Here is a 72,089-nt window from a genome sequence, read left to right as displayed (position 1 = left end):
TGAATCTGCTAAACATGTTAGGGGGCTCTTAAATATGTGAGACAATCTTCAGCTAGATTACAAAAGTTTAAGGAGTGTGTTGTGGTAGAAAAGATAGAGTGTAAGAAGATGTTATGCCTTGATGTTTGTACTAGGTGGAACTCAACCTACTTAATGTTAGACACTGCTCAGAACTTTGAGAGAGCTTTTGAGAGATTTAAGGAGCAAGATACAAACTTTAGAGCTGAACTAGAGGGTTGGCCTAGTGTGGATGATTGGGCTAGTGTTGGAAACTTGAGAGATTTCTTGGAACACATCTATAAAGTAACTTTGTGTATATCTGGCACTTTATATGTCATGTCCAATAATTTTTTTGACAAACTGATGGTCACTAAACTAACTATAATTACGACAAAGGCAAGCGCACCTATCGAACAATAGTATATGTATGGTGACTAGGGAATATCGTATCCACGAGGACTAAAAGTATCAGTAATTACCTTTTTTCTATTATTTAGCTAACAAATTGGAGTACTGTTTTTAATCTAAAATTACTAAACTAATCTAACTAAGAATGAAACAGAGAATGAAATAGGAAAATAACCGAAGATAACCAATGAGATAGACAATACCCAGGAAAGAATCCACCTAGAATTCACCTATTATTATGAATCTAAATTAAAGGATTTATTCACTTGTGTCTTGATCCGTAGAAATCCCTAAATTATGTTAATATCTCTTTCGAGAGTAAGAACAACTAACTCTAGGTTGATTAATTGAAATCTCTTTCTAATTAAAACCCCTATTGTCCCATTAACTCGATCTATAAATTCCCCTATTAGATTTGAATCTAATTCGGTAGATTTATATCATCATATTTCCAATATTGCATGCAACTCCACTCAATTATGCTAGATCTACTCTTAAATAGGGACTTTTGCTCCACTGAAATAAGCACATTAAACTTGAATCAATATATCAGAAATATTAAAACAAGAAATAAACATACATAATTGAGAACAAGAATCAAGTATTTATCGCGTAAATCAGAAATCAAATAATAAGATTCATCACAAGTTGCATCTTCCCTAGGTATCTAGGAAATTTAGTTCATAATCATGAATGAAAACATCTCAAAGTCAGAATAACCACAAGGCATAAATAAACTCAATAAAACTTCAAAAGAAATTAACTAGAGATTTTCGATCTTGAGGGAGATATGCTTTAGAGTTAATTCCGATGGCGTTCTTTGATTGTTTTCTTTGATCTTCTTTAAGTGCCCCATTAGGTCTTCTTCTAATTGGTATTTATGGACTTCAGAATGCTCAAAAAGCCTAGGCCGTGTGGATCCTGGAAACAGTTCTATTTGTCCGATTTTGGCTAGTTTTTTGCTCCTTTCGCTCCCAAATGCTTTCCTAAATATAGAAACATGAATTTGAAGGATTAGGAGCATCAAATTCACTAATTTACATAATTAATCATCGAAAAATGCATTAAGAATGAGATTAAAATATGTTACTTTTACAACTTATTAAATATCCCCACACTTAAACATTTGCTTGTCATCAAGCAAAATCCTTAACTCACAATTAAAATTAATCTTTCTCAACTTATAATTCTCATCAATAATGTTTCGACATAATTCACAAATAATCATACATTGATAATTCAACTAAAAGAGTACTAAAGATTCAAACAATCCAAGTCGAACATTTTTAAAGCATGAAAACTTAGGTATTTCCCCTTATCTAAGTAATTACCTTTAATTCAAAATCGACAAGTATTGACATCCTCACTAAATATTCACTCAAATCACTCAAAGTATTTAAGGTTCAATAATAAACACTCAATAGTCAAACATGAAAAGTTATTACCATAGGCTTGTATGAAAATCAAATCTCCACCACTATAAAATGATATGATACACAAATAAAAAGGTCTTTAAGAGGTTGTAATGGGGCTTAGGTTAAGGGTGTAGAGAAAGGCTGAAAAAGTTGGTTAAAATCGAGATCGAATTGATAAATTACCAAACTAGAAAAATAAACAAATGCTGAATTAAAAAGAACAATTACATCAATCGAAAACTATTCAAGAATAAAACGAGCTTCTTCTCAAAATATGAATTTAACTGTTCAAACTCAATCAACATAGAACTAAATAATGATCAATATTTTTTTTACTATATTTTTTTCAATTTTTTTGAACAATAAGAAATAATTCAGCAAATCAAACAAAAGAGCATAATTAGGCAACTAACCAAATCAAATCTCGACAAAAAAGGGAGTCAATAAAACGGGAAAAAATTTCAACAAAAAAAATGAGTTATGGGTTAACATTAATGGGTAAATCAAGAAATGGTACGTTAGGCTCAACGGGGTTCATTAAGGGTTAATTATTTAGGTAAACTTTTTATGGGATAAGTGTGTGAAAACCTAAGTGCCTTTATCATCTTAGTATATCAAATCAAAATGTGTGGTCTCGACATGTATAATCGATGCAAGTTCTAGAATAACAAATCAAATTGACACACTCATTACCAATAATAAAATGATCAAGAAAAAAATATGCTCTAAAGGCTCAAATTCTCACAAAAAGTCATGATTTTTTATGTCAATCGTGCAAATCTCAAACTTCAAGGTAGTACTTCAATTTTGGGAAACATCCTAAAAATTTTAATTACTGAAAAATAACTTACCACGCTTGATTCTCTCATGTCTTAAAGTTTAAATCAACCAATACACAATTACCTATGAATTTAATCCAAAACACATCAACAAAAATCACAAATCGATAAAAATTCATTCTAATAGAAGTATGAAAAAATTACTTGAACACAAGACATAATTCAGAGATTTTTTAATAATTATATAAATGACCTCCCCACACTTAAGATGTACATTGTCCTCAATGTACAAACATATATAATTACAGTATAAATAGAATATCATAAGAGAGGGAGAAAATTAAAACTGCCCTAAATATTAGATGAAATTGCTAGAATGGTGAAAAACGGAATTGTAGACTGTTAGAATTAAGTGACCTGAATCCTTATTAAATAAAATACAGTGGTAAAATAAAATAAAAGAAGAATCCATATAGAATTACACTTCTTTTATTTTATTTTAGAATAAGGGTTTTTAAACCTTATTAAACTCCATCTATTTTATATTGATTAGAATAAGGTGTTTCAGTCTTACTAGAATATGGATTTACAAGCCTAAAAATAGACATATTCTATTCCTCTTGTAATAATTTGAATTCGACATAGTGAATTTTCTTCTCCTCTGCCATTGGTTTTTTTCCGAAAGGGTTTCCACGTAAAATCTATGTTTTTTATTTTATTTTATTTTATTTTATTTTATTTTATTTTATTTTATTTTTCACAAATTGGTATAAAAACTTTCGGGTTGTTCATCTCGATCACGGTAATGACGTCTTTAAAGTATGAAATTTTGCTGTTGGATCGCAACACCAGATTTGAGTTGTGGCAGATTAAGATGCAAGTAGTTCTTGCGCAGATGGATCTGGAGGATGCCCTGCTAGGGATAGATAAGATGCCTTCAACATTTACAAATGAAGAGAAGAAGCGTAAGGATCGAAAGGCGTTAACACAATTACATCTGCATTTGTCTAACGAAATTTTACAGGATGTGATGAAAGAGAAGACCGCTGCTGTATTATGGAAGAGGCTAGAATAAATATGTATGTCGAAAATTCTAACAAGCAAGTTGCATATGAAGCAGCGTCTTTATGCTCATCGTTTGGAGGAAGGTGCGTCTGTACACAAACACTTAACAGTGTTTAAAGAAATTCTCTCAAACTTGGAGGCCATAGAGGTTCAGTATGATAAGGAAGATCTAGGGTTGATTCTACTTTGTTCGTTGCCCCCGTCTTATTCAACCTTTAGAGACATGATTTTATATAGCCACGAGTCTCTCATAGTTGATGAGGTTTATGATTCTTTGTCCTCGTATAATAAGATAAAACATCTTGTAGTTAAACCTGACTCTCAGGGAAAGGGTTTCATTGTTCGTGGAGACAAGATCGGAATACTAATGATGATTGTGGAAGGACACATGAACGGAATCCTAGTGATAAATCTAAAGGTAGATCAAAGTCTTCAAACAGAGGTAAAACTTGCAACTTCTGTAAGAAGAAAGGGCACATTAAATCTAAGTGCTATAAGCTACAGAATAAGATTAAAAGGGAGGCTGCGAATCAAAAGGGAAAACAACCAGAAAATTTCGGTGAAGCTGATGTTGTAGAAGACTACAGCGATGTTGAACTTCTAGTCGCTTCTGCCAATGATTCTAAAGTAAGCAAAGAGTGGATACTTGATTCAAGTTGCACCTTCCACATGAGTCCCAATCGGAATTGGTTTACAACTTACGGAATAATGTTTGAAGATGTTGTTTTAATGGGAAATAATGCTTCGTGTAAAATTGCAGGTGTTGGAACAATTAAAGTTAAGATGTTTGATAGAGTTGTCAGAACATTTAGTAACGTACGACATGTTCCAGAATTGAAAAGAAATTTAATTTCATTGAGTATTCTTGATTCAAAAAGGTACAGATACACAGCTGAAAGTGGGGTTTTAAAGATTTCCAAAGGTTCCCTTGTTGTGATGAAAGGGCAGAGAAAGATTGCCAAGTTATATATTTTGCAGGGTTCTACTGTTACTGGTGATGCAGATGTCGCTTCCTCTTCCTTGTTAGATGATGATATTACTAAACTTTGGCATATGCGCCTAAGGCATATGAGTGAGAATGGCATGGCAGAATTGAGTAAAAGAAGACTTCTTGACGGGCAAGGAATTTGTAAACTGAATTTTTGTGAGCACTGTGTTTTTGGGAAGCAAGAGAGAGTTCGATTCACTAGAGGAATCTATCACGAAGGGAACATTGGAGTATATTCATTCTGATCTGTGGGGGCCATCCAGAATGCCTTCGAGAGGTGGAGCTAATTATATGCTAACATTTATTGATAATTTTTCTAGAAAAGTTTGGGCGTTCTTCTTGAAGCAGAAAAGCGATTTGTTTTCTGTATTTAAGTCTTGGAAAATTATGATTGAAAAACAGACGAGAAAACAAATAAAATACCTCCGCACAGGCAATGGCTTAGAGTTTTGTTCTGATAAGTTTAATAGATTGTGCAAGTCAGAAGGAATCGTGAGACACTTGACAGTTCGCCATACTCCACAGCAAAATGGCGTTGCAGAACGAATGAATAGAACAATCATGGAGAAGGTTCGATGTATGTTGTCAAATGCCAACTTACCAAAGTCGTTTTGGGCCGAATCATCCTCTACTGCATGTTTTTTGATCAATCGATCCCCATCCGTTGCCATTGAGAAAAAGACTCCACAAGAGGTATGGTCTGGTAATCATGCTAATTATTCTGATTTAAAGATTTTTGGGTGTCCTGCGTATGCTCATGTTGATAACGAAAAATTGGAACCGAGATCTATTAAATGTATTTGTTTTGGTTATAAAGCTGGTGTAAAAGGGTATAAGTTATGGTGTCCTAAAAATAGAAAAGTTGTGTTAACAGAGATGTTATTTTTGATGAAACTGCTATGCTACCTAACTTATCTCTTAAAGACTTTTCCAATAAAGAAAATCAAAAGTAGGTGGAGCATCAGATTAATAAAAAGTCGACTCCTCAAGCCAATACAAAAATTGAGAATAAAGTTGTTTCTTCACCGCAATACTCTATCGCCAAAAACAGAACTAGAAGAGAAATTAAACCTCCAAAGAGTATGCTGAGGCTGATTTAGTTGCTTATGCTTTAAATGTGGCTGAAGATATAGATGCGAATCAAGAGCCATCTAATTATTCTGAGGCAGTTAGTTGTGAAGACTCAGAAAAATGGATGTTTGCAATGTAAGAGGAGATGAAATCACTCCACAAAAACAAAACATGGGATCTTGTGAAACTTCCTTAAGGTAAGAAGACTGTTCGTTGTAAATGGGTGTTTAAAAAGAAAGAAGGGACTCAAAGAGTTGAAAAATCCAGATATAAGGCAAGGCTTGTTGCAAAAGGTTACAGTTAAATTCCAGTAGTGGACTTCACAGATGTGTTCTCCCCAGTTATTAAGCATAGTTTGATTCGAGCTTTACTTGGTATTGTGGCCATGTATGATTTGGAGCTTGAGCAGTTAGATGTAAAAAATTGCATTTTTGCATAGAGAACTTGAGGAGGACATTTACATGCAATAACCAGAGGGTTTTACAGTCTAAAAAAAAAGAGAACTATGTTTGCTTGCTAAAAAAGTCCCTTTATGGATTGAAACAGTCACCAAGACAATGGTACAAGAGGTTTGATTCCTTTATGAATTCTCATGATTTCAAAAGTAGTTTTGACAGTTGTGTTTGCTTTAAGAAAAAAAGTGATGGTTCTTTTGTGTATTTACTTCTTTATGTTGATGACATGTTGATAGCAGCAAAAGATAAAGGGGAGATAAGAAAGGTCAAAGCCCAACTAAGTGAAGAATTTGAGATGAAAGGTTTGGGAACAGCAAAGAAGATACTTGGTATAGAGATTCTCAAAGATAGAAAAGCAAGTAAATTGTACCTAAGTCAGAAGGGGTACATTGAGAAAGTTCTTTGCAGGTTCAATATGCAGAGTGCTAAGCTTGTTAGTATTCCTTTAGTAGCCCATTTCAGACTTTCATCGGCTTTGTCTCCACAATCAGATGATGAGATTGAGTACATGTCACATGTTCCATACTCTAGTACAATGGGATCTCTCATGTATGCTATGGTTTGTTCACGTCCAGATTTATCATATGCAGTTAGTGCTGTTAGCAGATATATGACGAACCTCGGTAAAGAACATTGGAAAGCAGTTCAGTGGATTTTAAGATACTTACGAGGTACTACTGATATTGGCTTACAGTTTCGAAGAACTAGAGATGGAGTTATTGGGTAAGTTGATGCTGATTTTGCTGGAGACCTTGATAGAAGAAGATCTCTAACAGGTTATGTCTTTACAATCGGAAGTTGTGCAATCAGTTGGAAAGCCACTTTGCAAACTACAGTCGCTTTGTCTACCACTGAAGCTGAGTACATGGCGACTACCGAGGCTTGTAAAGAAGCTATTTGGTTGAAGGGACTCTTTAGTGAACTCAATGAAGACCTTCAAATCAACACAGTATTTTGTGACAGTCAGCGTGCCATCTTTCTTACAAAAGATCAAATGTTTCATGAGAGAACAAAACACATTGATGTTCGGTATCATTTTGTTTCGTGATATTATTGCTCGTGGTGATATAGTTGTGAGCAAAATTAGTACTCATGAAAGTCCTGCAGATATGATGACTAAGTCACTTCCTATAACCAAGTTTGAGCATTGCTTAGACTTGGTTGATGTTCATTGTTGAAGTTAGACCCTTAAGGGGTTTTATGGAAGAGGTGGGGAACTTGTTTGTTGAGAGTTCGCGAAGAAGAACTTATTCATTGAGAATTCGTGTCAAGGTGGAGATTGTTAGAATTAAGTGACCCGAATCCTTATTTAAATAAAATACAGTGGTAAAATAAAATAAAAGAAGAATCCATATAGAATTACACTTCTTTTCTTTTATTTTAGAATAAGGTTTTTAAAACCTTATTAAACTCCATCTATTTTATATTGATTAGAATAAGGTGTTTCAGTCTTACTAGAATATGACTTTACAAGCTTATAAATAGACATAGTCTATTCCTTTTGTAATAATTCGAGTCAACATAGTGAATTTTCTTCTCCTCTGCCCGTGGTTTTTTCCCGAAAGGGTTTCCACATAAAATCTGTATGTTTTTTTTTTTTTTTTTTGTTTTATTTTTCACATAGACAAATCTAGATGTAGTGCATGATTCTTAGCAAACTAATAAGAAAATAAACACAAATAGTGAAGATTAACGGTTATAACTCGATTAGAAACAATGATAAAAATATATTTCAAAAATAATAATTAAAATAATTTAAAAAATAAATAAAAAATAAAGAAACTAAAACAAAATAAAAGAAAGATAAATAAAAATAAAATAAAAAATAAAACGAAAAAAAAAAAAAAATAATAAACTCAATGATACCAATAAACTTAAAGGTAATTGTAATAATAATAGTTAAAAATACTAAAACTAATAAAAATAGCAGAAAATTAAAATAAAATTAAAATAAAAGTATAAAAATAATAAAGAAAATAAAATAAAAATTAGGAAAATAAAAATAAATAATATAACAAATAATAAAAAAAATGGGTCACTTGGTTAGGGAAGAAAAAAAAACAAATTGAGAAAAGAATTCTAGGGTTTGAGCCATATGGTCGTGTGGAGTATTTTCAGCTAGTGTGCAATTAAAAATTAACCTAGTTGTCACACGGCCATGGACACGCCCGTGTGTCCAGGCCGTATGTTCCACACGCCCGTGTGGGTAAAAAACACACCTTTTTTTTAAGATTTTAAATTAGCATGCAATGGAATTAAAAGCATTAGCAAAAGTTAAAAATTCGGGTTGCCTCCCGAGAAACGCTTACTTAAAGTCTAAGCTCGACTTACCTCATATTCGCACGGTCACGGTGGTTCGCGGAGTTGAAACTCCTCTTTCTTGTAATCAATTCTATTATCAAAATAATGTTTAAGTCGAGTACTATTTACATTAAATGTGCCAAATTCAGAATGAGTTACCTCGACTGTATCATATGGGAAGACATTTAGTACCGTAAAGGGATTTGATCCGTTTGCATCAAGCTTCGAAGTGGCAATTCGAGGATCTGTTTTATCGATAAGTACCTTGTTTCCAACCTTAAATTGGTTTCCATCCACATGCTCATCATGGCGTTACTTTGGCTTTTCATTGTGCTTTTTCGGTTTTTCCTGGACATGTGTTCACCATTCATCTAGTTCATCGATTCGTAACATTTGTTCTTCATGAGTCGTTCTGTCGTATTGACTGGAACATGGCTCCATTGCTTTTTTCCAAGGGGTTTCCTGCAAAGAAGGCTAAGCCACATGGTTACTCATATTAATAGAACTTGTAAAATCATCTCAATAATTATATGTCTTAACAGAATCACGAGCTTGGAGAGTAATCATTTTGTCACCTACACGAAGTATTAATTCGCATGTACCAACATCAGTAATAGTTCTAACAGTTGCTAAAAGGGGTTTTCCTAAAATTAAAGGTACTTCATTACCCTCATCCATGTCTAAAACAACAAAATCAACTGGGAATTTGAATTTATCAATTTTACAAGAACATCTTCAATAATACCCCTAGGAAATCTAATGGTTCTATCTGCTAATTAAATACTCATCCTAGTTTGTTTGAGTTTTCCAAGGCCTAATTATTTAAACATTTTATAGGGCATGCTAAATCAACCAAATTATTATTAATATTCAAACTACTAATTAAACAAGGAATAGTAAAACTTCCTAAATCTTTCAATTTGTTGGGTAGTTTATTTTGCACAATGGCTAAGCAAACTGCATTTAGCTCCACATGCGATGAACATCTGACTTCATCTTGTTCGCAAAAAGTTCTTTTAAAAATTTAACGAAGTTGGGCATCTGCGAAAGAGCTTCAGTAAACGATAAGTTAATATGTAATTCTTTTAGAAGTTTAAGAAATTTACCAAATTGTTCATTCGTGTGATATTTCTTTGTCGCGTTAGGATATGACACTCGAGGTTTATATTCTTTACCAACTGATTTTTGCTTATTCTGGTTTACCTCAACCTTACCGTTACTTACCACACTTTCTTGCCTTGGTTCTGATTCAGATTCAACTAACCCTTCTTCATCTCAAACAGTATTTGCATGAAGCTGCTCTCTTGGGTTAGTTTCAGTGTTACTAGGCAAGCTACTTTGTGGTCTTTCTGACATTAGCTTACCAAGCTGACCCATTTGGTTCTCGAGCCCTTGAATTGACCCTTGCTGATTTTTAAGTGCTGCTTCAGTGTTTTGAAAGCAGGTTTCTGACATTAAGATAAAATTCGTCAACATCTCCTTAAGGTTTGACTTTTTCTCTTTTTGGTAAGGTTATTGTTGGAAGCTTGGAGGGGGTTGTGCTCTTTGATTTCCTTGACCACCCTAAGAGAAATTGGGATGGTTTCTCCAACCTTCATTATAGGTGTTACTGTAAGGATTATTTTGAGGCCTAGAATTATTACCCATATAGTTGATTTGTTCGTTTTCTGTGCTAGGACCGTAGGGTAAATATTCTGGATTATTTATTCCTTTTCCATTCGTATTGCACTGCATCACCGGATGTACCTGTGTAGAAACACATAAACCATCAAATTTCTTATTTAAAAGTTCTACTTGATTCGATAACATGGTGACCGCATCTAAGTTAAAAATACCTACTGTTTTCATTGACTTTTTCCTCATGACTTGCCACTGATAATTATTCGGTGTCGTTTTCTCTATAAACTCATACGCCACTTCAGGTATTTTATTGTTCAGAGTACCACTGGCTGCTGCATCGATTAACAGTCTAGTTGAGGGATTCAAATTGTTGTAGAAGGTTTGAACCTGTTGCCATAAAGGTAACACATGGTGAGGGCACCTTATCAATAAATCCTTATACCTCTCCCATGCATCATATAAGGTTTCTAAGTCGATTTGAACGAAGGAAAAGATATCATTCCTCAACTTGGCTGTCTTAGCCGGTGGGAAGTACTTCAGTAGGAATTTATCAGTCATTTGATCCCATGTAATGATAGAACCTCGTGGTAAAGAATTCAACCACTGTTTAAAGAATTCAACCACTGTTTAGCTTTGTTCCTTAACGAGAAAGGGAATAACCGTAGACGAATGATGTCGTCAGAAATGCCATTTACCTTAAAAGTATCAAAGACTTCCAGAAAATTAGCCAAAAGAGTATTTGGATCTTCGTCTTGCAAACTATTGAACTGAACAAATTATTTTACTATTTGAATAGTGCTCGACTTCAGTTCAAAATTATTTGCAGCAATAGTGGGTCTCACAATACTCTATTCAGCCTAGTTCGAATGAGCTTGGCATAATCGTACATAGTACAATGAGCAGGATTTGGATTTGCAAGATTCGCAGCAACCGTAGGAGGTAACTGATTACTATGATTATCACCCATCATCACAGTAATAATAACATCCTTTTGCTCGTCTACTATACTCTATCGACTCAGGCTTGCTTCTCTATGATTCCTACGAGCTGTACTTTCAATTTCATCGTCAAATAGTAATGGCCCCGACAGGTTTCTTCTAGTAATAAACTAAAGGAACCTACCAGAAGCAAATAAAAGAAAAATTAGAAAACAAAAATTAAACTAAAAATAAAAATAAAAATAAAAATACAATAAAAATAAATGGCTAAATTAATAAAAATTAAGTATTCCTAATATTTTAGTCCCCAACAACGGCACCAAAAACTTGATGGTCACTAAACTAACTATAATTACGACAAAGGCAAGCGCACCTATCGAACAATAGTATAGCTATGGTGAGTAGGGAATATCGTATCCACGAGGACTAAAAGTACGAGTAATTACTGTTTTTCTATTATTTAGCCGACAAATTGGAGTGACTGTTTTTAATCTAAAATTACAGAACTAATCTAACTAAGAACGCAATAGAGAATAAAATAGGAAAATAATAGAAGAAAACCAATGAGATAGACAATACCAAGGAAAGAATCCACCTAGACTTCACCTATTATTATGAATCTGAATTAAATTATTTATTCACTTGTGTCTTGATCCGTAGAAATCCCTAAATTATGTTAATATACTTTCGAGAGTAAAAATAACTGACTCTAGGTTGATTAATTGAAATCTCTTTCTAATGAAAACCTCTATTGTCCCATTAACTCAATCTATGAATTCCCCTATTAGATTTGACTTTTGACTCTAATTCGGTAGATTTATGTTGTCGTATTTCTAGGATTGCATGTAATTCCACTCAATTAAGCTAGATCTACTCTTAAACATGGACTTTTGCTTCACTGAAATAAGCACATTAAACTTGAATTAATATCTTAGATATATTAAAACAAGAAATAAACATACATAATTGAGAACAAGAATCAAGTATTTATCACGTAAAGTATAAATCAAATAATAAGATTCATCATAGGTTTCATCTTCTTTATATATCTAGGGAATTTAGTTCATAATCATGAATGAAAACATTTCAAACTTAGAATAACCACAAGATATAAAGAAACTTAATAAAACTTTGAAAGAAATTAAATAGAGATTTTCAATCTTGAGGGAGATTCGCTTCCGAGTTGATTCCGATGGCATTCTTCGAGTGCTTTCTTCGATCTTCTGTGAGTGTCCCCTTAGATCTTCTTCTAATCGGTATTTATGGACTTTAGAATGCTTAAAAAGCCTAAAAATTAAGTTTTTCCGAGGATTTAGGGAGCAGGGTGCGGTATCGACACGGGCTGGCTCACACGGGCGTGTGGCCAGGCCGTATGGATCTTGGAAACAACTCTATTTTTTCGATTTTGGCTCGTTTTTCGCTCATTTCGCTCCCAAATGCTCTCCTAAGTATAGAAACATGAATTTAAAGGATTAGGAGCACCAAATTCAGTAATTTACATAATTAATCATTCAAAAATGTATTAAGAATGGGATTAAAATATGTTACTTTTACAAATTATCACGAGCTTTCTGAAATTGATATTCTTTTACAATATGCTCAGTCAAATATTGATGTTGATTTCAATGTTATGGCTATGAAGATTAAAGACAAGTACGATAAGTATTAGGGTGATATTGATAAGATGAATTTGCTTATTTGTTACTTGTGTTTTAGATCCTAGATAAAAATTAAAATATCTTGAATTTACACTTAGTGAAATGTAACACCCCTAACCCGTATCCATCACCAGAATAGGGTTATGAGGCATTACCGATCAATACATATCATTCTTATTCATTTAATTAATCATAATCAAAGTCTATATAAATCATTCACAATTTCTCTTACATGGGTCTACGAGACCTCAAAACATGCTTAGAAGAGGTTTGGGATTAAACCAATAACATTTGCAAACTTTGAGAAACTTAGAAAAATTTTCTTTAATATCAGGGTCACACGCCAGTGTGAACAAGCCATGTGCCTCACATGGCCACCAGACACGCTCGTGTCACAAGCCGTTTGAAAACAGGGCATACAAACTGACTTGTACCATACGGCCGAGGACATGCCCGTGTACCATGACCTTGAGAAAACTAGGAAGGTTACTGACTTGGGTTACACGGCTGACCACACACCCATGTGCCAGCCCGTGTGCCACATACTGTTAATAGACACGCCCATGTGTTTAGGCCGTGTCAAAACTGTAGGGTATACTACCTTAATTTGAAAGGGTACCCTAGGGGACACACAACCGTGTAACATAGCCGTGTGTCGTACACGGCTGAGACACACGCCCATGTCTCTGTCCGTGTGGACAAAAATAGGCTATTTGAAAAGCCAATTTGCCACCCTTCACTCATGCACACTGAGTAACCGATTTGGAACCATTTTCATACAATTATAAGTAGCCCAAAACATACCAATTGGTGCACATATCATGCCATCTATACATAATGTGACAGTCCAATTTAGACCCTAATCGGAATAGTAGTTTCGGAACCACGAATCCGAGTAAGAAAATATTTAAAAATTACTTTTAGTGTTTATTATGTGTGAATTAATATTTGTGAAATTTTCGTGATTTAATTTTGTCGTTTGAGTGTCCGATTTAATAAAATAACTTAATCACGTAAAATGAAAATTTGATGGTTAATTTTAAAAGGGCCAAATTGTTGTTGTTCTTTTAATATGGAGGTTTTATGTTACAAATAGACCATAATATTGGTGTTGGACGGTTGTAGACAACCATTATAAAGAATTCATATTTATTTATTAAAGGTTAAATAAGTAATTAAATAATATGATAATATAAGTTATAATATAACATAATTAAAAAGCCATGGTTCATACTTTTCTCTTTGACCGAATATGAAAATAGAAAGAAAAAGAAAAAGAAGCTAGGTTTCGATTGTATTCAAGCTTGATTAAAGTATGAGTTTAGCTCGATTTTTGATAATTTTTACGTTTTTGAGATCGTTGCTTCGAATACTATCCGGCCCATGCTAGAATTTCTAATTTTGATGCATATTTTGAGTTATGTCATTAATGAATATTTGTGTTTTGTGATGTTTGATGATAAATTATGAAAGATATGTTTTGGATTAATATGTTTTGTATTGGAATTTTTGATGAATTTGAGTAATTAGGGCTAAATTGCAAAAATAATAAATTGAATGACTAAAATGAAAAATAAATGAAAATTGAGGACTTGTTTGGGTATGAGGAGTATTCGGCGTAAGTATAGTATGAGCAAATTATGCTTGTTTTGTATTTTATTCAATTAGGACTAATTTGTAAAAATATGAAATATTAGGGGTAAAATGGTAATTTTCCCATTTATGTATTGTTGGATTAAATTGAATGAACTTGTGTTTGAATGAGATTAATTTGAAATTGTATAGATCAAGAACAAAAGAAATCGGACTTGGATCGGGGAAAAACAAAAATAGTCGAATAGTCGATTTACATCGTTCATCGATATCCGAGGTAAGTCTTTAAGCAATTAAACATCGTTACTTTTAAATAAATATGAGTTCTATATGCTGAATTGAATTATTTGAATATATATTCATGTAAGCCAAATGTAAATAAGCTTGGGAGCTTTGTTAACAAATTTGTTACAACTGAGTTATAACATTTGAAAGTCAGTATGAACTATATGGAATATCTGGAATTTTTGATATAAGAATTGTTTATGAGACAACTTTATAATAGTGACATTCGGGCTTTGAGCCTAGCAAGCCTTGTGCTGGTGAATTAAATCAGGCTTTATGCCTAGCAGGCTTATTGCCGGTGTATAAAATCAGACTTTGAGCCTAGCGTGCCTTGTCTTGGGTGTGATATCTGAGCTTAGGCCTAGCAGGCTTTATGCCAGTGAATTATTATAAGTTTATGCCTAGAAGACTTTATGCTGATGTGGTAATTGAATACGTTAAACAAGCTAAAACGATCAGGTACGTGATAGTTGGTTATCTATTCGTAAATAAGGTGAATTGATTTCTTGATATGTGATGAAAAAGGATACATGAGGTTGAGGTAGTATATGTGGTAATATGAAAAACATATTTTGTCTTATAGTTGTATATGGATGTAATGTTAAACTTTGAGTGATTGTCGCGACGTAAAAAAAATTTTGGTTTGGGGTCGCTAATTGTGGCAATTTATTGAGAACTTTAAAACTGAAGTTTGATTTTTTTTTTACATAAACTGAAAAAAAAAAAAAGAAAAGAAATAAAGATGGGAGTCGCCACCGATCTTTTTTATAGGTATGATCGGACACCTAATAAATTTATTTTCTTTAAAAAGAAGGACGAGTTTAGGTCTCACGTTAAATCGGAGAAAAAGTAGGGTTCGGGAGTCGATTCTGCATGAGGAAGGTATGAGCACCCTCGTGACGCCCAAAATTGGTATCTTTTAAACATGTGTTGTCTTAATTTTCAAAATGCTAGTTCAATTTAAATTCCAATTGTGATCCAATTTAAAAGACGAGAACTTTCAATTTTGATTTTGAGAAGGATATACCGTTTTAACACGAGCCATTTAATTCCATCCAACATAGCGATGAAATTTACGACTTAACGTTAAACCGTGTATTGCCTCAACTAGTAATTAAAACATAAAATTATTCATGAAATAAGAATTTGAAATAAATCAAATATGCAAACAATGACATTTTCAAATGAAAAATATTAACATAATACTAGAGCAAGAGCAAAACAATAATAATATTTAGAAGATAAATAAAACCAAACATAAACAAATATAAAGTACATTTAGTAATAATAATATAAGGTAATATATACATAAGATAATATGCAAAAATATAATATATGATATATATACATGATGTATGAAAATATAATGCCTAATAGACATATATATGCAATATTACTAAATATATACGTACTAGATACAAATACACATAGTATAATTCAACATATACAATAATATTAGAATACTATGGACAAGGAAAATACATTTATACTAATAATAGTAAAAGATATATATACACCAAATAATAATATAATAAGTAGCAATAGGAAAATAATAAATACAAAATCAATAATGCAACATACACAAATAATACAAATAAGAAAGGTATATGCATACGGACTATAAAATAAATGTATTAAAATTAATAATAAATACAATATGGGTAAAATAAATATATACATGATATATACATAATGTGGTACTAAGAAAATATATATATATATATATATATAAATAATAGTATTAGAAATCATATAGTATATATAATGATAATATTAAAATATATACATAATATTATATATGAATTATTCATATAATATATATTAAAAATTGACTATTAATACGTACTAAAAATATATACGGGGTAAGCGGCATACACTAATAAATATAATAATAATAACCATGTAATACAATACCAAAAGGTAAATATAATAAAATGATATTAAAATAAAGGTATTAAAAACAGAATATACATATGTATACATCTAACAAGGATATATAATAATAATAATAATAATAATAATAATAATAATAATAATAATAATAATAATAATAATAATATTGAAACACAAAACCATTATAATAAAAATATTAAAATAAAGTAATAGAAACATTACTACATATATATATACATACATGAAGATATACACTAATGTATTTCAATAATAACAATAATAATAATAATAATAATAATAATAATAATAATAATAATAATAATAATATTGAAATGCAAAAATGTAATATTTAATAAAGAAACAAAACAAATAAAAAGGACTAAAATTGAACTAATAACAAAGTTCGGGGCAAATGTGAAAGGAAATAAAGAGAAAAGGGCTTATTTGAACGCGCATAAAACAAAGGGGACCAAACAAGAAGTATTCCCTCCCATTAAAATGCAGCACATTAGCGGGGACTAAATCGAAAAGCGCGAAAAATTATGGGGCCAAATTGAAAATAAAAAAAATGACTTAAACCTTGAAAAAGCGGAAGGACCGCGCGCATAAATAACCCATTCAAACAAAACACGCGGATCCTCCTAGCGGGTCGGGTCGGATGGGTCGGACATGGCGAAAACGACGTCGTTTTCGAGGGCTATATAAGGCCTAAAATAACCAAAAAAATCATTTGGGGAGAGGGAAAGAAAAAAAAAGAAGAGAGAGGGAAGAGAGAGGGAGAGAGAAGGGAGGGGAATCCGGCCAGGGTATTTTGGTTTAATGGGTTAAATGGTTTAATGGGCCTGGGTATTTTGTAAACGGGCCAAAATTGGCCTACAACAGTGATGAATATATTTCTTTAAATATATATGCATATTCGAATATATAAGATAATGTGGCTTTAAAATTTGAAAATATATTGATGTTATATACATGTATATTCGACCATAGAAAATTTGTTGAAACACCCCTTACCCGTGTTCGACGCCGGAACCGGGTACGAGGCATTACCGGACTTAATCACTAATCATCGTATAAAAACCGATTCATAATTTTACTCTAATTTAAAACTTTTTCAAACACATTCAAGCTGTCCCTTAAAAAGATCTTACAAGGCCCATATCATGCTTTAATTCAACCACACACATAGACAAGCATGCACATTCATAAATTGCATCATTTAATTAATAACATAGTCAAGACTATCTACATTAAATGACTTTATACAATAGAGACCTTCAAATAGCATAGGTCAGTATTTTAAGCCAATTCCTAGCAACTTAATAACAATTAAACGAGTCTCCATACATGCCAAATACTTAAAATACTTTAAAACCTTTATATATCGATCAATAGTTTGATAGTGTGATTTAACCTCCGCGACCTCCAACTCGAGCTAACATCTGCGACACTATAGGAAAAAGGAAAGGAAGGGAGTAAGCATTATAGATTAGTAAGTAAGTATGTAAATATTAATAAACAATACATTATCATACTTTAAACAAAGTCACAATATGTTCCCGGAATATTACCATCACAAACACACATACTTTCACTATTACAATCATAAACAGGTTCAAAATAAGCTGTCTAGCAAAGTACTAGAAACTAAATTATATATTTCTGAAGCTACAAAACTCCAAATTACAAACTGTTAGTTTTACTTGAAACTAGATTCACATATATTCTTACCATAAAATTTTCAGAATTTTTGGTCTAGCAAATTAGTACAGTTTATTCATTGAAGTTACCCCTATTTCACTGCTCAACTGTTCTGACCACTCTTCACTACGAATCAATTTTCTCCTTGTAAAGAATTCAAAGGATGTTCTCGTTTATTTCATTTGAAACTAGACTAAAAATTATATCCAATAATTATTTTTTTACAATTTTTAATGATTTTCCAAGTCAGAACAGGGAATCACATAGTCATTCTGAACCAGTCTCTCAAAAATTTAAATATCTCATAATATAGAATTCCTTTGCTTCCTCTGTTTTTGTTATATGAAAATAGACTCATTAAGCTCTAATTTTATATCTCATTCAATCTCTGATTCAATTTCTACTATTTTTGGTAAATTTTTAGATTCACATCACTGCAACTATTTTTGGTCAATTTTGATCTTTCACACTTCAATTGTATTCATCACTTTCCCATAACAATCTTTCCAATTTCCAATCACATATCGAGCATATTACTCATAAGTTACACACGTATATACTTACACCTATCATCACAAAGTCATACACAATTTCATTTAATCCATTTCCCAGTTGAACGCTTCGAAATAATAACAGATACGCGATAGTATCGCACACAACCCACCTTTAAAATCGAAGCTCTCTTGTACACATAGTGGCCTTCACTTAGCACCACTCATGTGACCTAGCTCGATTGCAAACATAATTTTGGCTCTTTTGTACACATGGTGAACACTTAGTACCACCCATGTGACCTAGCCAGTTTATCTCGTAGCTCTCTTGTCTACATGGTGTCCTTCACTTGGAACCACGCATGCGACCTAGCTACATATATCCCGTAGCTCTCTTGTCTACATGGTGTACACATAGTATCACCCATGCGACCTAGCTACATCATAATGTCTCGTAGCTCTCTTGTACACATGATGTGCACTCAGCACCACACATGTGACCTAGCTACATACCATTTGTATCATCCAATCTTTCCGAAGGTTCAACCGGTATTTCTCTCTCTTTCTAATACTTGATTCCATACTTCCAATAGTCAATTATGATTCAAAAATCAGCTACAATACATAAAATATGCTGAAATACAAAAACATAATAAAGATAATGTATTATTTACATACAAACTTACATACTTTCTCATTTCCATTTCGAATTAATATTGAACATTTAAATCATCATAATTATACTTACTTTCAACACCTCGACAATCATAGTAGATATATCAATTTTACATTGAAACTTGCATAAATTAATGCTTATTATACATATGAACTTACCTCGATACTAAAACGGCCATTTTACCAACTTTCCCGATTTTCGATTTTTCTCCCATTCTAGATTCAAATCTCGTTTTTCGGGATCTAAAACATCATATTTTATTTATTTAATTAATTAATTTAATATTCAAAACAGTCCTTAACTCAAACTTTGGAAAAATTAAAATTTTGCCCCTAAACTTTTGCATATTTACACTTTTGCCCCTAGGCTCGGGAATTAAACTTCATCCCTTATTCTTATGTATTATGACATGCTTATCATTTTCCCTTCTATGACAACATCAATTCTCACTCGAACACATAGTTATGAACAATAACAACTTTTACCGATTAACCCGTTTTACTCATTTTTGCTTAAAACCGCTTAGAAAAAGTTGTTTAACATAATTTCAGCCTTCATATTCTACCATAAAATATCAAAATAAACACATTTCACCTATGGGTATTTTTCCAAATATGAACCTTAGCTTAAATTATTGCTAGAATAAGCTTAATCAAGTTACCGGGATTCCAAAATCGTAAAAAACTTGAAAAACGGGGTTAGAACGGACTTACTATTGAGCTTGGAAAGCTTGAAAACCCTAGCCATGGCTTCCCCCATGCTAATTTCGGCCTCCATGAAAATGATGAGTCAATTTTGGCTTTATTTTCCCTTTTTATTTCTTTTAATTACAAAATGACTAAAATGCCCTTAAGGCTTTCTTTAAAATTTTGTCCTATTCATGCCTATTTTTGTCCAAACGAAATATAATGGTCTAATTTCCATTTAAGGACCTCCTCTTTAAACCCCCATTTCAATCAAGTACTTATGAATTAGAACACATATTTTGCAACTTTTGCAATTTAGTCCTAAAAGTCCAATTAAGCACTTTATCAGTAAAATTACTTAACGATATTTTTACACAATATTTTAATCAATAAATAAAACTTAAAACTTAATCGGAATAAATTTTTCGACTTCTAATTCGTGGTTCTAAAACCATCGTTCCGTTTAGGCCCTAAATCGGGCTGTTACAACAACTTCTGCAAATAAGCCCTAATAGGCAAATTAAACATGCAATCTATAAAATTTCTTATCAATACTCTAACACATGCATCTAATCACCCGGTAAATCATAAAAATTAATCGAAATAAACTTTTCTATCTCAAATTTGTGGTTTCGCAACCACTATTCCATTTAGGCCCTATTTCGAGATATCACATTTGCCTTATGAAAGTATATGCTATACATATATATATGGAATAAAAATTTTGGAAATAAATGTGATTACAAATGCATAAGTTAATTTATTTATTGAAATGATTAGTAATTGAGATGTTATTATGCATTAATTGTTTAATTTACTTAAGGCTTACTAAGCTAAGTTAGCTTACTCTGGATGTATTTGTTTACTCTATTTTATAGATTTTGAAGCAAGTTACGAGCTCGGGGATCATCAGCAAAGTTCACCAAACTATCTACAGCTTTGGTATTTAAATTATCGAACTTAAATTATGGCATGTATAGGCTGAATTGTGTTTTGATGTGATGAACTTTGGTTTTGTATAAAAGCCATGCGAAAATGGCTTATTTAAATGTTCGAATTCGATTTTGGTTTGATCATGGCATAAGTCCACTTTAGTTATTATGATATGTGACATGAATGAATGATGTTTGTGATGTTTATTTTGTATATATAAGTTGGTTGGTGATTTCAGTTATATGTATATAATTGATTTTGTTATGTCTTAAATTTGTTTTGAAATGTTTGTTACATGGCATGAGAGAATTATGTTTTAAATATGTCTATAGGTGGTTAATGTCTTGTAATGATAGATATAATCTCATTTAATTGATAAATATTTTTGGTTATATGTTAGAATGAGATAAAGAATATGGTTATTCTATGGTTCGGCATTTATACACATGTTCATGAGATTTATGGTTGGGTAAAATATTTATGGTTGTGCATATGTGTGATTTTGGTTTTAGCATATGTCAAGAACGTAACCCAAATATATGATGTATGTATAGTTGCTATGTGTTTTGGCCTTATGATATATGATAGTTGTTAATTATGCTTAAGTAGATCATGTGTTAGTTAGATGAAAATCATGACATATGCATGGTGAGTATTCGGTGTTCACTGATAAACCAAATTAATGATATGAATGACATTTGATTTGGTTATCATGGTAATTTAATTAAATTGGGTATTGGATTCATATGAGAGAATTGAACTGATGAAAAAAAACATGTGTACCTAACATTCTGTTATGATATGTTAGTTGAGCTCTTATAAGTTGTTATATATATTATGGTTGATAAGTTTGCACATGGTCAATACAAAATAAGTCTAATAATCCAATAATGAAATTATTATTGTATACATATTATGTATTGTATAAATTATTTTGATATATTTTGGATTATGTTAAATTAAGTTGTGTTGTGATTGATATGATTATTTAAGATTTGGTATTTGATTATGTTATAAGCATTGACGTGATAAAAACTTTGAGTTGTAATTTATAACGCGTATTTATTTGAATCGTAAAATAGTCGGTAATGCCTCATAACCCTAATTCGGTGACGGATATGGGTTAGGGGTGTTACATATAACCATATCAATTACTCAATTCCATAACCAAAACATGCCATTTCAATATGCTAAAATCATCAAGTTTGCATAACTTCTAAATGCATTTCTTCATTATCTTAACACCTATTTCATGCCACAAAACCTACCATTTCAACATCCCATATCAAATCATCACATAAGAATTATATACATCATATAACTTACCAAACACATAATTCAAGCCAACTTAAATGGCTATACATACCACATTTACAAGCCAAATCTCATGGCTAATATCATGACTCAAAACATACCAAAATAACACTAGCCTATACATGCCATATACCATATATACAAGGCTACCAAAAGTACCAACGAGATGATCAATAGTGTGATGATGTATTCCCAACGATCTCTGAGTCTGAGCTAGCTTCGATAATCTATAAAACACAAAAAAATAACACACAGTAAGCTTCATAGCTTAGTAAGTTCGTACCAAAAATACTCAACAGTTCATAATATACAAATCATAAATTAATAAACACTTAGTAGTTCTCATATCAACATTCAATTCTAATCCATGACCATTTATCATGTATATACAAAATCATCAAGCTTCATACACATAGTATCAATTACCACATAGGTATCGTTCATACCTGTACTTTTTCGTATTCATGTATCTCATTCTCTCCTCTTTGTTCAATACGTTTAATCATCTGAAAATCTTTCAATGCTTTAAGAACTCGAACACTTAGTGCATAATTGTTTAGCCGAAGCTATAATGATATCACACACTTAGTGCCATCACATTAAATCGAAGCTATCTCGGTATTGCAGACTTAGTGCCACATAAAATCGAAGCTATTCCAATTCGCACACTAAGTGCTAAACGTAGTCGATTTGTCGTCGTACGCAATTGTAGTAGTATTTATACAATTTATAAAATTTTAAAGCATTAAAAACATAATTGTAACAATGTCTATCACGTACGAACTTACCTCGTACTAGGAATTGACGAATCGGATCGATTACTCAATAACCTTCGATTTTCCTCGATCTAAATCCGAGTTCTTTCTTTCTTGATCTCAATTACTTGAATTAGTCTAACCAAATGAAAAGCCCTAGAATGGCTTTCTTCTTCTCTAGTCTCAGTTCAAAAAGAAAGAAAGATGGACAAAATTTATGTTTTGGTGTATTTTAATTAACTTTTTTAACAATTACCAAATTAACCTTAACATTAAACCATTAATTAACATCCATTAAATGCCTATTTATGTCAAGTTCCACTATCAATGGTATAATTACCACATAAGGACTTTTCATTTGATAAGCCATGACAATTAAGCACTTTTAACAAGTGGAATGCAACTTTTTCATTTTACACGATTTAGTCCTTTTTATCAAATTGAGATATTAAAAGATAAAATTAGCTCACAAAATTTTCACAAATATTTATTCACATACTTATTCACATAAAAAATAATATTAAAATAATTTTACGACCTCAGATTTGTGGTCCTAAAACTATTGTTCCGGTTTAGTTAAAAATCGGGCTGTTACATGAAATGTCTAATTTTGAAAAAACTTGTGAAATGATGCAAAAATTGAATGAAAATTTGTATGAATTGTTTGATGAGTATAAACCTCCACTTCGTAGTGCTTGTAGCCAATTGAGTGTGCTTGGTGAACCACAACAAAAAATGAAAAGGTGTATGCTAGCTTTATATAAAAAGAGTGAATTGGAAAATGGTGGTGAAGATAAAACATCTGAATTGGATAAATATCTAGCTAAGGCTAATGAGAATTTTGTTAAAGATTTTGATATTTTATTGTGGTGGAAAGTGAATAGCCCTAGATTTCCCACTCTTTCGAAGATGGCCAAAGATGTGTTAGCTATATTGGTTTCAGACGCCTGCATTTAGCACCAGAGGCATGTGCTTGATCAATTTAGGAGTTATTTAACTCCTAAAAGTGTACAAGCTCTTGTGTGTACTCAAGATTGGATTCGAAAATCATCATCACAAAAAGACATAAAAAAGATTGAAGAACAAATCCAAGAGCTTGACAAGATTGAAAATGGTTTATTTATTTTTAATTAATAGTTTCAATTTTTTTTTACCACATCACTCCTACATTAACTTATTTAATCAATTCAATGTTTAGACTTTTCTTGGAATGCATCCGAACTTACCCTAGATTCATGTGCTTTCGTGAGTTGAAGGGTATGCTTAGTATCTTATTCTTGTTAACTTACAACCTATTTATTTGTTTATATTATTTGATTTTTTTTAAATGCATATATTTCTACCATGCTCATTTTTTGCACATATTTTTTTGTAGGTATAATGCAAATAAAGATCTTTTGGAGAGAAGAAATGGATGCAAATGGAGAATATTAAAGACTTACATTTTAATTATGTGTTAATTTCAAGACTTATGTAGTGTTTTTAATTATGTAGCGATTCAATACTTTAATTTCGATTAATTCGGTTAATTCAGTTAATTTTTTTATATGTTTTATACTTGTTTTAACCAAAAAATATATAAATATATAAATTTCGGTTAATTCAGTTAACTGACCGAATTAACCGAAAAATTTGGTTCAATTAATTCTTTATTGAAAAATTTCGGTTTGGTTAATGGTTAAGGGTTTAAAATATTTGATTAATTAGGTTAATGCTAGTTCGAGTCGGTTAACCGATTGAACACCCCTAATTATTACTATGATAAATTGTTAATAATATAACCAATGATAATGTTTATATATATTTATATATTTATAAAGTTGATATACATTTAAATAATGCATAGTTATAGTATACACAATATAGTAATACAAATTTTCAAAATTTATTTTTATTTGACAAGAATAAGATAATCTCTTTCTATCTTATTGATAGATACATAATATTTATACTGCAGTATTTTGTAGGATTAAGAAAAATATATAATATATTTAGATATTTCTAAAAGATTCAACCTAAAAATGATCGGGTTTAAAATTTTAGGCCTAGAAAATATATAATCTCTTTTAGCTATTAAACTTACATGACAATATTTTTCTTCAAAATTATCAAGGCATAACCTTCATGGTTTCTTACTGCTTTCATTTTGCGTTCTTTAATCTATGTTAGTGTCATTAGACCTGGTAAGAACCTCACTAAATAAGGCTTATATGCAAAGCTTTCACCTTTCAAATAGCCAGGAAAGAGAGCTTAATCTTTGTCTTGGTCTTGGTGGGTGGAAATTCTAATTTACTCAAAGATAATTTGGATTCAATCTTGAGTAAGGAAAGATTCAAATTAAGATAGTTGTTTTGGACTTTACAAACAATCTTGGTGAAGGTGAAAGAGATAAAATATGTTATTGACAGATTGGAAGTTAGGGTTTTGACGAATAATGTTGGGATTTCATATCCTCGTTGAAGCTACTATGAAAGGTTCTACTGTGAACAGCGATTCTTAAATTGTTCGGGTTTTTTAAAATAATTTATTATTATTTTATATATTTTTTATAATTTTTTAGTGAAAAATATGAAATTTGGGAATTTAAATTTTTCTAAAAAAATTTGTGATAAGTAAAATGAAAAAAATCGGCTCCAAGTAAATGGCAAGGTGCTAATAAAGTGAGGCATGCTGTAGAGTATTAATAATATAATGCCAAGTAAGAATATATTTTCGGATAAACTCACAAATTAAAACTCAAACTATATTAGTTCGCTACCCTAGCATGCAATTGTCTGCCCTCTCTAACATGTTTTTAGGTTTTTGTTTTTTAGTCTACTGTTCGTATTGGCGGCGGCCACTTAGCAAGTTTTCTTTATTCCTTTTGAAAAGTGATTCCAACGGTTCTTAATTTCTGTTTTGCAACCATGGAAACTGAATTTGCTGGATTAACACTTAATGAAGAAGAAGAAGCAGTTTTACAAGCACAAATTGAGTTGAATATGAAAAAGAAAGCAAGAGCTTTTCGACTAGTAGGATGTTTTCTAAAAGCTAGCGTTATTCACTTCCCAGTAATAAGAAACACTATGGCGAATCTATGGCATCCTATTAGGGGCATTCAGATCCGGGATTTGAGGGGGAAAAAGGTTTTTGTTTCAATTTTTTCATATCATGGAATGGATATGGAAAGGGTTTTGAAGGGCTCACCATGGACTTTTAACAATCACTTATTGGTGTTACACATGTTGTAATGGGGGAAGATCCTTTAAAATTCCCTTTAATTTTTGCATCTTTCTGGGTATAGATTCAGATGTTCCTACCGACTTTTTCTTTGAGAATTTGGTAAAGCAATTAGGTGATTTCATAGGTAAATTTCTGGAGTATGATGGCTCGGATCTAGGGAAAGGAAATCATTATTTCATGTGAATCAGAGTTCAACTGAATGTACGTCATCCTTTAAAGAGGAAGAAGTAGGATATGTTCTTTGAAAATTGCTCATATGTCAGTTTAAATATGAAAGACTGACACTTTTCTATTTCTATTGTGGTCGGTTGGGTGACAGTGACTCATTTTGTGAGGCAAAAATGTCGTTAGGTGTGGAAATTATTGTATTGGGTTAGGATTTGTCGTTGTGAGCGCAATCTAGAAGAGCTTTAGCACTGAACAGTGTTTGGTTACATGAGGATGAGGAGAGAGACATAGGTGGAAATTGTGATGGTAGTCGGATCTCAGGAAGCAGGTTATGAAAAGTGGGAAATAAATCGGGATACAGGAATGTCATCAATCCTATATTAGAGATCAATTTGGAAGGGAGATCGTCTTTTTCCTCACAAAGAGGGGAATTTATCGGTCAGACAGGTCCAATCTGCAATGGATCATGATTTGGAAGAAGGTGTGTTAATCGGAGAGAAGGGGAAAAAGAGACCTAGGGGGAGATTGAAGAATCGATAGCTAGGGAAGAGATCAATATTTTAGAGGTTAGGAATAAGAGAATGTTGGAAAGTAATCTTTTACCATTAGTGGCTGCCAAAAGGCAAGCCAACCGAACTCAATGAAAATCTTAAGTTGGAATGTCCGTGGTTTTGGGAATCTATTGACAGTTCGAAGACTTCGACATTCATTGAAGATATATAATCCCTAGATGGTCTTCTTTATAAAGACAAAGATAAGCAAGATTCAGATGGAAAGAGTTCGATGAAGTTGTAATTTTGCTAATGGCATTGATGTTGACTATAATGGGTTTAGAAGAGGATTGTGTTTCAAAATTTTTCCAAAAGGTACATCGATGTGATAATTGAAGATTCTGATGATGGGAATAAATAGAGATACACAAGTTTATATGGAACCCCTTATGCATAGAATAATGATGAATTATGGGCTCTTTTGAAAAGTCTTTGCAGCAATGAGGAGAACCCTTGGTTAGTTTGTGGAGATTTTAATGAAATTATGTATGGTTTTTAGAAAAATGGAGGGTTACCTCATGATGAAAGAAGAATGGAAATTTTTTGAAACGTGTTGGAGGTTGTCATCTGATGGATGTGGGTTATTCTGGTAATTGGTTCACATGGGAGAGAGGTAATTTGTTAAAAACGAACATTCAAGAGCGATTGGATAAAGGAGTAGCTAATGAGGAATAGATGTCCATGTTTCAATCAATTAAACATCTTTGCACTCTTTTTCTGATCATTGTCCTCTTTTAATTACTACGAGAAGGGACAACAACTGGTTGTTTGGAAAGGCATTTAAGTTTGAAGCTTGATGGGTTTTGGAGGAATCATTCACTGATGAAGTTAAACTTATTTGGGAAACGTCAACAGGAGATTTGCTGTAAAAGTTGGAGAGCTTAAAAAAGGGTTTGGAGAGATGGGCTATACGAATACGACAAAATAGAAATGGAGAAATGAGCTTTTAACCTCAAGACTATCAGAGCTGATGGGAGCCGAAAGGGATGATAATAATTTGGCCGAAATGATTGATGCGAAGGTTCAACTAAACTTTGAGATTGAAAAAGATGAACGCCACTGAGAACAAAAGGCTCGAGTTAATTGGCTGAAACTTGGGGATATGAATACAACCTTTTTTCATAGTCAAGCGACACAGAAAAAAAGGAAAAAATTTATTTGAATAATTTAGAATGAGGATGGAAAGGAAATGGAGGTTGTACTGGAAATGGAAGTAATTGCTAGATCTTATTTTTCGAATTTATTCTTGGCTAGGGAAAGGGGAAATTATGAATATCTTTTGTTGGGTATTGATTGTTGTGTTTTCGAGGAGGATAATCAAAGACTCACGACGCAATATACAAAGGAGGAGATTTAGGCGGTGCTTTCTGAGATAGGGCCTACAAAAGCACTTGATGAAAATGGATTCTCGGCTTTATTTTATCAGAAGTGTTGGCATATCATTGGGGAAGATGTCACAACCTTTTGTCTACAACTTCTGAATGGAGGTATGGATATTAGTACGATCAATACAACTCATATTGTGCTAATTCCTAAAATAGCTAATCCTTCCAATATTACTCATTTTCGTCCCATTAGTTTATGCAATGTACTTTATAAACTGATGGCAAAGGTTACAGTGAATCGATTTAGGGAAGTGTTAGAGAAATGCATTGATGCTGCACAAAGTGCTTTTGTGACAGGGAGGTTAATTTCAAACAATGTTTTGCTGGCTTACGAAATATTACATACTTTAAAACAGAAGAAGATGGAGAAAAAGGGATTTATGGTGGTAAAACTTGACATGAGTAAAGCGTATGATAAGGTTGAGTGGAGCTTTGTAAGTGAAATAATTGTGCGAATAGGTTTTCATACTAGATGGATTGAATCTATTATGAAATGTGTATCCACTGTTTCTTATTCAGTGGTCTTTAATAGTCATGTTAGAGAAAACTTTTGTCTAGCTAAAGGACTAAGATAGCATGACCCTTTGAACCCGTTTTTATTTTTAATATGTGGAGAGGGCTTATCTTGCCTCATGCGACTTGCAATGAGGGAATGATTATTAGGAGGGGTTAAGGCTAGTAGGAGTGGTCCATAAGTATCGCATTTGTTATTTGCAGATGATTGAATTTTGTTTGGGGAGGCAACAAATAAAATTAGCTCTTCTATTAAAAGGAATTCTGCGCGAGTATGGAATTTGTTCGGGTCAGTGTGTCAATTGTGACAAATCAATCGTTTTCTTTAGCGCTAATACGCAGGAGGAAGAAAGACGATTGGTTGCTAGCATACTTCGTGTACGCAGTTCAAGTGACCGAGAACGTTATCTTGGTCTGCCCAACATTTGAAGGACAGATTTAAGCAGCGAATTGACAATTGGAGTACTAGGCATCTCTCTCAAGGCGGGAAAGAAGAATTCATAAAGGCTATCCTTCAGTCTATACCGACCTATACAATGGCCTGCTTTTTACTACCTAAATCCTCGTGTGCTGATCTAGAGAGTATTATTGTGAATTTTTGGTGACAGAAGGGTCGTGGCAAAAAGGGGTATTCACTGGTGTGTTGGAGGGATTTTTCTATCTTAAAAGAGAATGGTTGTTTGGATTTCCGAAATCTTGGGCAATTTAATATTGCGTTATCATCCAAGCAAGGTTGGCGTCTCTTTAATTTTCCAAATTCTTTATTAGCTAGGGTTTTGAACGCCAAATATTATCCAAATTCAGATTTTATAAGCGCACAGTTAGTGAATTTACCTTCGCTTACTTGGAAGAGTGTTTGGGTAACAAAGGGTTTTTTGAAAAGCGGTTTGTGCTGGAGGGTCGATAGGGGGATCAAAATTTTGTTCGGGATGATCGGTGGATACCGGGAGTCGATACAGATAGATTAAACAATAGATCCAACAATGAAGAACTCAAGTTAGTTTTGGATCTAATTGATGCTTCAAATAAAAATTGGAAGGTAGATTTAATCGTTAATACCTTTCATGCAGACATTGCGCAGAAAATTTTATAGATTCCTTTGGCGAAAGCAGTCCACGATTATTTTCGAGTTTGGAGAGGAGAACCTTCTAGTGAATTCTCAGTCAGAAGCGCCTACAAACTATTACAAAAGGCTAACTTAGATTCTAGTACTAATTTAATAAAGGTCGAGATTAAATATTTCTACAAGAAATTATGGAATTTACATCTTCCTTTAAAAATTACAATCACAATATTGTGAATCTCCTGGAACTATGTCCCTACTCTAATTAATCTCAGACACAAAAGAGTGGCAGTGAATTTTTTTGTCTTTAGTGTCATAATTCAGAAGAAGACAACAATCATGTTTTCCAGGACTGCCCTACAACAATAGAGGTATGGCAGACTTTAAATCTCTCTTGGATTATCAATAATACTATTCCAAGTTTATGGGAGTGGCTTACCTGAGTTTTCAACATGAGTATTAGTAAACAATATCGACTTTTTTGCTGTGCTTTATGGTCAATCTGGAGTTCAAGAAATCAGCTAATACACGAGGGAAAAGTCATGACGGGAAAGGATTTGTCGAAGCGAATCCAAAGCTATATGGTAGAGCTAGATGGTCTAGAGGAAAGGACGTTTACCTCATGTGTTGATAGAAGGTAGAGATAACATGAAGGGAACACGAGGGTGGTAATTTATTTCGATGCAGTTTTTGACAGAAGATCTTTCAAATCGGCTTTGAGTTTGGTGGTTCGGGCTTGATGGGCGAGACTTTAGTCTCAAAGACAGTCATACATAAGGCAATCCCATCTCCATTTACGGTAGAGGCACATGCAGGTTTACAAGCCATTAAATTAGAAATCTCAATGGGTTTTAACTCAGTAGTAATTATGGGGGATTCAAGAATGGTCATTACGAAATGTAAAATAACAGCACCAGATAAATCAATTATTGGGGCGATTATTAGAGATATTCAAAGCAAAAAGGACCATTTTCAAGAAATTGATTTCCATTTTTGTTCATAGATCAGAAAATGATTGTGCCCACAAACTCGCACAAGAAGCATTAAAAAGAGGAAAAGAAAAGTACCTGGTAGGAGCAATAATGATTTACAACCGTTGCGCACGAGACGAAATATGGCTGAGACATCCAAATTAAAGGTTTTCATGGAAGAACTACAACGAGAATAGATAGTAGGAAATGAAAGATTTTTTGAAATGGTTATCGATGAACTGCTGGGATAGAGATGTGAAAAGGTAACAAATTTGTGGAGACCAGCTGTTGATGTTGACTAGATTAGGTATTAGGTTTCCTTTTTCTTATTTTTGTCTTTTTGTTTTGTTGTTTTTTGGGGGCCGTTTTTCATTGTTTGGGCCTGCACTTTACATTTAGCTAGGTTTCTTTCCTTTTAAGACTAAGCCCAGTAATTTCAGAGAACTAATTTCATGTTGTTATTTGATCCTGATTTAATAAATATCCAGTCGATTTATTCAAAAAAAAAAAGAAAACTTAAACTATATTATTTTTTCCATCTTAATATAATTTTTTTGTCACAAATGTTAAACTTTTTTTTTCTCAAATTAATACTTCTATTAATCAAACCATTAAGTCTATTTTTCCATTTTGGTACCTAAACATTTTTTTGGCCACAAGTGATACTTAAATTATTTTTTCCTAAGTTGGTACCTCTGTTAGTTTAATCGTTAGTTAAATCGTTAAGTTTATTTTAAAAAAATAACCAATTAAAAATTAACATGTGGCTAAAAAGACAAAGAATTGTTATTTTCTCTTATATATATTTTCTTTTTTTCTTTAAAACCAGATGGTTGAACTTGTTAGGCTACAAGTTCCTGGTTTAATCAGTTTGTTTGGTTCAATCAAATAAATTATTAAAAGATTCATAAGAATAAAAATAATTTAAAAAAAAAAGAGAGAGAGAAAATCAAATCAACCCATATCTTTGGACTAATGTCATGGGGCTAGAACTTTTATCTCGCGATTCATGCAGCCTTAGGTGATCCATTCGTTCCAAACTCGCCTAAGTCAGCCTAAACACCATAAGTGTGGATTCCTTTAGAATTCCTCCAAGGCACCAATTTGTGTAGCGGAAGCAATTATGCCAAAATAAACCACAAAAGAACAACAGAAAGCCATAAAAAAGAATGCATGAGAGGTGTTTGAGTAAATGCTCTAAATATTCTATTACTTTCAAAGAATAATGAAACAATGGATGAATGAAGTGATTTACATGTGAAGAGGAGGCTCTCTATTTATAGTTGACCTACGGTCTAGATCAAGTTACATCGACGAACGAGATTAATCTTATCCCTTAAATCATGAGATTTACAAGATATACAATATCAAATCTAATATAATTTTTACAAGGTATGATTCCTATCAATCTTCTAAGATTAGTTCCCATATTTATCAAGATAGCCTATGTTGCAATGTCTTCATCATTGGGCCATTCAAGTTTTAATCTGATAGACTTTCCCAATAGCTCATTCAATCGGGCTAGTTCTTGTGGGCCCAATGATCCTCATCTAAATAATAGACCTCAATTGGATGCATTTGGTGTGATGGTCACGGGCTTTGAGCTACGACCCATGACACTAGTACCTAGACCAGTTCTTGGTCCAACCGATTCAATTGGTCATTCTGGTTCTAACAACATTGGTTTTAATTGATGAAATAACTTTTTCAATCTCATCAAGCTGAGCAAGCAACGGGTGGAGGGCAAAAATAGAATTAGTCGTCACGTATTGACCTTTGGAGGGCAAATTTCAAGTATTGTTGATATTGTCCGACATTATAAATGAAAAAAAAAAAATAAAAAGGAAAAATAAGAGCAAAAAATAATGTAAAAGAAGAAATGAAAAATAAAAGAATCAAAATTTTTTAAGCTTATATGACGTGATGGTTTATTGTTGGTTGAAGTTTTTTAATGAATATAACATTTTGGTGCAAAATAGGTAATAGAAGACTAGTTTAGGTACCACTTGTAACAAAAAAAAAAGTTTAGGTACCAATTTAGAAAAAATGGTATAATTTAAGTACTAATTTGTGGATTAAGCCCTTCTTAAAATAAATTAAATTGTTTGACTAACGATTAGACTAATGGAAGTATCAACTTATGAAAAAAAGTACTTTATGTACCTTTTGTGATAAAAAAAAATTAGATATCAAGATAAGAAAAAATTGTGTAATTTAAGTATTAATTTGTGGAATAAGCCTATATTTCCATGTCATTTAAAATATGGCCAACTTACTATTAGCTTCCTTTCCGATTCACTCACTCATTCTTGGTCACTTTTCATCTATGTTCCTTACTCCTACAATTACTTGTTCTATTTATGATGCATTTTTTTTCAATTTTTAAAAAGGTAAACTACATTGTATGTTACCCTAAAATAGTGTCGTTCTTGTTTTGTCACTCTAAATTTTTTTTTATCAATTTAATCATTCTAATTAAGATAATTATTCGAATTTGTCGCTATCGTTAAAAATTCTGTTACTCCACTAACGGATTGCTAATGTGACATTTTTTTTTTACCTTTTACTAAAGCTAGATGTCTCTCTATAATTAGTCCAAAACACTTTTTTTTTGTTTATTTGCAACATGAAGCTTTAATAGTGGCATCGTCAACATTTGAATCCTCTTTAAGAAGAGAGAATCCAATAACAACGACAACGAACCATGGCTATGACCTCACATTTTCTGATGAGTCCACTTGCTAGTATAACACCATCGGCCATCCTACTGCCACCGACTATCATGACCAAGCTAAAAAAAACAACTATTTGGCTCTTAAACATTTAAGCTTTCCTCGTTGACTTTCTTTATTTGGTATTTGAGAAAATACAAGAAAATTCCTTAACCTCCACACCCTTCGAAAACACTCGCCAAACAGAGAAAATAATTTGGTATTTGCACTTTAGTGTAATTTATGTAACAAATTTACAATTGATGGAGTTATTAGCACCTTATTTCCTCCATTTTTTGTCCTTCCATTTTTTGTCATATCTATTAGTGATAATTCGCTTGCAGGACCTAAAAGCACGCTAATAAGGAGAATTCAACAAATTGTAGCCTTTGAAAGGAAATGGTCCTTATGTTACGTTCCTAGAGAAAATAATCAGATAGCAGATACTTTAGCAAAAATGGCTCTATCAAGTGATGAAGTATTGCATATGTTCGAGGAACCCCCGATGGAAATTAAAGAGATTTTGAAAGAAGCTTTTTCTTCGGATAACTTAATTATGAATATTTCTATGAAATCATTTGTTTTATTTATATAAAAAAACAATTTAGTCAGCACCATATTTGATTTTGATTATTTAAATATTTAATTTATTTCGCAACTAATTTATAAAGTGTTCTGTTTACTCTTTAGTAAAAAAAAAAGGAGTCATGGTTTGTTATTGTCATTATTGTATTTTTCTTCTTAAAGAGGATTCAAATTTTAACGATGCTACCATCAAAATCTTCATGTAGCAAATAAACAAAAAAAAAAAAAAAAATTGGGCTAATTATAGAGAGGTCTTTAACTTTAGTTAGAAGTAAAAAAAAAAATCATGTCAACAATCCGTTAGTGGATTAATAGAATTTTTAACGGCGGTGACCAATTCAAATAATTATCTTAATTAAGTAATTAAATTGACAAAAAAGTAGAGTGACCAAAATAGAAACGGTACTATTTTAAGGTAGTTTGCTGTGTAATTTACCCTTTTTAAAATCTACAGATAAAAATAAACAATATCATTCAAGAATTGAAAAAGAAACATAGATAAATGACTTTCTCGATGTTTGAGAAAAGGAAAATGTTACGAACAGAAACAGAAAACAAGGAATAGGAAGGGAAGAGAGGAGAGAAATCAGAGAAAAGAAGAAGAGAAGCAAACAAAACATATTCATTTTTCATAACCTCCCCTCTGTTACAGACTGGAGAAAATGAATCGCATCGTTTCATTTAAAGATGGAACACACCGTTTCCACTCAATCCGGCCCACTAAAATATATAAGTAAAAATGTTATTTTTTTTCTAATTTTAATTTTGTCCCATAATAGAGAATACCCAAGTCGATGCTACCATACAAATGCAAAATAGCTTATTTATCAATAGAAAGCATTTAGATAGTTCCATTTAGGAAAGAAAGCAAATGCACAATCAAGATCTTGATCGATGCTAAAATTCAACCTATTTGTAAAATTCAGGAATCAAAAGAAAGATGAAATAACCCAACATCAATAAAAACAGATTGGTAAAATTAGTAACTAAATCCCCAAAATCAATCAAGTCTTGTGATCCAATTAAAGAGTAGAAAGTTAGCTTTAATCCCAATGGGCCCATTGTTGGAATTAAATTTTCAGGCAATAACTTTTTTCTTTTTTCTAGGTTTCAAAAACTGAAAACAAGCATTATAAAAGAAGTGGGTGGATTAGAAGAAAAAACTTACATCAACGAGTGTCGGGTGAAATTGATTTAGGGTTAGTTAGTATTGTGTCTTAAATGTATTTTTATTTTCAGACCAAAAAAGTATTTTTGAGTAAAAGTTATTTCTGTTTTTGGTTAAAAAATACTTTTGCAAAGTTTTTTTTTAATCCTAAAAGCAGTTTTGAAAAGTTGAAAAACATATTATTTAGCAATACTTTTATTTTAAAAATGTTTCTAAAAACAATAATAAACTGATCATTAGATTTTTTATTATCTAACCCTATGTTTGGATTGAATAAAACAAAGGAAAGAAAAGAAAAGAAAGGAAAAATAGATAATATTTTTTTTATTTAAGAAGAGAGATTGAATGAAGTTGAATATCTTTACTTTCCTTGAGTTATTCAATTCTTAATTACCGTAATTTGGGAGAAAAGCCGAGGAAAAGGAAGTAGTGTTTCCTTTAATATGTAAATTATGATTTTATCTTATTAACTTTTGTATAAAATTATTTTATAAAATGATATGATTGGAAAAATATTATAAATATTTATTTCCTTTTAACTTTCTACCGTTTAACCAAATAAGTGAAAAATCTTTCACTCTCCTTTCCTTTATTAATTTTAACCATCCAAGCAAAATAAACATATATCATTTCTTTTTTTTTTTGCTTTACAATTATTTATCCAAACATAGTGTAAGTACTTATCCTAGGATTGAATAAAAATATGAAAAAAGAAAGTACATTTTCCATTGTTTGATAAAATTTTTGAAGTAAAGGGAATTTAATATCTTTTACTTTTCCTTGAGTTACTTAGTTTTTAATTATCGCAATTTGAGAGAAAAATCAAGGAAAGGAAACTAATGTTTTCTTTAATATGCAAAATATTATTTTTATCATATTAATTAGGGGTTAGTATTCGATCGAGTCAAGTCGAATCAAGTCAAAATTTTTCGAATTAGTCGAGTTGACAAATCTTATTTTAGTAACCGAATTCAATTTGAATTTTTTTCGAATCGAATTGAATTGAGTCAAAAAATTTCGAGTCAAATCGAGTCGAGTTAACGAATCCTATTATTTATACTTAATATTGCTTTTAGATAGACCGATTATTTAACTAGTAGGCGAAGTACAAGATTATTTAACTACATGAACAATATAATGATTTAATCTTTTAACTTAATGGGTAAACATTTATCAAAGCGATGTAGTTTTGCCTTTTAACTTAATTATTTTGAATTTTAACTTTTAAAAAAGTAAATATTTATTAAAATAACATAGTTTTGTCTTTTCTTATTCGAATTTTTGGATAACTCGAATTGTGTAATTCATATTCGAGTTAAACCGAAAAACTTAATTTTTTATTTTAGTTTATCCAAATAACTTGATTACTCAAATAACTCAAACAACTTAATTCAAAATTTAAATTTTTTATCGAATTTTTTGAATCAATTCGGATTTTGCTCACCCCATTATTAACCTTTTACTTAAGTTACTTTATAAATAGGATATTATTGAAGAAATATTATAAATAATTATTATTTTTAACTTTTCACCATTTAACCGAACAAACAAAGGTAGTGAAAAATCCTTCACTTCACTTTTCTTTATTAATTTTAACTATCCAAATAAAATAAACATATATACAGTGGCGGAGTCAGGATGTTAACTTGGGAGAAACTAAAATCATATGTGCTATATAACAATCGATTTAAATATATAAACAATCAATTTTTAGGAGGGTTATGGTATATATACAAAAGAGAAAATTGTAAAAATTTTAAACCTTAGAGGGACATACTTATATTTTTAGAAGAGTCATAATATATCTAAAAAAGAATAAATTGTAAAAAAAATTAAACCTTGGGGGCCATGCCCTTGGCCTCTACTAGGATCCCCCGTTGCATTTATAATTTTCTTTCCTTAACCCTCCTCTTTTATTTTCCTTTATTTTTTCCCTTTATAATTATTTACTTAAATATAGTGTAAAAGATTCGCACTTTATACAAATGTATGAGAGATACATACCTTCTCTTCAAATCAATGCATGTTTAGCTCGAGAAACGTTGGACTACTTGTTGAGTGTGAGTGCGAAATAAAGAGATGTTAGAAAAATACTTTTGAGACAAAAAAAAAAAAAAAAAAGGAGTGCTAGGCTGAAGAGAATGAATTGCAGGCAAAAAGTGAGGAAGAATGAGGGAAAGATGAGTTAAAATGGAGGTTGGAAAATATTTTAATGACATGGAAACACGGTATTATGTTATTCGTTGGAGACTATGGCTGATGTGGTACAAAAGATTTACCTAATAATTTTTTTATAATTAGGGTAAGAACAACAAATGAAACTTCATGGGCTAAAATCAATATTCTGAAAATATATATGTATCATATTAAAATATTTGCTAAAGTAAAAGGTTCATTCATACTATTATCCTTTAGATTTCAATCAATTACTACAAAGAATCAAAATAGTTGTTGGTGGGTCGTTGCTAGATCTAGATGTGGGCCAACCAGCCGAGTATTAGTATAAAATATAGATGATGAACTGGGTCTAATTATCTTCCATTAATGTTTTTTACAATGAGTTCTGTGGTCAACAACAGTGAAAATGGCGAACCCCTATAACCCCTCTTGACCAAAACGCCAACAAAAGAAAATGATGGCAGCAGCTGCTTGGAGGTCTTTATTGCCTGTAATAATGATCTCTATTTTCATGGTATACGAAGAGTGGGTCTCCTTCCCTTCTTGCAAACTCCTCCCAAGCACCACCTACAGTCCCGACAAACATGTCGAGAACGTAGATGATTCGCTGGAGGATCTTAAGGTTATGATGGTTGCCAACTTGCTCTTGCTTGGCTCCGAAGCTGGTTTTGTCAACCTCTATTTCAGAGACTATTACATGTCCAAGTTTTTCGAGGTCAATTTTTCTTTCTGTAATCCCTGTTTGCTTATATCTCATGCATTAAGTGAAAGTGATGTTAATTATTGAAATTATGATCTGGGTTCATTGAATTCTTTAGGGAAATGGGATATTTTGTTGTGAGACATGACTTGACCTTGCTGGATTGGAGGTGTGAAGTTGCCATTGATGATAAATAACATGCATTCTAGAGTAGAGATATATAGGGATTCCGAAATGCCAGTGTATTTAAGTTCTTTTTAATTTATTTCTCCTATTCTGGAAGTTGCTAAAATGCAAAAAAGAGAAGCTAGTAAAATGCTAAACCATGTTGATTAAAGATAAGGAAATAGTTCAACTCATAAGGTAATTCAAATATAGTTGTCCTATATATATGATCATACATTTCTCTAGTCACGGAATAAGCTTAGAATTCTTTTTCATTAAAACATGCTTGGTTTTTGTATTTTTATTTAAAAAATTTGAAGTTAAAGATATTGATAATCTTCGCTAATATACAATGCAGAAATCTTTTCAGAGTTTGAACCCTGATATGCTACTAGTCTTAGGTGATGTTTCTGCGAAAGGGTCAGAGTTGTCAAGAACTAAATGGTTATCGGTGCTACATCAGTTTGATAACATGTTGGGTCCATTTCTTGATCTCCCTTTACATGTTATTCTTGGTGATAGGGATGTTGGAGAGTGTAGTGGTCTTTGTTCAAACTCTGTTAATTGGATAGCTAGGAATTTTCCGGGGTTGGATTCATCGGGATGTGGTGCTTTCGAAATTAGCAATATCAGCTTTGTTTCACTTAACGCTGTTGCGTTGATTTGTGGTAACAATAAACTCCGTTTTGACGTTGAGAAGGTTATAGAAAGGGAAAGTGTGGATCTACAAATGGAAATAGAAGGCATGGATGAAGCAAACAATGGGTTTGGCATGTTTAGCGAAATGTCCAATGACTTTAGGTGGAGAGTAAATGCTATGAAATCGGGTTCTGGTTCTGGTTCTGGTCCTGTCCTATTACTTCATTTTCCCTTGTATCGGTCGGGGAAGACCCATATAGCAGAAGGTAGTACTTTCAAGTCTATCATTGATCCATCGGGCAAAGTTCCAGCTTCAGCACAGGGCGAGTAAGTTTGTCTTATCACTGCATTCTATATGGCTTATCATGGAATAATTCCTTAATGTTAAAAGTTGCATGTCTGCACTTCAGTTTCGGTAATTGGATGTTAAGGGTATAGTATTGAACCTGCTGTATAGTATTGAACCTGCTATCTTAATATTCAGTTCCCAATGGCCAAGTAATTATAGATTGAACTGTCATCTTTCTACTACCTGGTCAATCATGGGTCAAGGCCATTTTTATTCGTGGGATCATGGGAGATCAAGGGGATGAATAATGTTGTTAAATAAAATAATTTAAGCAAAATTTTGTGCACTTCTGATATCTGGGTTAGCATGGCATTCCTTAATCATGTCAATGGAATATATGCATGTAAACTGAATTTTTACCATGTAATATTTTGTTTTTGTTTTTATTTTCCACTTCTGCTGCAAAGCATTTTAATCAATAGTTCCAATTTTCTTTTCCTCCAGAGGCTTTTCTGGGACCGGCCCTTATGATCTATCGCAGACTGTCCCACCAAATGCTACTGAATACATTTTTCATGCTCTTAAACCCAGGTAAGCATCCACTAGAGAATCTGCAAGGAATTTTCTGTTTGCTTGTCTTTGCACTTTCTATTGTTACCTAATTGTATGTATGTCTCCTGCTATTATTTAACCTTCTTCAACTACCGATAATAATTCATTTTCCCCTTTTCTGGCATAATTGTATGCTTTGAACAAAATTGATATCTTTTAGATTGCATCTTTGGAGGATTAGATGTTGACTAACTACATTTTCAACAAATTAAGCATCACATAATAGAACTTATTATTACCTACTGGCATCTTTGATGTTAGTTAGATATGGCTGCTGGCACATAAGTAACATTGATGAAGTAGCTACATTATTAACTTTGGGAAGTGAAGCAAATTTGTCTTTTTGTCGAATGTCTGTTATTTCCCTTCTTGTTATAGAATTTTCTATTGCTTAAAGAGAATATTTTCCAGAACTGACATGGAAGTGGATTTTATGTTGTGACATCAATGTCCGTTTCATTTTCTGTATGTAGGATTATTTTTAGTGCTCACACACAAGAATTTAGTGACCACACTCACTCAGATGGGACTCGAGAGGTAACAATTCCAGCCATGACATGGAAAGTGAGGGATGATCCAGGTTTTATTGTTGCAACCTTCCAAAGGAACAAAAGTGCAGTAAGTGTCACCTATTGCTCTGTTGCTAGGGAATCTCATATATTAATAGCCTATACTGTTGCTCTGGTTCTATTTCTATTCTTTATTATTGTATCAAATACACTAGAACCAAAAGGTTTAAGTTGATTGTTCTGGAATACTTGCCAAACATTCTATGTTGTGCATTATTCACATTAGTGTCATCTTTTAACATAGCTGGTGATTTAACATCATAATCTTATTGATGATCACTAAACTAACTATAAATACGACTAAGGCAAGCGCATCTATCGAACAATAATATAGTTATGGTGAGTAGGGAATATCATATCTACGAGGACTAAAAGTACTAGTAATTACTGTTTTTCTATTATTTAGCCGACAAATTGGAGTGATTATTTTTAATCTAAATTTACCAATCTAATTTATCTAGTAACGTAACAGAGAATAAAATAGAAAAATAATCAAAGATAACCAATGAGATAGACAATACCCAGTAAAGAATCCACCTAGACTTCATCTATTATTATGAATCTAAATTAAACATGAATTAATATCCCAAAAATATTAAAACACGAAATAAGCATACATAATTGAGAACAAGAATCAAGTATTTATCACATAAAAACAGAAATTAAATAATAACATTCATCATAGAATTCATCATAGGTTTCATCCTCCCTAGGTATCTAGATTAGTTCATAATCCTAAATAGAAATATCTCAAAGTTAGGATAACCACAAGACATAACAGAAACTAATAAAACTTCGAAAGAAATTAAATAGAGATCTTTGATCTTGAGGGGGTTCCACTTCCGAGTTGATTTTGATGGCATTCTTTGAGTGTTTTCTTCGATCTCCTCTGATTGCCCCCTTAGGTCCTCTTTTAATTGCTATTTATAAACTTTGGAATGCTCAAAAAGCCTAAAAATTGAGTTTTTCTGCGTATTTTGGAAGCAGGGTGCAAAATCGACACGGGTTGGCACATGGGCGTGTGGCCAGCCCATGTGGCTCATACGGGCGTGTGGCTTACCCGTGTGGAAATGCCTAGGCCGTGTGGATCCTGAAAACAACTCTATTTGTCCTTTTTGGCTTGTTTTTCGCTCCTTTCGGTCTCAAATGCTCTACTAAGAATAAAAACATGAATGTAAAGGATTATGAGCATCAAATTCACTAATTTGCATAATTAATCATCTAAAAACGCATTAAGAATAGGACTAAAATATGTTACATATTTCAGGGGTCGCTTTAAACAAAGAAATCTGCTTAGGTGCAGAATGAAAATTTGATACTAGTTCGAGTGCCATTAGTTTTCCTAATTTTGTTATCTGTATAGCTGATTGTTGTTTATGAAATTGTATTGCATTGATTTGCAAGTTATACTTGAAATTGAATGATAAAGCGCTCACGGCAATATATGTTTGGCTAGTGGTTGCGATATCCTATCTAGTGATGCCTTGGCTTCTTAAATTAACTAGAGACTATTTGGCTATCAACCTGGTGAATTTGTAAGTCCCTGTAACACCTCATACCCGACTGAGAAGATTTGACCCGAATCCAGCGTGTCACATTAACCACTGATGTGACTCTCCGTTAACTCCTAACCTAACCTCCAACACACCACTTAGAGATAGCATGCGAATAAGGTGTTTAAACTTTAACAAAGCAATGGAAGTGATGCATTCATATAACACAAGGGTTTGCATGCAAAATAGATCAAAGTACATAATCATGCAAAACGATGATTGTTATATACTTAGAAACATTTACAGTTTCACATCACTTAAACCTTTCACATAACATTCAAACATAGCTCGCATACCTTAAAATCATAAGAGATCGTAGGCCAACACACAAACATGAGTTCACAGTTCAATATAGGTTCGCACAAAAACATGAATTCGCAAGATACAATAGTTTGCATACAAGGATATAAAACTTTTAAGTCCACAACAGTTCACATAACACCTAAAATTCTCATAAATCATAGTTTCACTAATTATTAGTCTTTGCAAACAAGGAAAACATGCATGCAACAAGGAATATTACACTTAAACAGGGTTCTCAGAAACATGTAAGGGTTTGCAAAGATAAGGGTATGCATGTAAATATGGTAACCATAACTAGGGTCTCTCATGTAATAAAACTATCACAATAGGGGTACGTTTGTAATCAGCATACAGTGGTTCACATGTAAATAAATTAACACCAAGAGTACACAAGTAATTTATGCAACATACGTGGTTCACAAACCACGAAAATACACATGTATGAATAACATCGATTTATTAATAATGGAAATAGAACATATGTTTCAAGACATGATTCGCATGAATAAAATTAACTTAAAAATAAAACATACTAAATTCAACTTTAAGTAAATTGTTCAGTAATCAAATCAACGATATAAATATTGTTCTAGACAACATAATAAAGTCCCATCGCCCGTCGCTATGGTTCACCAATATTAGTGTCGACCTCGCCAATGCTATCTGTGACTTACTTGAGAAGTAAGAAAAAAGTGGGTGAGTTCATTGAGAACTCAGTGAATAATCAGAAACGTTATGCTTTAAAAATAGTGTTTGAAAACAGTAGAAACTTTAGTTTGTAAACGTTCTGCGTGCTGGGTTCGTGGGTAAGATGGCGTGACCCATTTCGCATCTTTCATCAGGAAAACATCTTTTGTGGAAACAATTTAAAAAAAAAAACGATGCTTATTAATCATTTCTTTGAAAACTTGCTTTAAAAGGGGCTCGCCTTAGGCCGCGAAGCCAGCTCGTACATAATTTTCAGAAAACTTTAAACAAGGTTTGGCTTCGGTTGCAGGACCAATTCACACGTATCAAAATCTCGAATAGAGTCAGCCTTTGGTCGCACGATTGGTTCGTCAAACAGAGTCTTTCTCTCGTTGAATATGTTTATATCCAACCTAGTTTGCAAGAGAGCACGTAGAATGAAACATATCACAGAAAACTCATATATAGAGCTAGGCTCACTGAGGAGCAAAACTTCGTCTCGTTGGATATATAAATACCCAACCTTGTTCTCAAAGGAACACGTAGAATGAAACAAAAGCTTAGTGAGTACTCACACTTTTTGGTATACCAATCAGAAAGCTCTCAAAGGAGCTCACACAAATGAGAGAGCTCGTACAAAGCTGAGCTTTAATAGGGAGCTCGCATAAAGTGAATTGAAAAACATTTGCTTATAAAAGCTTGCACGTTAATTGCCTTTAAAACAGAGTTTAAAAACCGTTCTTTTCAAAACATTCTTAAAACATTGGACCGTATAGGCGCTCGCATAAAATTGTGATTTAAAATCATCCTTTCAAAATTATACTTTTAAAATATAGTTTCGTAGCTTAAACAGAACTTTTCAAAAAACTTACTTTTGGGTTTCGAAATTAGAGATTCCTTTTTAGAAAACGTTACAGTTAACATAATAAAGAACATAATCGAAATAATCTCAGACCACTCGCCGGAAACGAAGAAACTTAAATGAATTTGGCTTTACCTTTGTCCTTGTTAGAAGATGGTCTGGTTGGTTCGCAATAAACAAGAAAATCACTAACAAAGCATACAGATTTTGCACATGCAAGCGAACCTAGCTTTTGGGACGATCAATCCTAACAAGGCAGGGACTTACCCGACTTGCTATGAATAGAATCTAGAACTGAGACTTTGAAGACAGAATATTCAGTGACGAATTTCATAGAGTTAAGGGTCGTATGTATAGACTTAAGAGTGCTAGATATCTTTGGATACCCTGTTTGACTTAAAAAGTTGTTACTTGCACGTAAAGTATTCCTAAATACACTAAATCACTTTTTCTTAATTTGAGTTTGACCGTATCTTTAACCGGCAAACTCAGTTCGCCACACAAATTAGCGCACCCAACTTGCCAAACAAATTGGCAAACCCTAGCTCGCCAACACATTAATGAACCTGACTTGCAGAGAAACTAGAGAACGCCATACCATATCATTTGGAGTGCACTGCTGCCGGTGAACCCCCTTACTGAAACTCTCTTTGCCAACACCCAGCTTGCCTAACTTTGGCAAACTCTCAGTTTGCCCGACTTTTGGCCATCCCAGTTTGTCAGAACACTGACAAACCTTCACTTCGCACAACCAAAACTTCCGACCTCGATCTCGGGATGTGACAGTCCCTTCCGTCCTTGTTCAGATCATAATTCTGATGTACTCTTTGTTCTCCATAATCAAGATATTAGAAATTTTTTCCTTAACCATCAAACCATCTTCATTGGGTCAGCTAAGGTGATCAGGAGGGCTAAGTTCCAAGTTCCCCATTCTCCTGTCTTCAGATTCACATTCTGGAATCCCATAAATTTGTTTCATGGGATTCAGTTTCCCATCCTTGAACTCCAACTTTGTTTGAGAGAGAGAGCAACACTGCATGCCTTCCTGCCATCCCTCCAGAGTTTTGAACTCCAACTTTGACTGTAAACCTCCTCTTCTCACTGCGTTTGGTGTCCATATTGAAACTGATACAAATCTGATAGGTTTTGGCTTCCTGTTAGTATGGTTCTGGAATACTGTTTGAAGTAGAGCTTTGTTTGGGCGATGGAGAGGAATTTGTAAAAATAGTTTGAGAAGCTGAGCCCATAGCTGAAGTTGAAAATTTTGGGCCTTTTATAGATTCTGTAGGAAGATGGTTGTGCACATTCTCATGTATGTCATTGGTGTTTTGATGAAACTTTGTAGGTATGTGAGTAACAGGCAAATTTTCACCTGAATTGAAAAATGTATTGTAATATTGTCATTAATCAATAGTGATGGATTGCGTCTCCTAGTTTTTTAATTCAAAGGATTGGAGCTTATCCTACAATCATAACTGAGATCACCCGGGTTATGGTCACCAAAATAGATGATTTCTGCTAGTGTTAGTCCTCCAGTTTTATGTGTCAGTATTGACGTCGTCTTCACGACTCTTTTAACATAGGTCATGAGCCTCTTTAACATCCCTGTGAGCGGCAAGTCCAGACAACCTCTCTCGTCAGTTTGAACAACTTTTGTAACACCATCCAATCTGTTTCTTTTACTATTTTAAGTTTTTACTGCTGCTCAGTGTCCTTTGTACTTTGTCGAGAAAATGAAAGCTATTATATTGTAGTTTGGTTAAAAAGAAAGAAGAAAGCTATTAATTTAGACCCATGTTCTGTTGTTTCGAAGTTTAGATATATGGATAAAAGTAATTGGGTTTAGACGTTTGATTTCATGTTTATTATTCATGTCTTGAAAATTTTCAAATCTAATCAATCAAATCATGTAGCCATTCTCTTATCCTCTTGCATGTTTCTATTGATAAAGTTGAAATTAAAGAAAGCAATCACCAAAATATTTGTAAACTAGAAATTAAGAACACGGTGAGAGTGATAGCTTAAATAGAGTGGTGATGTGAGTGATGAGTTGGGAAGGGGGCAGCTGGCTTCTAAGATTACTGCTTTAAGGTTCTGTTTTCATTCTTTTACTGCATTGCTTTGTTCCTAATAGGGAAATAGCATTGTAGGAAATAGAAAATCATCACTCATAATTTGCAAGCAAGAGAAAATTATTCTTAAAGGAGACAAAAACAGCTTTTTTTTATTGGAATAGCAGGATTGTATTTCCTGGGTTTTTGATTTGTTCCTAATAGGGAAATAGCATTGTAGGGAATACAAAATCATCACTCATAATTTGCAAGCAAGAGGAAATTATTCTTAAAGGAGACAAAACAGCTTTTTTATTGGAATAGCAGGATTGTATTTCCCGGGTTTTTGAGAGCCATTTCTTTGTATCATAGGATGACTGTTATCTCAGATTCTTTGTCTTCAATGCTCAAGAGATGAGAACCTTCCTCAATGACCATCAAACCATCTTCATTGACTGTGCTAAGATGCTCGCAAGGGCTCAACTCAAATTCAACATCTGCTCTTTCCCCAGCATTCAGAATAACACTCTGGAATCCAACCAGTTGTTTTTCAGGCCTTCCATTACCAGCTTTTGCTGACCTGACAAATAGCAAAAGTGGATGCCTACCTGCCATATCACCATGGTTTTGAGCTCTAACTGTGACTGGGATTCTCTTACTGCAAAGTTCTGTTCCCAACTCTGAAACTGGTACGTGTTTGAGAGCATTTGAGTTCTCAAGCTCAGCCTTTGGAGACTTTATCTGATGGTTTAAATAGACCTTGTTTTGTGCTACAGGGAGAAATTCATAAGAATAGTTTGAGTAGCTCAGACCATAACCAAATTCAAAAACCTTTTGTCCTTGGTAGAACCTGTAAGTGCGTCCAGGATAGCCTGATGATGGTTCAGGACGCATTCTCATGTCTGTCATAGGTACTTTAACAAAACTCTGTGGATACCAAGTAACCGGTAACCTCCCTCCTGCATATAAATATGAAGCTTATAGCTTTAGTAAATTTATCTCCAGTATAAGAATGTCTTATTGGCTTTGTTAGCATACAAGCTTAATGAATGAGTATAAGAGTTCACCTGGATTGTGATCGCCAAATATAATTTCTGCTAATGCAAGACCTCCAGCTTCACCTGGATAACCAGCCCATAGAATGCTTCCAATGTGTTTATCGTTTTTGGCAAAGCTTATATCCACTGGACCTCCAGAAAGAAGCACCAAAACAACTGGATTCTTAGCTGCTCTTGCGAGTATAGAGATCAGGTTCTGTTGCTTTGGTGAAAGAACCAAGTCTACACGATCAAGTTCTTCCCTCTCTTGGGTTTGATCCAATCCCATTACTAACACCACATATTCTGCCCCTTTTGCTACTTTCACAGCTTGGTCAGTCAAAGCATAAGAACAGTTAACTGCATTACAACCTGGGTGATACCTGATGTCTTTAACATATCTTTGCAACCCTTGCAGAGGTGTAACAGTTTTGCAAGGAATGCCTGCATAGTTGCCAAGTAGTGTTTTTGCAGAATTGGCATTAGGGCCTATTACTGCAAGAGAAGTAGTTTTTGCTTTCGAAAATGGGAGGAGTCTGTAGGTGTTTTTTAAAAGGACAATGCTGTTGCGAGCAGCCTCAAGGGCAAGATTCTGATGCTCTTGGGAACAAACTTGGTCTGGACCAATCTTACCAAAAGGCTGTTGTAGTGGATTGCCATCGAAAAGCCCCAGTCTCATTCGAACAGAGAAAAGGTTATGAAGGGCTCTATCTATTTCAGATATAGGCAATTTTCTCTTTACGACAGCTGATTTGGTGTAGTTCTTCAAATAGTTACCACAGTTGACATCCATTCCTGTGAATTCATCGATCAAAAAGTTCAGATTCATATGATGCGTCTAGCAAGAAAAGAATCAGAATGATGGAGACACTATCACAGTCTAATACATGGAAAAATTTGACCATTCTTGGGTCAGATACATACGGATATTCGATACTCGTCCTCATAACATAGAAGAAAGCTATTCATACCAGCTTTAAGAACATCGGCCACTGCATCCTCTGGTAATTTAGCATATCCTTGTTCCTCATGAATGATGGAGACAGCATCACAGTCAGATGTTATGTACCTGATTATATTTAACCAAAGAAAACCACAAAGTCTGTTATCTGTTTGAATTATAACCTGTATTTTTGTGCTATTAACAGTCTTTGTCATTATTACCCATCGAAACCCCATTGTGCTCTGGCTGTTTTTGACAAGAGATTGTAATCTGCACAATTGGGGACTCCATTAACACGATTGTAAGCACACATTATCCCACTGGCTTTACCTTCCTCTATGCAACTCCTAAATGGAGGCATATATGTATCTGCTAAATCCTGTAAACTAACCTGAAATCCATAATAAAAAAGAGGAAGGACATAATAATTAAACGTAGCAGTCCAATAATCAATCAAACTGAAGCAAACAAACAAATATTAACCTTTGCATTAAAGACAAAACGGTTGACTCCTTTCCAGTTATCCAAATCATAAGCTGTAAAATGCTTACAACAAGCTGAAGCTTGAAGATGATGGCCAAGTTTCCCTCCTTCAAAAGTATCCCCTTGTATGCCTCTCACGAACGAGACTGCATATTTCCCAGTAACAACAGGATCCTCACCTGGTGTCTCTTGGCCTCTTCCCCACCTTGGGTCCCTAAATATGTTAATATTTGGTGCCCAAAATGTCATCCCCGTAGCTTGTCCAGCATTATATATGGCTCTAGCTTCCCTTCCAACTGCCTGCAAGCCATCATAAACACGTAAACACGAGATATTAATAAGTAGAAAAAAAAAAATGAGGAAATGGTCTTTATAAATACTTGCCTGACCAATGCGGTACCAAAGATGAACATCGAAGGAAGCAGCAGTGAGAATGACTTGGGGGAAACTAGTGGCGGACTGAATGGTCCCGTTGAGACTCATACCAGTATGTAAACCGGGGAAATAGGCAACACCATGTAAGGCTTCGGACCACCATTCATACTCGGGGATGCCGAGTCTAGGAATGGGTGGAGCTGAGTTAACGAGTTGGGATATTTTCTCATCTAATGTGAGCCTGGAGATGAGATCTTGGACTCTTTGGTTGATGGGAAGTGTAGGTTTGCAGAATGGGTAAGATTTGGTTAGTGGGTGAGATGAATCGCAGGCAAATGGCGGCCGACTTGACTCTGCTAAGATAAGCACCACTGTGCTAATGTGAATGAGGACAAAGGGATATTTCAACTTCATCTTCGTTACTATTTTTTGAGCTGTGAAGTAGAGAGCAGGAAGCGTTTTTATAAGACCGACAAGGTCACCGTTTTCATTCCATCTACTCTCACTCATTTCTTACAACTTGTTTATTTTTCTAAACTTTTTTTTGAATTTTTCAGATAAAACAAAAATTTACATTAAAAAATTACTTCTTTTAATATATACTTTTATGTTTAAATATTATGAATTTTATATTATTTGAAAATTATATGCTGCTATAGGGGGTTACATGCAGGGGTGCACAAATTTTGGGTAAAACCGAATTAATTCGGTTAACCGATCGAATTCCGTTAATTGGTCAGTTAACTGAATTAATTTGGTTGGAGGTTGGTTAATAATTTTTTAGAAGTTCGGTTAACGGTTAATTCGGTTCGAAATCGGTCGGTTAACTAAATTAATCGAATTTAATAAATAATATTATAATATATAAGTATTTGGTCGGTTCGGTTAATTTTTTGGAAATATAAATTAATCGTTCGGTTAAGTTGGTTAATTTTTTTATATGTTTTATACTTATTTTAACCAAAAATAAAAAAAAATATAAATTTCGGTTAATTCGGTTAACCGACCGAATTAACCGAAAAAGTTTGGTTCAGTGAATTTTTTTGAAAAAATTTTAATTCGGTTAATGATTAAGGGTTTAAAAAGGTCGGTTAATTCGGTTAATGATAGTTCAGGTCGATTGACTGATTAAACATCCCTAATTACATGAGACATAAAAGGGAATCGGATCTTTAGGATTCAATAGTTCTTTGGGAGTTTGTTCAGTATTGGAGACTGAACTTTGAAATATCTTTGAGAGCGTGTCTCTTCTATTGAAGCAGGAATTTGATAAAGTGATGATTAGTACAAATTATTAGTAAATAGTTCAGATTATTCAAGACAACAATTCAAGAAATTTTAGTTCTACTTTGGTTAGGCGTATACACCAGTTGCTGGAAAGGGCAATTCAATGTAGCATCCAAAATGTGCCAAAAGAAATTATAAAGTTGTGGATTTTCTCGCCAAATTGAATCAAAATAATGAAGATAGTTTACTTTTGTTTAAACAACCTCCTTTAGAGGTTTTAGGTCTCTTTATTAATTTATAAATTTTAAATTAATAATGATAAAATTATATTTTAGTCTCTCATAAAATTATAAAAATTAATTTAATTTTTTAAAATTATAAAAATATAAACTATTAAAATGATAAAATGATATTTTTATTATCATAAAAATATATAATTTAATTCGCATATAAAATTTTCTAATTTCGAACCAAAAATTTCTATAAAAATATAGAATGTTCTAAATCCTCACTTGTCATCTTTAATATCAACTTATTTATTGATTGATGGATGTAAGAGATGATATACTAAACCAGGTAATCACTTCCACTAATTCAATCCAACTTTATCAATGATGTAGATTGGAGTGGTTTGCAGTTAGCCAATATTGGTCCACAGCTAGGGGCATCATTGTAGAGATTTTCTTTAAAATTATTTATCGTTTAATATAATAAATATTTTAAAATGATTATAAAGAAACTGATAAAAATATCTATAAGAATATTGATGTATATATTATTCTTCTATTAATAAATTTATAATTTCTCATATTTTTAATATTTTCATAAAAATAAAATAATTTAAAACTTTTATTATTTTCCTTTTTTTAATTTTTATCTTTCTCCTATATTTACTTTTAAATCTAAATACACATCCACTATTAATTTTAATCTTATTGTTACATTATTCAATCTCTGCCCATTGGAAAAAAATTATGTAAAATTTTTAATATTTATCGATAATATATGAAATAAAATTTTTTAATTTAGATTTCAAAATTACTTTTAATTAATAAGTATTTATAGCAACAAAATTGAATACAATAGTAAGAAATATTACAAAGAAACGTACATTCGATCCACAAATACATCATTATTGAAAGAGTTGGATAGACAAAACATGTAACTTAAAACAAACTGGGAAAATAAAAAAAATTTAAATGTTTTAGATTCATATATATTTCATTGAACCGACAAGTAAAAAGTAGATAAAATAGAAAATCGAAGTAGTTTCTTAATTAGGATATACATTTGATCTTAGGGACTTCTGATAAAATTATTATGGCCGACATTTTGGGGGGTTTACGAGTAAGTCCCACATGCATCAGATTATAATAGTAACCGGCAATTTATCATCTCCTACAACCAAGAAATGCCTTCCTTCATCCATTACCATCACCCCATATTCATTAGCCCTACTTAGATCCTCACAGGGACTTACCTCAAACTCAATCTCACCCCTTTCCCCTCCACCTAGAACCACACTTTGGAAACCAATCAATTGTTTCTTCACCCTCCCATCTCCAACCTTTCCTTGCCTCGCAAACAACAATACCGGATGTTTACCGCTCATCTCCCCATCATTTTTCACTCCCACACCAACCTTGAACTTGTTTCCATCACACACTTGCGTGCCTAGCTCCGATACAAGCTTGTACCCTACGGAATCCCAGGTCCTAGTTGTATGTAAACTTGATGAATGGTTCAAGTAAAGATTCTTTCGGGACACATGAGTGAATTTGTATGAATATTTTGAGTAACTAAGGCCATAGCCGAATTCAAACACTTTGTCTCCTTCATAGAATCTGTAAGTGCGACCCGGATAATCCGAAAACGAGTCTGGTCTCATTCGCATGTCTGTCATCGGTACTTTGGTATAATCTTGTGGATACCAAGTTACCGGCAGTCTCCCTCCTGCATGTATACAAAAACATGCATGTAGTGAACTAAATAGCAATGAACAACAATATTATCAATGGCCTATTTGTTACCTGGATTATGATCACCAAAGATTATTTCGGCAAGGGCAATACCACCTCCTTGTCCGGGATAACCAGCCCACAAAATGGCTCCGATTCTGGGATCATCCTTGGCAAAAGATACATCAATTGGACCACCAGAGAGAAGCACCAAAACAACTGGTTTCTTAGCGGATTTTGCGACACTGGTGATGAGTTCCTTTTGCCTCCCAGGAAGCAATAAATCGACACGATCAAGCGCCTCTCTTTCTTGAGTTTGGTCTAACCCCATTATCAACACCACGAAATGTGCTTGTTTAGCTATATCGACTGCTTCGTCAATCGCAACGCTCGAACAAGAAACAGTATCGCAACCCGGATGGTAAACGGTGTCCTTAACGTAGCTCTGTAGAGCTTGCAAAGGAGTAGTAGACTCGCATGGAGGACCTGCATAGTTTCCTACAAGTGTCTGCGGGGATTTTGCATTAGGGCCAATTACAGCCAGGGACACGGCTGACTTCGGAAGCGGAAGGAGCTTTGTATGGTTCTTCAAAAGGACAATGCCGTTACGAGCAGCTTCGAGTGCTAGAATCTGGTGCTCGGAGGAGCAAATTTGATCGGCCCTGTTGTTGCCGAAAGGATTGTGCAGCGGATTGCCATTGAAAAGTCCTAACCTCATTCTAATAGCAAAGAGATTATGGAGAGCTCGGTCTACTTGGGATTCAGACAGTTTTTTCTGCAGTATTGCTGATTTCGTGTATTTCTGCAGGTAGGATCCGCAGTTGACATCCATGCCTGTGAAATGGCATCTAAATAAATGACAAGAATGAAATTTTATAAAATGCTAAGTGTCAGTTGGAGCACAGAAATTACATAGACAACTATCACCTTTGAAATTCTTTTATGATGCTTGTTACAGATATGATTATAGATGAATTATCAAAATTAGGTCGAATTTTTTAAAATCTTATACCTACACTCTACCCATATATAAAAATGGGGTGCACAGCACTTAAAAATAAAATAAAGCAAAGGTTTAATTATGCCTCAATCCCTATTTTCTTCATATTGTTGCATTTTAGTATCCAAATATCTTAATTAAATTTTTAAACCAAATAAGTAGAGAGATTAATTTCTTGGAATTAAAAGTAGAGAGATTAAATTTCAAAAGTCAAAGGTTAAATGACCAAGGGAATAATTAGATAAAAAAAATAGGGATAAAGCAACATTAGTCCCTAAACTTAGTAACTTATCCAAAATTGGTTCATGTACTCTTTTCTTGTTCACATTAGCACCCAAACTTAAATCCTTTCAAATAATTTAGTCCTTTTTTAATACAATTAAGATGATTTTTAAAAAATTATACTATATAAAAATCTAAAATTTATAAAATATATATAATAGAAAATATAAAAATATAAAATTAATAGAGATTTATATAAATTATTAAAAATTGCACGTTTAATAAATTTAAAATAAATTCTCAGTTTTAGATTTTTTTTTTAGAATTTTGACTAGATAAACCTGCATTTATCCCATTCATTTTGAACATGCATTTTAATAATTTTTTACGTTTTTCTAATTTCAAAAAATAATTTTAAAATCTTAATTTTATTATTTTAATAATTTTATATAATTTTTAATATTTCCTACAAATTTTATAAATTTCTTATAATGTTCTATTTTTTATTATAAATTTTATTTTTTAAAAAATTCAGTTAATGACGTTTCATGTCATTACCATTTAATGGTGTTTAAAAAGACTTAAACTACCTGACTGAATCCAATTTAGAAGGTTAATACAAAAAAATAAAAATTATAAACCAAATTAAAATTATCAAATTCAACAACTAAAGAGTTGCTTAAATAAATAAATAAAGAGTTGAAACTTACAAAAAAGAAAAATCTAAGCATCCGAAAGAAGACAAAAAGTCCTTAAAAAACGTATAGGATGATAGCGGGTGGAGTCTTGAGTGCAATGGTATATAGGATAAAGAAGATTATAATACCAGCTCTTAGAACATCAGCGACAGCATCTTGGGGTGATTTGGCGTATCCTTGTGCGTCATAGATGATGGCCACCGCATCACAGTCCGATGCTATATACCTGTTTACCATTTCCATTATTCTACAATTCCCAAATAAAAGCATTCAAACCAAAAATATATTACCCTTTGAAATCCCATTCTCCTCTCACCGTCTTTGACAAGTTGGGATCTGCACAGCTTGGCACTCCATTCACTCTATTGTATGCGCACATCATGCAACTCCCTCCTCCTTCCCTTACGCACTTCTCGAACGGTGGCTGGTATGTATCCGCTAAATCTTGCACCGTAACCTACCATTTCACAAATACAAACAACTTGCTTCAACAGTTTCTTCTTCAACCAAGTTGGATTTTACGTTACTTACCCGAGCATCAAAGACAAACCGGTTCATTCCCTTCCAGTTATCCAAATCATAAGCTGTAAAATGCTTACAACAAGCTGAAGCTTGAAGATGCTGCCCAAGTTTCCCTCCTTCAAAAGTGTCACCCTGTATCCCTCTTATGTACGAGGCTGCATATTTCCCTGCAACAAGTGGATCTTCCCCTGGTGTTTCCTGCCCTCTTCCCCATCTGGGGTCCCTAAATATGTTAATATTTGGTGCCCAAAATGTTAACCCTTTTGCCTCTCCTGCATTATATATTGCCCTTGCTTCTCTTCCAATAGCCTTCTTTAACAAGTATTAATTAGTGTCTTGAAGATTAACAAAGTTTAAACTATAAAACAAGGAGAGTAGATAGAGAGAGAGTTACTTGGCCAATGCGGTACATTGATAAGCATCAAAAGAAGCGGCAGCGAGAATGACTTGAGGGAAGCTAGTGGCGGCTTTGATAGTACCGTCGAACTTGATGCCAGGCCCGACATTGGAAACACCATGCAGTGCCTCCGACCACCACTCGTAGGCGGGGATACCAAGTCGTGGAATTGCAGGAGCTGAGTTAACAAGTTGAGAGATTTTCTCATCTAAGGTCAACATCGAAACAAGGTCCCTAGCCCTTTGAGTAAAGGGGAGTGTAGTTTGGCAAAATGGGTAGTTTTTTGTTGTTGGGTCCGATGAATCACATGAAAATGGGGGCGTAGTTGTTGAAGCAACATGGATGAACAATGTTAAGGAAACCAAACACAGTTGTTCAAACTTCATTGTGGAGGTGATCAGTAGTGAAGCTGAAGCTCAAAATAACTTCCTATTTCCTAGTGCAGCGACAAGTGAGTTGTTTCAGTTTGATCCATTTATCATAATTGTTAAAGACATGCTTGCCCTTGCATTCAACATTTCCAAGTCGGTATTTTGGGTAATATGTAAAGATTAGCTTTCTTCTACGTTTTTCTTTTCCTTTTTCCACCGTTGGGTCAGCACCGAGGGATACGTGCGAGTGTAACGGTTGTAACTTATACCAATATAAATGATTAAATATTTAATTTTTGTCATGAATTTCCGAAGCTTTTACCCAGAAGATTGGGCCAAAGTACTTTTCATTTCAGCAATTATTTCACTGTATAAGCCCAACTAACAGTAATCTTGAATTCTCCAGGAGGACCCAAATTGACGTGGGAAGAAAGCAGTGTCATGTATGTTCATCGCATAAATCTATACTCTCAAAAGAAGGTTGATCGCTGAGAGAGATAATGTATAGGGGTGAGTAAAATCTGATTTAATTTGAAAAATTCGATAAAAAATTTAAATTTTGAATTAAATAGTTTGAGTTATTTGAGTTAATTAAGTTATTTGAATCAACTTGAATAAAAATTTAAGTTTTTCTGTTTAACTCGAATATGAATTACACAATTTGAGTTATCCGAAAATTTGAATAAGAAAAGACAAAACTACATTGTTTTGATAAATGTTTACTTTTTTAAAAGTTAAAAATTAAAATCATTAAGTTAAAAGGTAAAACTATATCGTTTTGATAAATGTTTATCTATTAAGTTATAAGACAAATTCATTATATTGTTTATGTAGTTAAATAATCTTGTACTTCGTCTACTAGTTAAATAATCGATTCATGTAAATGCAACATTAAGTACAAATAATAGGATTCGTTAACTCGACTCGAGATTTTTTGACTCGATTCGATTCGATTAAAAAAAATTCAAATTAAGTTCAGATGCTAAAATAGAATTTGTTAACTTGACTAACTCGAAATTTTTTGACTCGTTCCAACTCGACTCGATCAAATACTCACCTCTAGTCATGTATGTTCATTGCTACCATGCGCTTGTTTCAGCTAAGTTATGTTTCTAACGTTATCCATCTAAGGATTTAGTTTTTGTATTTTGATTTACTTATTTTTATTTGTTAGATATCAAATTTTCAGTCAAATTATTATATTGATTAAATTTAGTTATTTTTAAAATATAAAAGTTATTATATTATTACATATGTAATATCATATGAGTATACTATTTTGACATATTACTTGTAAATAGTTTTGTTTATGGACCTAGTCATGTCAATACCCAATTCCAAAAACAAATTAAGCTTTGGGCCTTATCCACCTAAAAGTCTATTTCATTGTTCAAAATATAATAATAAATTTAAAAATATATTTTATATTAACATTTTATAATTGTTCAGTTTTACTTAAAATTTTGTGAATTGTTCAGTTTAGTCCCTATATAACCCTTGAATTATTTTTAGAAATTTTATTCACTCAATTGAGTCCTTGATATTATGAATATGCTAGACTCTATAATTTAATGACCGAATTGCTACTGTTGTAATGCATGATATGTGAATGTTACATGTCTAATGTTACTGTAATTCTGATAAATTGACATTGTTATTACTACTTTTATCATATTGAATACATGTTAAGCATGTCTACTGCTACTGTTGAATTGAATACATGTTAAGCATGTCTACTGTTTCTACACAACACTGTTACAAGCATGTCATACTATATTGCATGGGGTGGGATGAATGAAAGGAGGAAGTACTGACATTTTAATAATCTGCAAGCACTGGTGGTTCATCCACAACTTACTAGCAGTTTATTTGTAAACTTTTTATCTGAAAATATTGGTGGTTTATCCACAATTTTTACAGGTAGTTTATTTACAAATTACTGGTGGTTTATCCACAATGCGTTATGTAGGGATGGATGAGTTCTACGGAACTTTTACTGTGGTATGTAGCGGAGTTGGGTATGATCTTTTCTGATAAATTGAAATACATTGTCATTCATAGAATTTACATGCAAAATTGAGAATTCTAAAATATTATATTGATGTGTTGATTTGAAAAAAAAAATCGATACTTCAATTTGCTATATGATTGAGATTATTCTATGAGTTGTTATTTTGTATGTTTTTTCTACTATTCTGCACTAATTTTCTTGTGAAAGGAATCACATTGAGCTTCTTAAGCTTACCCCCTTAATTTCCATATTTACAGATAACCCGAAAGGTTAGGACGTAGACTTGGCATCCAAAAGGTCTCGGCTCGGATTAGTACTTTCATTAAAAGTATTTTAGACTTAATATTATAATTTCCGTTATTTAGAATTGTATTGTTTTATTTGAATTGTGGCATGTGACTAAGTTTTTTTTTTTTTTGCATGCATGGTATTAAGTTTGATTAGGGTATCGAACTTTGAAACTTAAATTAAAGAGGCATGAAATTTGGTTTTAAATCAAAACCTCCATCGAGTATCACTTTTCCATTGCATTAATATGGAAATGAGATTTGAAATACACATAAAATTGGAAAACAACTTTTGCGGAGTAAACTTTAAAATCCATCGTTTTAGAAAATTCTATCTTTAAGTGAAATTGAGATAAAATGCTAGGTTTTTCTTCAAAGATAGATAAATGCTTTTAAAAGACTGTTTTAAACTCCAAAAATTTTTACTTGGCCATTTCGATAACCAATGTAGCTTTGAAAATTTGGTCATAATTTCTAGGCTGGGTTTGGGAGGTTACAGTTTTTTTTAGAATTAAGGTCAAATTAACAAAATATGTAAACATGAAGGGCTAAACTTATTACTATACCAATCAAAATTATGTACAATTGATGTAAAAACATTAGCGCCATGATTAATTGTCTTTAGTTGCTCATTTTCAAAATTGATATGAATTAAATTGCTCTAAATTTTTTTTTTGAAAGGGACCAATTTATTCAATTTTGAAATTAAAAGGAATTGAAAGGTCTTTTTACCTAATATAAATACTAGCTTATTAAAACCATGCAATGCACGGGTCGGTTGTGCATATTAACTTTATAATAATTTATAACATTAATTTTTATTTAAAATCATTAATGAAATGAAAAAAAAGTAATGTAACTACAAAATACTTCTAAAAATATTTAATTAATTTTAATAAGTTATTTTAATGTTGTTTAATGTTTAAAATGTTTAATATTAAAACAATACATAAATCCATCATGGTTTTGAATATTAATATTATTTTATTATAATTTAAACAATATTATTATATTATTATAGGTTATTTATTTTATATTTTTTCGTTAATTAATTTATTTTAATGTTGAAATTCTTAATATTCAATTTTTTTATAATTTTATGTTTATGTTTACTCTACTTTAATCAAGGATGTAATTAAATCAAGAATGTAATTAACTCTTATTATATTTTTAAAATATAAATTTAATTCAATAAATATTATTAATATGTGTACTTTTTAAAGATATGATTTAATCTTTACAATTTAATAGTTAATAATTTTAATATTATAATATTAGAAGTTAATTTAATTAAGAAAAATATTGAAATAAAGAAATAATTTATTTAAAATCAATTTTATATTTAACATATAAATTTTTTTAAAGAAAATAAATTTAAACAAAAGGCATGAAATAACTTAAAAAGAAATTAAAAAGTAAAGGAGTAATTTAATCAAATTGAAAATTAATGCTTCAAATGAAAAGTGTCACGTGTCAAGTTGTAATATGAATATGAATGTCAAAACCATTTTTTTTTGGAAAACGGGAATCGACTTTGTTTTGAAAACAAAAACGAATATAAGAGTCGCCACCGATCCTTTTTACTTAGGTGTGATCGGATCACCTAGAAATTTGGTTATTTTAATAAAATATTTCTTTTTACTAAAACAACGATTTTGATCTACGAAATTCGAGAAAACGAGTTCGGAGTCGGTTACGTACGAGGAAGGATTAGCACTCTCGTAACGCCCAAAATTGGTACCGAATTGATTAAATAATGTCCTTATGTCTAAAACATATTTTGAAATACGATTTCTTTCAAAACACTTGAAAATTGCAAAAGGATGTTCGCCTATTTGGTCCGACGAAAAAAAATCGAAACCCAGTAAGGCAGGGCACGATTTCTCGAATTTCCAAACATTGAACATTGCATTGTTTAGAATTTAGAAAATACGGATGAAATTTCAAAGGAATATTTGATTATTTTGGACAAACGAAAAATCGAAACCCAGTACGGTAGGGCACGATTCCTCGAGTTTCCAAACATCAAACATTGCTTTTGTTTTAGTAAATTTTCAAATAAACAATTGTAGAACTAGCTCAAAACACACTGATTTGACTTGAAATAAAATGGAATAATTGGTTTGAATTAGTTAGTTGAAAATTACAAGGTAATATCCGTATAAAAAGAGGAATAATACTGATTTGACTTGAAATAAAATGGAATAATTGGTTTGAATTAATAAGTTGAAAATTACAAGGTAATATCTGTATAAAAAGAGGAATAATAAACATGGGATAATATGCACATAAAATACAATACTTGATGGATGAAGATAATATAACCTTATTTAACCAACTAACAAAACAAACAATTAAACACAACTAATCTAAAATATAACCAAATTCACAAGCATGGATGAACAATAATTGATTTAATGGTACCTAAAAAAATAGACAAATGTGGTGCGACAAATATACATGAAATAATATAAAAACAATTACCACATGAGGTACCAAACAACATAAAACTAATATGATACAAAACAATGTCTAAAAATGGTGCATTGATGAGCAAATAACACATGCTAGAATTTAAAATAACGTACATATAAAATAAAAACTAATAATACATGAATGATTATTAAAATAGATATTATGAGAGAGGAGTTTGGATCAAATAATATACAAAATATTTTAAAAACAAAATAGGTCTATTTAAAGTTGATAATATATACAATGAAAAACTCAATATAGATAATATATGAAAGGGTAATAATATATGAAAGAGTTTTAAATAATAAAAGTATAAAAAAATTCTTTTCAGAAATAAACTATATACATAATAGATTTGAAAGGAAATATATATATATATATATATATATATATATAAATTAGTTTAAAAGAGAAAAAACAAAATGTATATATAAGACAACATGAAATTAATAATATATAATAAAACAATTTTAACACAAGTTATATATATATATATATATATATATATATATAAGATAAGGAATGTATAAAAATATTTTAAAAAATATTTTGAAGTAAGTAATATGCAGAGAGTTCAAAATAAATGATAATAAAAGGAATTTAAAATGATTAATGTATAAAATAGTATAACTAAACTAACATATACGAAAATTTAAAATATATATTATGTATAAAATACTTTTAAATAAAAGATATGTAAAAAAAATTCAAAATAATAATATGTATGGTGGTTTAAAATAAACAATATATTTACAATTTAAAATGAATAATAGTTCAAAAGTGTAAAAACTTAAAATACATAATGTTAATATTATTTTAAAATAAATAATTAATAATAGAACGATTCCTAAAAGGCTGAACAAATAAGTAAATAAATTAATTGGAGAGCTAGGACTAGACTAAAATTAAATTAAAAATTAAGGGTACAAATTATAAATAACCAAAAAAGGTCACCGAGGACCAAAGTTAAACGTACGTAAGCTACCGAGGACCGATTCGGAAAATAACCTTGACTCTGGACACGTGTCCCTACTCAGCGAGTCAGGGATTAAATTGAAACACACGACAAATTCGATGGCCAAATCTATAAGGAGAAAAAGAACAAAAAAGGACTAAATTGAAGCGCGATCCAAATCGAGGGGGTCACGCGCGTAAATAAACCAAAAAAGTGGAAACACGCGGATCCTCTTTGGGCATCGGGTCGGGTCGGGTCGAACGGGCAATGGACTGAAACGGCGCCGTTTTGGGCGTCTGAGGCTTGCCCCAAAACTACGCCGTATTGGGGCACTATATAAACAAATTTTTTTTGTTAAAAATTTCATTTTTCTTCTTCACAAAACAGAATTTTCCAAAAATTCTCTCAAAAAAAACTCTCTCCCTCTCATCCCCTCTCCCTCCAACCAAGCTCCGGCTCCGTCTGCGGCCGTCGCCAGCCACCGTGCAAAAAAGTATTTTTTTTCTTATTTTATATATATCTATATATATATGCTGTTTTTTAAAAAAAGGTAAAATAGGGAACAATAGATTCGAAAAGAAAGAAAAGAAAATAAAATGAAAGAGAAAGAAAAAAAATAATCAGTAACCTTTTTTTTTTTCGAATCGATTTTGTAGATTTGCTATTTTGCTTTTTTAAAATCTCTCTTTTTTATTGAATCTCTCCTTTTTTGTATTCGAAAAAATCCCCCATTTTACAATGATTTTATCAAGGCTTTATAACCGGAATACATTGTTTTTCATAAGTGTTTGCTACTGTTCTCTGTTGCTGTTGCGTGTTCTCTTCCATTTTGCAGGTAGAGTCGGAACTGGTGGCACGGGCAATGGGACGAGGTGTCTGTTCAGGTGCAAAACGCACTGACGCCATGTGAGGAGTGGCGCACATAGGGGTTAGGGTTTGTTTTGCTGAAACTAATTGTTTATGTTGTGGGCTTGGGCTGTTAGGATTTATAAATTGGGTTTTGGGCCTATTTAGCTTGGGTTAAAAGTTGCAAAATGGGCCAGATCAAATTTAGGCCTGTACAATGAATATGATTATTTATTCTGTTTTTTATATACAACCTTGTAATATATAACTCATAATTAATAAAAATGGATTTGATTTAATAATATCTCTTTTAGTATAAGTTTTAAGCGATTAAGTTCAAATATTATTAATTACAAACAAAATTTTAAAATCGATTTTTATTTTTAAGAGATTTTGCTATCATATATGTTGAACCAATTATATTATAAAATTCAATTAATATAAATCATAACGAGTGAAAAATAAATAAATAAAAACTAAATAAATTAGGGAGAAGTTAGAATTTTTTAATTTTTATGATAATAAAATACAACTTCTAAAGGATTAAATTAAAATTTTATCATTTTTAAAAGGGTCAAAATATAATTTTATTTTTATTAATTTAAAAATAAATTTTAAACAACTAAAATAAAACAATTTTAGTTTAGAAGAACAGTCCTAAATTCGCCACTGCATATAAAATACCCTTGGATGAAAATCCACGCATTATAATCGTACATGATAAAATTTAAAGATTCAGACGTTGGCCTTGATAGGCTAAAATAGATTTTTATTAGATTTTTATTAGTTCCATTAGAATTGGATTTAATTAGTCATCAGCTGACCGGTGAATTGGATTTTCTGTCTCATGATTTTGAAATTAATTAATCTATTATTAAGAGGCAGCTCAATGGAGTAATTTTCTTTTTCTGGCCAAAACTCCACTCAAAATTTAGAAATTACTTTTTATTAATTTACTATCCCATATTTTATTTATTCGCACTGATCTTGCACACCGTTTTTCTAAATGGAAAAAAAAGAAGAAGAAAACTTTGACCTTATTTCTTTAATCATTTAAGATTTTAATTAATTCTTTTAATATCAATAACTTAAATAAACTAAATAATGGCGACATGGAACACAACTAATCTTTCAAACATTTAAATTTGTAGTTTATTGTGATTTTTTATGTCCATTTCATGATTCATATTAAAATTTATGACTATTGTTTTAATAATGTCATCTTTAAAGTTTAAATTTGAGTCTTTTATTGAAAATGTAATATTTTTTTATTATTTTCTATATAAAGTGTAGGATACATTTCTTTTAATAAAAGAAACAAGCACTAACGCTTGAAACTTTAAACAGAAACATCTCCCAATTATCACTTATTTATCTAAGTCCAGGTGCCCTATGTTTTTATATATTATATTATGAACTTGTTTGAAGTTGGAAACCTTTTCAGGAGTCAGTATCTGATTAAAATAAAATAAAATATATGTACATAATGGTGGAATAAAAACTGGTTTGAAATAGTAGAAAAATACAATAAAATATGGTAAGCTGATTAAATTATTGTGCCATGCGCATTGGGTCCTCACTTTTCTAGACACTCAGAGTTGATGTTCTTGGTGCCAGCCCAACCTCTATGGTCAATTTCCTATGAATTTAATATAGTTTTAGCAAAGGCCAAATCAACTTAATAATAATACTACTAATTAAACGGCCTTTCACATTATTGCTTGATTGGCTTAAACTCGGTGTCCTTAGTTGGAGGATAATGTCCTTTCCTCTCAAGGTGAAGAGTAATCATGTTACAAATCATAATGGGTTATATCTAGTAGAGGTGTGCATGAGCCGGGTCGGATTTAGACAAAATTTATAAAATTGCTAAATTTATAAAATTTATATATTTTTCATATTGTGGAATTATATGGTGTAATTACTAAATTATTATTTTAGTTGTTTAAAGTTTATAAAATTATAAGTTAGTTTAATGGTAAATATTCACTTTGGCTTCTCAAAGATAAAAAAAATTTAGTTTAATTATACCTCTATCAACTTAGGACATGTAGCAGTACGACAAGATACTTGAGATAAGCCCCTATTCGTGAAGGATTAGGAGGTCATCAGAAGTTTCGCCTTTTGATTTAGTTTCCCATCCAGATAAAAGGCAACCACTCAAGGAAAATATTCACCTGTACCAGTTAGGAGGATACCAACACTCTTTCTTCCAAGCACCGATCTTCTGTTAAAAACGTGATCCTTTTGGTCATTAAACCACACGTGAGTTTAATCATTTTGTACTATGAATCAGAAGGAATGATAGAATACATCCCATCAAATCTCATCATGGACATTCGCTGCACATGTCTTACAATGATGGTCTAATAGCAGATTTGCCACGTTAATGCTACCTAACACTAGACCTCGCTTACAAATAGCCCCCAAGACACTGGAGAGGGGATCGACTCTTCTACACTCTAGCCTACACTTTGCCATTTTGCTCTAAGCTTTCACCTTCATTATCTTCACTCTTCGACTCTCTGCTTAGACTAAGTGAACCAACCTCCGTCAACACCACCACATCCTCCTCCATGTCTCCTCGTTGGTTCCATAAATTAACAAATCCCTTTAAAATTCTAAACTAACAAACATATACAAAAATAAAATTATACTTTAATCCCTTTAAAATTTTATAATTTAATTTTAACCCACAAAATAAACTTTTCACTTCATCCCTATTAATATAAAAACTTAGATAAGTTTTTTCTTCTAGAAAGCTTATTTGAATCACATGGGAATCAAATTATAATGTAATATGATATCTCCAATGTTAACTATTATTCATATCAGGAGGCAGTCCCTTTGGTTGGCCCTGGATGGAGGCCGGGGACCATCCTTCCTTGGTTAGTATTTGAGTATCTCTCAAAGCCTGCATGAATGAATGCTATTGCTAGGAACATTTTCTAGGGAGCAATCACATCTAAAAACCAGAGACCAATTATATTTTCAAATTAATGTATGAAAAAAGAGAGAAGAAGAATCTTGTTTATTTGTTTTTTATATATATATATTTAATAATTTTCAACTGTTCACATCATGGTAGGGTTTTTATAAAACTGGGTTAGACGTTATTTAATATGGTAAAGCATATATGATTTGTTGGAGCAGGAAGGATTCAAGCTTATATATTATATTATAAAGTTAGTATTAAAATGATTTTTCTCGAAAACCCACTTCATAGGAGATCTAACATGTTTTATTTTGAAGACACATAGATGATCTGAGTGAAAGCTGTTTAATAAAATGGGATCACTAACTAACCTTTTGTTTGGTAGAGTAAAACAAATTTGAATTTTTTAATGACTAGAAAAAGAATTATATATTTTCTTTTATTTGATTTGTTTTGCGATAAAATTATCTTTTAATCCCTAATAAATGATAGAACTAAAATTTATTATACAGTAAAATTGTAAAATTATTTTATTTAATTCTTTTTAATATGATGAAATTATAGATTAATATAAAATAAAATTACACTTCAACCTCACAAAAAATTATAATTCAATTTCGTCCTTCTTAAAAATATTTTTAGATTCAGTATTGTGTATTAAAATAAAAGAATATCAGTTTTCCTTTTTTATTTTATTTTATGCAGCACATTTATTTTTTTTCTTTCTAATTTTTTTACTTCCTCTTTCATCCTTTCACTTTTTCAATTAAACTATGCAAGGCTCATGAGTTGGTCGTGGAAGGGAGGTGATTTCTTTGGCCTCCAATAATTGGAGCTTTCTGCTACTTAGTTTATTTGAGTAGGACCCCATCATGGGTTTGGTACCCTTTCTTTACACGTATGAAAGAGCTATACTGAGAGAGAACTAAATGGCTTGAATGTTGGAAATCCCCCATTAACTAAAATCCATGTCCTCTTCAAACCAAAGCATTTCGAGTGGATTACAACTCCTCTTCAACAATGAATTCCCCAGCCTTCACCTACTAGTGGTGGGTATCCTTTTCACCACCCAACCTTATGGAAAATATACCATTGAATATAGACCATTTATTCCATTACATTATGTTATATTGTAATACTACTACTACTAATAATAATAATACAACTTTTAAGATTTTTTAATATTTTGAACTCTCTCAAATTCAAATGCCCTATGGTGTAGGTCAATACTATAGTTTTCTTTGCGAGCAATGGCCGAATTCTTTCCAATCCCTTCACTTCCTAATCTTAAACATGCATAGATGTCCTATCATTTTTTTAAGTGTTATAAAGGACTGTTACTATAAGATTCATGGTATTGAAATTAGATGGCATAAATTGAGAATGCTATAAGAGTTTATGTGATTACAATGTAACACTTTGAGTTTGAAGGCAAAATTTTATAAGACAATATCATAATGAACTTGTTATATGGTATATGTTAGTGTTGAGTTGCTTGTCAGTTGCACGTTAAATTACAACTAGAGATACAATTGAAAGAGTAAAATAATAGAGATGGACACAATAATTACACAGTTCAAAACCCTTTCCTACATTTGCAAGGCATTGTCCATAGAGTGATCCACTATGAATCAACAATACAAGTCGTGATTTAAGTTCAACTCAACCATCAAATTGCAACCTCACTCCTATACTTTAACTATGACCATTATCTCCACTAAGACTTTCTCTTTAAAAACTTTGTTACAAACTGAACATGAAAACAACTTGGAAAAATGTATTTTGCACTAAAACAAGTTCCTCTCAATGAACAAAACAAGTGATTTCTCTAATTTGTACATACCATAATAAACAAGTCTTCAATATAGACTTGTGTAGACTTGTAATCTTCAGCAAGGGAAATCAAAATATACCACTATAATCTCACTTCAATCGATCTTCTATATGGAATCAAATAAGTAGAAGTCTTCAGCATAAGAATTTTTATAGAAATTGGAACTCTTTAAACATGGTAAGTGAATCACACTTGAATTCTTGGAATATTATCCTTGCTTGATCGATATTCACCATAATCCAGTCAAGTAATTACTACAATCAAAATACCACATGTGCTCAGTGGAAGCCTTCAAAGATTCACGTGCAACAATTAAACACATTTGATTGTTTCTCCTTGAGAATAGCTTTTGCTTTTACCTCCTTTTAGTTGGCACTCTACTTGTAACTAGTTGCTTCCTCCTGGGATCTTTCGAAAGCTTGTAATACCTAGGCTTTATATGACATGGGGTACTACATTAATGACACACAATTCTATTGTGTTTATAATGTTGGGAAATGTGTCCATATTGTAGTAAACATGTAACTATTTTCTATGTATTTGAATGATGGATAAATAAATAAAATTAATTTCACATTTCACTATTATATCTTTTTTTTTGTCTTTTTTGTTTTGCATACATAGGGAAATTGTGACAAGAAAGTATTATCTCATTGATTGTCTAAGTTCAAGCTAATGATAAGTGGCACTGTAAGAAAGTTTACATTGTGAGAAAGATAGCTTAATTTTGTAGATAATCTAAACAAGTCTGTAATCCCGTAAAAGAATCAAAGTGAGCATTTGATTCAAATACATAGAAGAATTATTATGTTGTCTACAATTCCAATTAGGGAGATGGCTAGTCTAAGCTATCAGAGCAGTTGACTCCACAGGTAGAGACATAAATGTACTAAATGGAAGAATGATACATTGGACTGAACCCAAGTTGACTTAATTTTGAATCCAATTGTGAATTATTTCACTTGTGACATTCATGGTGTGACTTACTTAAATTCTAAGTTAGTCACTAATCATGCATATGTAACTCATGTAACACCCTATACCTAACCCAATAGACGGGTATGGATACAATATGTCACATCAACTCTAAAATGAACGACGAACAAATTTTAACTAAATTGTAAACTAACATAATTAAAACAACCAAATATTCTTTATGGATAATACATAACTTAGCTCGCATAACATCAATAACAACTTAACATGTTTAATTAGCTAACTTGCTAGATGAACTTATAATTCCAAATTCCTAGTTTAGAAATCTTAGCAGGCGGGCTTATGGAAAATTTACAATAATAGTTTTAATACTTTGAATCAATTTATTGTAATTTAAAATACTACTGTTCATACTTGGTTATAGAAAGAAAATTCTAACTTTAAGGCTCAGACTCTAGGACACCTCACTATATACATGCTACATGTAAGAACTCAAGTTCGTCAAACCTTGAATGAATTTTGACTTGTTCCCTCTTCAACTCCTTACATAAACCATTTTACCTGGAAAACATAACAAAAACTAAGTTTAAGTGAACTTAGTGAGTTTTTAATATAATATATCATTTATGAATTATAAGTAAAAACTTCATGAGTTTGATCTCCTGTTTGACATTGCTTACAAAAGTAGGGTTCACAAATTCTTCTTGGCATACTCCTGTCCTCCCTTACATTGGCTCTCTTAAGAATTTCTACATTTTCTGCATTGACACAATCCTATGTTCCTCTTTTGCCAGCAAATCATATGCATATTACCTTAACAATTATTATCATTATAGACTAACATACAATAGATTGATTTCAAAAAAACTCATGCATGGAGATTCACACGTGAAGAATTTTTACTTGCATTTTTACCCTTAAAGTCTTTTATATGCAGACTCGAGCTTAGTGAACATTGTAGACCTTACTTACGAACCTTTATAAGTGAAATCATAATCATAGATTCATACATTGAGTTTCTTACTTGTGAACTTCATCTTAAATAATAGCTACTATCAGACTCTTGTTTGGCGGATAGTCATTACAAACTCTCAATTTAAAGATAGTCCTTGGCAACCTCCTATGTGAAGAAGATCCCTGTGGTTTTGGCTTGATATAACTAGTTCATAAAAACTCTTGTAGCTTGAACATAAGAATAAGCCCATGCGAGCTCTTGCTTAGATAATAATCCATGCTGACTCTTATGAAGGATAATCTCTTTGATATCTTAAACTTGAAACATGAGTATAAGATCAACAAGCTGCCATAACTGGAATCATAAAAATAAATCCAGCGGATTGTCATACATATAGATTCATATAAAAGATTCTTGGATGTGAATTCATATATGGCAGACTCACATGTGCAAATCCATAGACTAATACTTATATATAGATGCAAATTCTTATACGCAGACTATTCCACAAATTTTCGCATGAAGGAATTCTAAGTAAAACTTTTTTATGAAACACAAAGAACAAGTCTGACGGGTTGTCATGCATACAAATTCATAGTAGAAGATTCATGAATATGGCAGACTTTTATATGCAAATTTTTTCGCAGACTTCGTATGGTGAATTCCCACGTATACCTTTGACAAAAAACGTAAAGAACAAGTTTGGCGGACTTTCATAACTTACATATGTCATGACTATGGACTTGCTTACACATATGACGCTTTAAGCTTTAGACTTTGTAGAGTCTCATACTTAAAAGAACCCACATAGGTTTATTATATACATGTACTCATATATCTCCGTACAATCCAATTGAACCTATGCAAAGCTCAATACTAGCCACCTCTGAACGTATTAACATCTAGAGTGTGAATACTGTAACCAAAGATAAGCATTAGGCGATTTCTATAAGTATATGGGTCATGTTGTAATATATTTATATAACGAAGTATAGAAGTACCTTGAGGATCGTGCCCAATGGAGGCGAGACTAAACTAATCCTAATTTCTATGTTAATAGGTCTAGCTAGTATTTTAATTAAACTATATTCGATGAATTCTAAGGTGGTGATAGAAGTTATTTTATTAAACTAATCAAAGGATATAAAAAAAATTGGGAAAACAAATTATAGATTTACTTAGATCTAAACAACAGAAGACTAACTCACTTTAGTATTCATAATTAACTCCTATTTCAGGTTCTATCCAATCAACTAGTTATTAACCTATTAGGGCCTCTTGGCCTTCCACTAACCTAATGAGTTAGTAAGAACTACTTATCTCTCGACCTGATATTCTGGACCAGATTGGGGTAAGGTTTTTAGTGATAGGCAATACCAATTTTGGGTTCATCTCTACCTATATGAATTCTTAGGGCCGTCAAGCATAGGATTTTAAATTCTTCCTATCCCAACTAGTTAATCCACTAAGAAACCCTACACAAAAGCTAATTAATCTCACATACACTCGTTAATCTCCTGTTACCAGATTAGTTCCCCATGGATCTAACATACATCATGAACTTGATTAAAGATATAAACATTAAAAACAAATCAAGAAAAGAGATGAGAAGAATCTTGATATATTAATAACAGTGCGAATAGTAATTCATTGAATAGTTTGGTGGATCCATAATCTGAATTCCGTGAAGAACAAAATAAAAAATTAATTATAATTACAACTGAAAAGAAACCTAAATTACAAGTAAAAATAAAACTAAATAGGAAACTGGAAATTAAACTAAGTAAAAAATTGTTCATAAACTAGGCAGTGCAATCCTATTTATAGACCTAGGGTTGGTCGTTGGTCCTTAACCTAATTCAGTTGACTAATCTTCGTTAAAGTTTGTTGTGCAAATGAAAACACCCTTGACTTATTAGTTAGCCTCATCACATCAGTGACGAATATCCTCTAGCCTGTGTCGCAACATAGTTGGTAGCATACTAGCTTGGACATGTATTCAAGGTTGTGTCGTGACACCGAAGGCAGTCTACTCCTTTGATACTTCTTTTGCTGTGTTGCGACATTTTAACTCTGTGCTGTAACGTCACGGGCAGTCTACTACTTCGTGCCTCGTAATAATGTCTTGCACATTCATTAGATATGTTAGTCTACCTTTAAGCCTCTCTTAGGCCACAAGGTCATATAAATAGTTGAAATTTCTTATTTTATTATCTAATAACTAAAAATGAAAACTAAACAAAAACATAACTACATTGCTCTCTTAAAAGCTCATTAAGTACAAAAAATAGTTTAATTTGCTACAACAAATTGGGACAGATCAAATACCATGCGTATACATTCTCCGTACAATCCGCCTGAACATCCACAAAACTAATATCATATGGAACAAAATACACAACATGCTATTTCTTCATATTTCATTCGACAAAACATCACTCCATACTTCGTATATCATTCATATTTATGACAGACATATAATAAGCATTCAATTGATCCTTTTATTAATAACACAACATAGATCATACCAAACATATCATTTAGCACATCATTTGAATGATAATTTCTTCAGTAATTATTTTACCGGTGAAAGTTTAACAAAACAACGAACTTAAATGTACAATCAAACATGCATCTATAAATTATCACTTTGTATGCTTCAGCCGTACAACAAACAACCTACAGTATTTCAACTCATCATCAGTAGAACGTGAAGTCAAACATAATGCAATAACACAATACTGATATATAAAAAAACCACATAGAGTTTGATTTTAGAAACTCACCAGCAAAATACTTGAAAAGTGGTATTGATTACACCTACTTAGCTTTTTGTTATCACTTGAGCCTCTTCATTCTCGGTTAGCTAAACATAATAATCATATCAAGATAAAAAAATGGGCTTCAAGTGTAAGAAAATCATAATTCATTTGCATGCAGAGAGTTTGAGTTTAGAAACTCACCAGCAAAATACTTGAAAGTTGGTACCGATTACACCTACTTAGCTTTTCCTTATCACTTGAGCCTCCTCCTTATCGATTAACTAAACATAATAATCATATCAAGATAGAAAAGAAGGCTTTCAAATGTAAGAAAACCATAATTCATTTGCATGCAAAGAGAATTTAAATTTTAGTTGCAACCATAATCACCTCAGTACAAGCTTGATGAATTAAACTTAAATCTTCAATTTTCCTTCCTTTTTCTTCAATCAAAAGATACAGAAAAGCTTAGAAAGATTACCAATTTACTAAATCCTCAATCACTTAAGTTGATACACTAATTTTTCCCTCCATGCAAATCGCTTATTAACTTTTCTCTCTTTCCGATTAAACAAAAAAAAAAGATGAAAGAAAGAAAAATGAATACTGGAATGAAATAATTCTCCCATATATAATATTTCCACTACCATTTCCTTTAATCCTAAGTTGGTTAGTATTATTAATACCCTTAATCATTATGTTTCCCATTAAAATAAAACTCATGGTTCAAATGTAATGAGACTAAACTTAAATACTAACTATTTACCAATCAGTTCACAAGATTCTCATAATCATACTAGAACCCGCTTAAACAAAAAGTTTTTCTAATTAAATACCCATAATTTTTGTGGCATTTAACCTTTAACATTTCAGGATAGTGACAATTCATG

General features: G+C 32.1%; 3 protein-coding genes, 2 long non-coding RNA genes and 1 other non-coding gene across 9 annotated transcripts; 2 read left to right on the top strand and 4 right to left on the bottom strand.

Annotated features, from left to right (window-relative positions):
• The first annotated feature begins 10,505 nt into the window (after window positions 1-10,505).
• Window positions 10,506-10,612, top strand: LOC128289700 (small nucleolar RNA R71). Its single transcript, XR_008279345.1, has one exon. It is a non-coding gene; the product is annotated as a small nucleolar RNA R71 (small nucleolar RNA).
• An 11,548-nt stretch (window positions 10,613-22,160) lies between these two features.
• Window positions 22,161-31,128, bottom strand: LOC128284018 (uncharacterized). Its single transcript, XR_008274306.1, has 2 exons — window positions 30,995-31,128; window positions 22,161-22,497 (listed from the first exon to the last, which is right to left on the bottom strand). It is a non-coding gene; the product is annotated as an uncharacterized LOC128284018 (long non-coding RNA).
• Window positions 31,129-37,815: 6,687 nt separating this feature from the next.
• Window positions 37,816-55,716, top strand: LOC108462268 (uncharacterized). Of its 3 annotated transcripts, none has more exons than XM_017762242.2 (5): window positions 37,816-38,255; window positions 38,764-39,371; window positions 39,838-39,924; window positions 40,419-40,563; window positions 41,502-41,957. In XM_017762242.2, the coding sequence occupies exons 1-5, from the start codon at window positions 37,995-37,997 to the stop codon at window positions 41,670-41,672; spliced, it is 1,272 nt and encodes a 423-aa protein (XP_017617731.1). In that variant the 5' UTR covers window positions 37,816-37,994; the 3' UTR covers window positions 41,673-41,957. The 3 variants fall into 3 exon arrangements, with proteins under 3 accessions (XP_017617731.1, XP_052881095.1, XP_017617738.1); XM_053025135.1 differs by lacking the exon at window positions 41,502-41,957 and adding an exon at window positions 55,610-55,716 and having other exon boundaries at window positions 37,820-38,255; XM_017762249.2 differs by lacking the exon at window positions 41,502-41,957 and having other exon boundaries at window positions 37,826-38,255; window positions 40,419-40,778.
• LOC128289381 (uncharacterized) lies at window positions 41,156-44,476 on the bottom strand. Of its 2 annotated transcripts, none has more exons than XR_008279018.1 (2): window positions 44,055-44,476; window positions 41,156-41,668 (listed from the first exon to the last, which is right to left on the bottom strand). It is a non-coding gene; the product is annotated as an uncharacterized LOC128289381 (long non-coding RNA). The 2 variants fall into 2 exon arrangements; XR_008279017.1 differs by having other exon boundaries at window positions 41,156-41,665.
• Window positions 46,112-49,340, bottom strand: LOC108467213 (probable beta-D-xylosidase 7). The gene is made up of 6 exons (XM_053025133.1): window positions 48,814-49,340; window positions 48,434-48,729; window positions 48,172-48,341; window positions 47,979-48,076; window positions 47,038-47,802; window positions 46,112-46,929 (listed from the first exon to the last, which is right to left on the bottom strand). Exons 1-6 carry the CDS (start codon window positions 49,316-49,318, stop codon window positions 46,337-46,339), a joined length of 2,427 nt encoding a protein of 808 aa, XP_052881093.1. The 5' UTR covers window positions 49,319-49,340; the 3' UTR covers window positions 46,112-46,336.
• On the bottom strand, window positions 51,240-55,342 carry LOC108466697 (probable beta-D-xylosidase 7). The gene is given in 6 exon segments (XM_053025134.1): window positions 51,240-51,988; window positions 52,066-52,827; window positions 54,042-54,139; window positions 54,204-54,370; window positions 54,445-54,770; window positions 54,846-55,342. Coding segments are annotated over 6 exon segments (2,316 nt in total). The 5' UTR covers window positions 55,219-55,342; the 3' UTR covers window positions 51,240-51,398.
• Window positions 55,717-72,089: the final 16,373 nt, after the last annotated feature.

Source organism: Gossypium arboreum, chromosome 2 (genome assembly GCF_025698485.1).
Source record: "Gossypium arboreum isolate Shixiya-1 chromosome 2, ASM2569848v2, whole genome shotgun sequence".
In the NCBI taxonomy this organism is placed as follows: Eukaryota; Viridiplantae; Streptophyta; class Magnoliopsida; order Malvales; family Malvaceae; genus Gossypium; species Gossypium arboreum.
Note: the sequence above shows the minus strand (reverse complement) of the source record. Positions and strands in the feature narration are given on the sequence as shown.

Coding starts and splice junctions, on each gene's coding strand:
- LOC108462268 (XM_017762242.2), top strand. CDS start 37,995: ATGATGGCAGCAGCTGCTTGGAGGTCTTTATTGCCTGTAATAATGATC. Junction 38,256..38,763: donor ACATGTCCAAGTTTTTCGAG/GTCAATTTTTCT, acceptor TATACAATGCAG/AAATCTTTTCAGAGTTTGAA. Junction 39,925..40,418: donor TTTCATGCTCTTAAACCCAG/GTAAGCATCCAC, acceptor TTCTGTATGTAG/GATTATTTTTAGTGCTCACA.
- LOC108467213 (XM_053025133.1), bottom strand. CDS start 49,318: ATGAGTGAGAGTAGATGGAATGAAAACGGTGACCTTGTCGGTCTTATA. Junction 48,730..48,813: donor GTACCGCATTGGTCAGGCAA/GTATTTATAAAG, acceptor GCTTGCAGGCAG/TTGGAAGGGAAGCTAGAGCC. Junction 48,077..48,171: donor GCACAATGGGGTTTCGATGG/GTAATAATGACA, acceptor AAATATAATCAG/GTACATAACATCTGACTGTG.